Source organism: Staurois parvus, unplaced genomic scaffold, assembly GCF_062004578.1.
Source record: "Staurois parvus isolate SC_StPar_1 unplaced genomic scaffold, SC_StPar_1.0 ptg001418l, whole genome shotgun sequence".
NCBI classification, from domain to species: Eukaryota; Metazoa; Chordata; class Amphibia; order Anura; family Ranidae; genus Staurois; species Staurois parvus.
Genome location: NW_028319214.1, coordinates 374,560 through 440,561, shown reverse-complemented (window position 1 = coordinate 440,561; position 66,002 = coordinate 374,560). Strand labels below are relative to the sequence as shown.

General features: G+C 42.0%; 1 protein-coding gene and 1 pseudogene across 1 annotated transcript; both read right to left on the bottom strand.

Annotated features, from left to right (window-relative positions):
• Positions 1-8,900: 8,900 nt before the first annotated feature.
• Positions 8,901-12,830, bottom strand: LOC149436102 (uncharacterized; annotated as a pseudogene).
• Positions 12,831-20,201: 7,371 nt separating this feature from the next.
• DENR (density regulated re-initiation and release factor) lies at positions 20,202-48,292 on the bottom strand. Its single transcript, XM_089661974.1, has 8 exons — positions 48,136-48,292; positions 43,938-44,056; positions 36,894-36,913; positions 30,990-31,074; positions 25,038-25,118; positions 23,162-23,278; positions 22,928-23,067; positions 20,202-20,471 (listed from the first exon to the last, which is right to left on the bottom strand). Exons 2-8 carry the CDS (start codon positions 44,044-44,046, stop codon positions 20,427-20,429), a joined length of 597 nt encoding a protein of 198 aa, XP_089518100.1. The 5' UTR covers positions 44,047-44,056; positions 48,136-48,292; the 3' UTR covers positions 20,202-20,426.
• Between the last annotated feature and the right edge of the window lie 17,710 nt (positions 48,293-66,002).

Below are 66,002 nucleotides of genomic sequence, written 5' to 3'. Positions count from 1 at the left end.
CCTGTAGTCTTCTGGGACCTGTCACGTGTCAAAATGTAAAAAAATAAAAGTCAGCAGCTACAAAATCTGTAGAGAGGAGGGGGGAGAACGGTTACCCGAATTTGACAGGTACCCGCTCCCACTTCCGCTGCGATCAGAAGCAGAAGTCATCCTCCTACCCTCCCCTCCCCGAAGTCTTGTGGGACACGTGACAGGTCCCAGAAGACAACGGGGCCATTCAGGAAGTGCAGCACTACTCACGCATGTGCTGTGTGAAGCCGCAAGCTGTCACAGCGGGGTGCCCACACTGAAAATGCCAACGCATGGAATACAGGAGGCCGGTGAAACGGGCTGCAAAATCTGTAGCTGCTGATTTTTAAAAAACATCCACTTACCTGTCCCTCAGTCCAGCGGTGTCCTCACCAAAGCCAAATTCACTGGCTATCCTTTCTCCCCAGCACCACATCTTAAGTGTGGGCACCTGGCTGTGACAATGTGCATTGTGAATGGTCCCGTAGTCTTCTAGACCTGTCATGTGTCTCAGAAGACTAGAGAAAGGAAGGGGGGGGGGATAACTTCTGCTTCCAATCGCTGAGGTGATCGCAGCGGAAGTGGGAGAGGGTGCCTGTCAAAATCGGACCTCTGCTCCTCAAAGGTGCCAACCCTTAACAAGGAGTGGGGGACCAGGCCTAAGGGCTCTTTCAGATGGACGTTCCGATTGGGTCCACCTGCCCGTTTTTCAGACGGACCCGATCAGAACCTCCATTCTCCGCTATGGAGTGCCAGGTGTAAATGGACATGTGTCCGTTTACACCCACCAACATCCAATCTGACCCGTTAAAAAGGGATGGATGGGGATCCAATTCCCCTTCCGTCAATCGGATTGGGTCAGATGAAAATGGACAGCTGGTCCGTATTCATCCAACCACCCAGTGAGGAGAGCGAGCAGCTCTGTGTCTGCTCTGCAGTAGCAGAGCGGACACAGAGCTGTCACCCGCTTGCTCAATGGGGATCAGCAGAGAAATCCCCGGCTGAGCAAGCGGATCTGCTAAACAGGTCTGCCCTGTGTGAAAGGACCCTTAAAGTGGAACTTCCCCTTTTGGGTGAAGCTCTGCTGTAATACTTGTCCCGCTGCCCAAGTCACTGAATTACACTGCAGATCTAAGCATGATGAAGAATGTGTAGCACTCCTGGAGTGTTGCATGCTGGCGTCCCTTGCTGTGTTCTGTGCTCATACCTCCAAACTGTCCCTCTTTCCTTCTCAGTTGTCCCTCATTTTGGACAGATGATGTAGACCTAGAGAATAAATACAATGCTTAGCTACCAAAAGTGTTACACTTCACTAAACCTTTCACACAAACCTTCTTAGGGTTGGTTCAGATGGGCACCGACATCTGTCTTGGATGCAGGCTGCCTTTGTTATTGCGCCTGCATCCACCCCAGGCTGCCTTTGTTATTGCGCCTGCATCCACCGCAGGCTGCCTTTGTTATTGCGCCTGCATCCACTACAGGCTGCCTTTGTTATTGCGCCTGCATCCACCCCAGGCTGCCTTTGTTATTGCGCCTGCATCCACTACAGGCTGCCTTTGTTATTGCGCCTGCATCCGCCCCAGGCTGCCTTTGTTATTGCACCTGCATCCGCCCCAGGCTGCCTTTGTTATTGCGCCTGCATCCACCTCAGGCTGCCTTTGTTATTGTGCCTGCATCCACCACAGGCTGCCTTTGTTATTGCACCTGCATCCACCTCAGGCTGCCTTTGTTATTGTGCCTGCATCCACCACAGGCTGCCTTTGTTATTGCGCCTGCATCCGCCCCAGGGTGCCTTTGTTATTACGCCTGCATCCACCCCAGGCTGCCTTTGTTATTGCGCCTGCATGCAGGCAGCCTACAGACGTGGATGCAAATGCAAGGGCTGTATGGACAAAATTTGACTTGTGTGCAAGAGTGGGTTTACTTATTTATTTCAGATATTTATTTAACGCAATCTACGCAGTGATGTGTATATATATATTGTAAATTCACATCAGTCCCTACTCTCAAAGAGCTTGCAATCCAAAGGTCCTTAACTCATATTCATACACATACTAGGACCAAGTTAGACAGGAGTCAATTAACCTACCAGCATGTCTTTGGAGTGTGGGAGGAAACCGGAGCACCTGGAGGTAACCCACGCAGGTACAAGGAGAACATGCAGACTCCAGGCAGGTAGTGCCACTGTTAGGATTTGAACCAACTGAATGCAACACACACAGTGTGCATACATCCTGCATGCATGGAAAATTTTAACATGTGGCTGTGTCCCTGCAGCCTTTGCATCTGCATTCACCTCTATAGGCTGACTGCATGCAACTTGAGGCGGATGGAGGCGCAATAACAAAGGTAGCCTGCACATAGGATGGGTGTCAGCAACTATCTTAATGAACTCTTATTATCATGTTAATTGTTTAAAAGGCCAGTAAGTGATGAAAAAGTACTTGTGTGTTTATTCAATCAATATTTTTCTATTAATTATACATGGGCCAACTGGTGGAGTGGCAAGGTGTGTGTCCTTTGCCTACACACATTGTACTATAGCGTGTCCCTAGTTCCCATCTCAAAAAGTTGGGAGGCATGTCTGTGTTTCCTCCGTTGTCCCCCACATTTCTACATGACACATTAGTGACGTAGGGGCCAGCAAAAGGATGCACAGAGTGCAGATAGGCACCAGGCCCCAACACATCTGGAAGTGTGTTCTGTCCCCACATGAAGGCGAATGAAGGTATAACTGACAATAGCTGTGTAACTTCCTACCTTCGTATCCAGGCAGTGGAGCAGACCGGACCGGCAGATGCTCAGGTTAGATGGATCCAAACGTATACATGAGAATGAAATCAGCGTGGGTTTATTTGGTCCAAAATACAGCGACAAACAGTGATACAATACTGTAAGGTAGTAGAGGTATTGATGCTGTCCTGAGGCTAACTGCTGGTCAAAAACTGATGCCTTCACAAGCCCAGGGTATTGAATGTCCTGTCACACAGCTATATAGCAGATAAAATGGCTGCAGGAAGTGACCAGGACCAAGGCTTGCCTAAAACCACGCCCAGCAGAGGAAAAACTTACTAGCTATAACAGAGGCATGCAGCATGCAAATTCTGGCCAGCAGATGGCAGCAACAGATCAAGACATAGAAACAAACATGGTGAAATAAGAATTGGTGATACAATGCACAGTTAAATAACAAATATGAGGGGAACAGCACAAAGTGTGCCAGATGCTATAGATCTTTCAGCAACTGTAAAGTGTTACTAAACCCACAACAGTAAAATCAGTCTGTATATGCAGTAAAGCATGCTTGTTATACTCACTCTGCATTGTGTAAAAAGATAGTTTGATCCTGATTTCTGTGATCCTCCTCTTGTTCAAATGTCCACGTCTTATCTCCTGATAAGACAGATTGAACCGTAGCCATTCTGCACATGCTCAGTTTAGTGTGTATTGCTAGAGAGGTGTTTTTTTTGCATGTGATCAGTACAGGGCCAATTAGCACTGTCCAGACATAGGTCAGCGGTTTTGTATCCTAGAGCAGAAAGAAAACTACTCCTACAAACTTTAACCAGTGCTCTGCTGAATACTGATTGAAGTCACAAGACTGCTCTAACTACTGATGAGAAAAGGAATTTAGCAGTTTATATTTACTAAAATAATTGCACTTCCATGTTGTGTGTACTGTGGGAGACCAGATATAGTGAATGCAGGGTCCTGGGTTTAGTAACACTTTAAGCTGGCCATACACAGAGAAAATTTCTCAGCATCCTCCCCTTCTGACACACTTCAACCAGACAATTGTTGGCCGAACAGTGCCTACATCCAATCAGATGCAGCCACTGTACTATAATAGCTATGGGTGACGGTTTTCAGAACACAGTGTAGGACAGGGAAGATGCACTCATCCATGCCGATTAGCATGGATGGGGCAACCAATAGGACACAGCATACTATACACCCCCTCCCCCGCTGTCCATGTGAATCTGGCCTAAGGGTGTAATCACTGCCTATGAGAATCATACATATCTACTTTTCTAGAAAAGCATCCAGGGGCTGCTCTAGTAGGGGGTCATAGGTATAACAAATGTAATATAGTGCAGCCAAAAAAATCCTATGTGTAGAATTGCCTTTAGGTTAGTAAAGTATTGCACATCGAGTCAAAGTAAACTTATATAGCCTCAATAGGTCTCAGTAACAGCAGGAGAAAAACTACACACATACGAGGAAACTTTTTCCTTGCCCCAAAAAACAGTAGATTTCACCTGTGGTCAGAGAATGCAGTGAGGCAGCATGTAGTGCCAATACTGTGTACATGCTACTAAGCTCCAACTATTTTCTAGTAATGTGAATTTAAGCTGCAATACCAAGGATTGCCAGCAGATGGAGGCTGTTCTTTTCCACTTGCCTTTTCTAGCTGCTGAGTTTTCAGCAGAATGGAACTTAAAAAAACAAAAACTCTGACAGGTAGGATTTTTATTACAGAAGAGACCCTATTGCCATAACTGCTTCTCCCTGCCTATCAGCATTAATGTGCACCTCAATGTATATTTATGGCATGTTTGAGAGTGACGTCATCATGCCTGGCCTGAGCAATCAAGTGGTCGTACAGTCCTTCCCAGAAGGAAGAGCTGTCAGGAGCAATGACAGCGCAGCTGTGGAGGGGATTCTTTGACAGGTATGTTTTACATAATGCGCTAATATGCTGTGCATACTTGTACATTATGGCTAATTGTTTCTCAGAGCCCACAAAAAGAAAAGTTGTGGAGTTTGATTTTTGCATTAAATCTGAATTCTGTGAATATGTAAAAATACCAAAATACCAAAATACCAAATAATGCAGTTTTGTATTCATTACAAATCATTAATTTAATTTTTCCATGCAACGTTAAAGAGTATAGAAACCCAACATTTCATATTCCTGACATGCCTGCTGTACTCTGTGCTTGTATGAAAAAGTATCCAGTTCTCTTTGTATTTGTTTCTGCTGGTCCCGCTACTTTCCTATTTAAAACTGACCACACTAAGCAGGACAACATACTATGGTCAGCTCTCTAGCTGTGCTGAGAATTCACCCCCCCCCCGACCCCCCCAGGCAGCCATTCACTGGGAAGATCAGTGTACTGCTGTTTCTGCTTCCTCCAGCTCTATGAGCTCATTATGCAGCTGAGAACAAAGGGTATGTGATCACTTATAAAAAAAAAGAGGAGAAAAGGTATTCATAATGTTTTTTGTATTTCTATACTCAAATGTTTTTCCTTTCATTTCTATTTTAAAATGAATAGGTTGTTTTACAAGGTTAAGGTTTACAATCACTTGTACCATAATTCGACTTAGTTTTAGCTTTTTGTGCATCCCTGCAAATACAGAGAGAGGAAGTGCTTGGGGCCAATCAGGTGTGCTGTATCCAAATATTAGGACTAGGAAAATTCTGACAAGAGAAGAAAGCAGTTTACCAAGCTGATCAATCTGGCGCTGCTACTTTTATGACCAATTATAGGCAATGGGCAGGGAAGTGACCAGGCTGAATTGCATAACTTCCAGTTCTGCATTTATCATTTTATCTGGCAACATCTAAGGACCCATTCACCCCTTAGTGGTACATTAACACATGCACTAGGAAACGTACCTGTATCATTTCTGGAAATGCACTGCAACACACATTGGTGCACCATTGCCACGCATCCAGAATGAATGGCACCACATTGCTTTAAAACATGTAATGTACATTGCTGTGCTTTATTTGAACACAATAGTGTGAATGGGTCCTAAAAAAGCTTTCGCACGGTCTTTCCAGGTTTCTTGCTCAAACAGGAAGTTCCATAGAATTTTCAGCAAAATTTGTAGGCTGATCTGTAAGTCCACGTCTATTGTGGCTATAATGATGAGATTGTCAAGATAAGTCATCACTGACATGCTTCTGATTTTTAAGACCAGGCTTAAAATCTTTCTGAAGATTCTTGCAGCTGGGGACAGACCAAATGGTATAGCACACAAACTGTAAGCACAGCTCCCCCCTTCAAAAAGTGAAGGAAGCACTAATGGGGGTTCATGTGAAACCTCTAAAGACAGACAAAGGTGTTAAGAGCTACCTTGAAGTCCAGGGGATGGGGCACCATTCTGTTTTGTTTGGGTACTTTAAGGCCTCGTGCACACTGTTGCTCCTAAACATGAGTTTAGGAGCTTTTGGCATTTTTTTTTTGCTAAAGCCCCTGAACACAACTCAATAAAAGCCTATGTATTCATGTACACACTGCCAAAAACCCGACTTAGCTGCAAAAAGACATCGGGATTGAGTTCCCACTCTCCCTGGGGGATTAACTATCGGTTAAGAAAATCTGCTTTCGTGTTGACTGAGCCTTTTATGTGGACCACAGACACCAAAAGGACCCTGCTCTCCGCCCATACTAGAATCTCCTGAGATAGGTCCAGGAGTCTCCGGGATCTGATGCCCACCTGGTGATTCAGGTATGCCACTGTCAACATATTGTTTGACAGAATTTTGACTTCTTTTCCTCCAATCCTGTCTTCGAAGTACTTTTAGGCCTGACCTACTGCCAACAACTCCCTGTAGTTGAAGGAGGTCCCCCATAGGTGTGGCTCTCCAGCCCCACTCACTGGCGTCCATGGTTACCCGCATTGGTTCCCACTGGGCCTACGATCTTCCTCCCCCAGGTTCTGGGGCCTGATTCACTAGTCTTTTACATTCTCTGGGAGGGACACCATCCAGTGACTCTGTTTTCCTGTCCCATGGGAATAGAAGGAAAAACTGAACCTCCCTGGAATGTAGCTGTGCTCACTCGATGGCCAGTATGCAAGCTGTCATGAGTCCTATGACTCTCATGATGTGCCTCCTGGAGCAATTTGGAGCCGTAATCAACTCAGAAACAGCTCGCACTACCTTGTCGTTTTTTTCTTTTAGTAAGAAGAGCCTCTGGACTCTGGAGTCCACTACATACCCCAGGAACACCTTGGTCTGGGAGGGAGTTAATGAGGACTTTTCCGGATTGATGTTCCATCCCAAAAATTCCATAGTGAGGATCACTTTTTCCAGGTCTCCCAGGACTTGTTGCTGTGAGAACCTGTAGATCAACAGGTCGTCTGGGTAGGGGATGAGGGAAATCTCCTGAAGGTGTAAATACGCCACCACCTCGGCCAGGACCTTGGTGAAGATATTCGGACTGGCTGCTAGTCCGAACGGAAGGACTCGAAACTGCCAATGACTGACCTCCTGTTCCATGAATATTACGAACCATAAAAAGGCTTGATGTTCCAGGGCAATGGAAACATGGAGGTAAGTGTCCCTGAGGTCCACTGTGGCCATAAACACTCCTTTGAGCAGAAACTTCCTTACACTGTAAATACTTTCCATACGGAACTTTTTTTACTGCAGGAACCAGTTCAACCTTGTTAGGTTTAAGATCAATCGCAATTTCCCTGAAGGCTTTGGGACCATGAAGAAATGGGAATAAAACCCCCGGAGAAGCTGGCCTGTCAACACAGGGACAATTACCTCCCGATCTGCTAAATCCCTGTTCGCTCCCAAGAGACCATCTGCCTTTATCTTGTATCTGGGGGGATAAGTCAACAAAAAGGCATGGGGGGGGGGGGTTTGAAAAGAATTCCAACTGGTAGCCCTCCTTTATCAACTGTAGGATGTACGGGCCCTCCAAAATTTTCCCCTGTTGCTGGAGGAATCTGGACAGCCTTCCGCCCACCCTGAGATCTGTGTCACTGGAGATCCTTACTGAGAGGTTTGGAGCCGGAAAAAAGGAAACTCCCTTTTTGTCTCCCTTTAATGGCCCATTTCTTGGGAGAGTCCAAGTCTTTGTTGGCTCTGATTAAGGGGGATCATCCTGAGGAAGCTACGTGACTATCGTGGTGTAACGCGTAGAGCGCGGTGACGTACTTCCGGTATAGATCAGAGACGCACTTCCGGTTCCTGTTTCGCGCCATCTTGGTACACCTTATCCCCTAGTACACCCATAGCACATGGGAAACCGCATATGTGTACTGGAAAAGCATGTAAGTGTCCACTCTTGGCGTTTTTAATCATTGAGTAAAGCGTTATTGCACTGTGGAGGTCTTTTTTGTTTATTCTACCACATATGTCCTGCATTCCTTAGTCCAAATTGCATGGAGAGGGTTTTTGAGAGGAATACTAGCCCCAGAGTGGGACCCTTAGTGGAGCCAGAGGAGCCAGTGGAGCCAGGCTGAGATCCCTCCAGGAGTGGGATATCCTATGAGCTGTGGCCCTTAGGGGTCGAGTATAGGAGGTGAGGAGGCACTCTAGCTATTCTAGGGAAGTCACGTCAGGGTGTCACCAAAAGAGAACCTATCCAGCATGGAATGAAGAACTGAAGCACTGTGTGTTGGATTGAGCACCTTTAATATTGCACATATTGCTAATCACTTTATTTTGGACTGCATTTGTTATTCATCCATATTTTTAGTGTTTGAGCACTTGCCACTTTGAATCACACTGAGTGATATCACTCAATATATTTTTTCACCATAGTCTGGGTAGCCACTAGGTGGCAGACCAGACAGTTGTTGTTTTTGCACATATATATATGTTGGATTGTATGAATATTAATGGAGAGGGAAGAGTCACTTTGAATAATATTGCATATTCAATTTATCACGGTGTTATACTAGCTTGTTTTTATTATATATATATATATATATATATATATATATATAGTCTATAGGGAATTGTGTGGGGTCTAGGAATATTGATTTATTTTTTCATTTACATGGTTTATCACTAACCAGTGTATTTATTTATATTTTTTTTTATTTATTTGCATCATTTGAATTTTGAATTTTATAGTTTGCTGATTTTCAAGGGATTATTTTATATATATTTATTGCACTTTTTCATGCTTAGCGCTTCATCATTTTTTTGGCATTTTCTGATTAAGGAGAGCTTGAAAAATCTTCTTCCCCTTGTCCTTGACAGGGAATTTATTCCCCTTTTCAGTGATCCTACATAGCACCTGCTCCAGCCCTGAGCCAAACAGCAAGGAACTCTCAAAGAGCAGACAGCAGAGCCGAGCACTAGACGTCTGATTGCCCTCCCATGCCTTAACCCACACCGATTCCGGGCTTGAGTTGATAAGCGCTGCTATCTTAGCTGATGTCTTGACCATTTCTACTGCAGCGTCTGCACTTCCAGGGATTCCAACACCTCTGCAGTCTGGGCTTCCCCTTTTTTCTTGGAACCCCGAGAGACATGATCAATTACTCTATGCATCCAGGCATCAGTATTCCTTGTGATGCAAGTGGATGCCAAGGCTGGGGCCATAGTAGCTGCACTGGCCTCCAAGACTCTACACAACAGCATCTCAGACCTGCGGTCCATCAGGTTCTTGATGTTACCAGAGTCCTCAAAAAGGACAAGTCAGACTTTTTGGACACTTGAGATAGTGAAGTATCTAATTTGGGGGCCTTGAAGAATTTCTCTTCCTCCTCTTCCCCAAAGCGGTACCGTCTTTTCCAGGTTTTTAATTTTAAGACCCTCTTCTTGGGATCCTTTCATTCACTCAAAATAATATCTTTGAGAGTCTGGTATACAGGTAGTACCCAAATGTGTGGCTTCACCAACCCCATATACATCTTATCTTGAGCTGAGGCCTGCGTTGGTAGTTCTGGGATGTCCTCTGAGGTGTATATAGCACTTAGGAGTCCCTCCATATCTCCCACCACAAAAAGGTGTCTACCTGGTCTAGATTTCTCACTAGCCTGGCTATCACCTTTCAAGCTGCAGAGAGGGTTAATCATGTTAGCACAATACCTCTGTCCTTGGGATGTTGAAGTCCCAACTTACAGAGGCAGTATTGATGGCTGGGAGTCCTAACGGTACAGTCCTGCCCCCGCTGTGTCCCACAGATATAGAAAGGAGTTAAAAGGTGGACTGAACAAGGAGAGGAGCAGAAAAGCTTATTTCCTCCAGCAAAGAACTCTCTGGTGTTGGTTCCACCCACCTCCTGGTAATGCACCCCCTCACCATTCTTCTCTCTGTCTAATGGAGGAGCAAAGGTGCAGGCAAATGGCTGTGGCGAAAGTGTTATTAGCATACAGCATAGGAAGAAAGAGAACATCCCTATCAGGGCCTCTTCTTGTGCACACACACCATTCATTCCTATGAATAGCTTCAAAGGGAACACACCACGCTCATCCTAGGTGGACCTAATGTAAGCGTGGTGGTCCTCTGAGGCTCTTGCATGCCACCCAATGCAACTGTATATAAAAGCCTGCACCATCCTGGAGCTGTACAATCCACTTTATTATAAAACAAGAAAAAACATATGATACAGCAGTGCAAATGTGATTCAACCAAGGAAGGCCTTGGTCATAGCTATGGTTCTTACTTATGTTGGCCTCCAGCCATCCAGTATTGTACAGACCATAGATTATTTTTTTGCAGCTCTTCCTTGAATGAAAGTAGTCCATAGGAAGCTGCCAGCACATGCCAAAAGGTTTATGTGTATCCAAATAACAATTTTGTGAAAATAGAAATTTGAAATGTTTTTTATATTGATGGAGTAAATGTTTATTAACTGCTTCCCAACAGCCTTATAGCAGAAATACTGCTACAGGGTGGCACGGGTGCACAAATCACGTATATACACGTGATTTTGCAGTACCGGGTAGGGGGTGTGCACACCCTACCCACACCACCATTTGCGACCACAGCTGTCAATCCCTGGGTCCCGGCTGGTGATTGCTGAGGATCTCCAATGGGGAGGAGAACTGTTTGTAAACAACACAGTTCCCCTCCTCGTGCACAGCACAGCCAAGCAAAGCAGTGTGATTACAGTGAAGCACATGGATACAGGACATAGTGAAACAGCACGCAGTTAACCCTTTGATAGCCCCAGATGTTAACCTCTTCCTGCCCAGTGCCATTAGTGCAGTGTCAGTGCTTTTTTTTTTTTTTAGCACTGATCACTGTATTGGTGTCACTGGGGATGTCAGTGACACCAAGTCAGTTCCCCCCCAGTGTCAGAATGCCCGCTGCAGTCCCTCAGTCCTGCTATAAGTCGCTGATCGCTGCCATTACTAGTAAAAACATTAAAAAAAAAAACAGTATCTATACTGCCATTTGTAAACGCTATAACTTTCATGTAAACCAATTAATTTACACATAGTGGGATTTTTTTTTTTTAGCAAAGACATGGAGCTAAATACATTTTGGCTTAAATTTATGACGAAGTTTGATTTTTTAAATTTTTTTACTGGACATGTTTAATAGCAAAAAGTCCAAAATATTTTTTTTCTCAAAATTGTTGGTCTTTTTTTTTTTTTTTATAGCGCAAAAAATAAAAAACATACAGGCGATCAAATACCACTGAAAGAAAACTCAATTAGTGGGAAAAAAGGCCGAACATTTAATTTGGGTCCAGCGTTGCATGACCGCACAATTGTTAAAGTAACGCAGCAACACAAAAAATGGCCTGGTCAGGGAGGGGGGTAAATCCTCAGGAGGGCAAGTGGTTAAATAGCTGCTGAACCTGCCCCCAATCCTACAGGATGGTTGTCACCCTTGTGTCTAAAATTCAGACAGCTGTGCTTTTACCTAATGAAGGAAAAAGGGGGGGGAAAAAGTTTCTAGGCCCCCCTTTCCTCATGGGACTGCAGCAGCACAGTTTCAAGTCTCCCTAGCTGTGTGAGGTGAGTTGGAAACCTGCTGATAGGTCACCTGACCTTAGAAGAAGGTGAGCTTTTGACCTAAGAAGCTTCTAGAAGTTGGAAATAGGGCTCTAGAAGGGGCATCCATTGCCCCTCAGAAGGCATACTCTGTGGTGCTCAGGGAGTTATCTCCACAGAGCAAACAGCGCCTTCTGAGGCTGAAGATGTCACTCTTGAGGCAGCTGATTGAAAGAGCCGGCCAGGAAGGAGACGCTTGAATCCGAAGATGTCTGGACCTACCTCGGTCTGCAGGTCAAGAGCCGGCAAAAAGAGTTAAAAAAAAAAAACACAATGTGCCACACTTCACTTCAAAAAAGTACTCAATCACTAATATTTCTGATACATATCCAAATATATAAATGAATAAAAAAAATTATAAATATATACAATTGTGCATCCAGTTATATATCAAAATAAATGAAAAAAATGAATAAACCAATGAGGATTTGCAAGAACAGGGTCCATATGATTGTTATAAGCAGTCAAAAGAAAAAATCCATATATGAGTTTCTTCAAACGTGCAAACTTTGCTTTATCGTATAATATCCTGTGCTTCTTAAAAAATATTAAGTGCGGAAAACTTGCATAAACGTGCACTGACTGTGCTCTCACCTCAAATATATGACCAAACCGTTAAGTAAGGTCATATAACACCTGTGCCTTTAAATGGGCCACTGTATGGATGGGATGGTATCCTGCTGTTTGGGGTTCTTCTCCACTCAAACGATCAACTTCCCTTCCAGGGTGGATATTATACAGGAATAAGTCAAATCATAGTGTATTACCCTTTAAAAATAATTTTTTATTAACAAAAGTAATGCACTCACATTTACTCTATGTTAAAACAGCTTTGTACACAAAATGTGTCCTAAAGAACTTTTTCCCAGGTGAAAATCCTAAAATTGCCAGCTGGTGTCAGTATGGTACCATACAAGCGTCATGACGTCAAAACCCCTCCCCTACGCGTTACGCCACCGGTCACGTGGCTTCATTAGGGGGAATCATTCACAATTAGCACTTGTTAAGATTTATTATTCACATAGCAGCTTACAAGCTTACACGTGTTTTGGCAAGAAGAGTTACCGCTTCAGCCTCCGCAACTGCTGAGCAAGAAGCCACCACAAGGGAATCATCGCTGAAGGAGGAAGCTGGGAACCGGAGCCATGGGTCGTGCTAGAGGAAATGCAGCAGGCGCTTGGGGATCCAGGTCAGCAGGGGAGGCACCGTGTCACTTCACTTCCAGCCCGGTGTTACTGAGGGCGCTGGGAGTTCTTCCCGGCGCATGCGCAGTATGGCTGGAAAAGTCGCAGTAAGAAGAGGAATCCCGGCCATGGAGGCGTCGTTGAGAGGTCATCAGCGGAGAGCGGCTGTCCTGTCAAGCAAGAAGCTCATCGCAGAGAAAATCTGAACAGCCAGAACTGGGTCAGCTGGACGCCAGCAGAGCTATCCCGCTCATCTGCCCTTCAACGGATCAGCACGCAGGACCGCCTTCTTCATTACCTGGTGCTGGTGAGTTTCCTGCGCAACGTCTATCTTTATTTTCTGAAGTTTTAGTTAGGACAGTTAGGGAACTGAATGCAGTTAGTAATGTTAGTAGTTCTTGTTCAACTTTGAGCCCAGGTTCACACCGATGCGGCACATGACATGTGATTCGCACAAGAACAGCACCACATTCCTATGCAAATCACATGCGATTTGTGTGTGATGCAATTTGAATTATATATTTTGTATGGCTGAGATCGCACCGCATCCACACCAAAATAGTGCAGGACCCTTTTATTTTGTCCACACCAGAATCGGATCGCATGGGTATTCAAACCCATGCGATACGATTCTGCACATCGCACCGTGTGTTGTGAACCGATTTCAGGGTGTTGTTATCATAACATACACCGCATTCCAAATTATTATGCAAATTCTATTTAAGTGTCACAAAGATTAAATATTTTGTTTTTCATTGTAACTCATGGATGGCATTGTGTGTCAGGGCTCTTTTGATCACTGAAAACAATCTCGGACACCTGTGATAATTAGATTGGCAGGTGAGCCCAATTTAAGGAAAAACTACTAAAGGAGGGTGTTCCACATTATTAAGCAGAGCACCATTTTCAAGCAATATGGGGAAGAAAAAGGATCTCTCTGCTGCCGAAGAGTGAAATAGTTCAATGCCTTGGACGAGGTATGAAAACATTAGATATTTCACGAAAACGTAAGCGCGATCATCGCACTATTAAGAGATTTGTGGCTGATTCAGAGCACAGACAGGTTGGTGCAGATAAAGGCACATTGAGGAAGATTTCTGCCAGATCCATGCTTCGGATCAAGAGAGCAGCTGCTAAAATACCATTACATAGCAGCAAACAGATATTTGAAGCTGCTGGTGCCTCTGGAGTCCCACAGACATCAAGGTGTAGACTCCTCCAGAGTCTTGCAGCTGTGCATAAACCTTCTATTCGGCCACCAATTACCAATGATCACAAGCAGAAACGGCTGCATTGGGCAGAAAAATACATGAAGACTAATTTTCAAACAGTCCTGTTCACTGATGAGTGCCGTGCAACCCTGGATGGTCCAGATGGATGGAGTAGTGGATGGTTGGTGGACGGTCACCCTGTTCCAACAAGGCTGCAACATCAGCAAGGCTGTGGTGGAGTCATGTTTTGGGCCGGAATCATGGGAACAGAGCTGGTCGGCTCTTTTAGGGTCCCCGAAGGTGTAAAGATGACCTCTGCAAAGTATGTGGAGTTTACTGACCAACCACTTTCTTCCCTGGTACAGAAGGAAGAACTATGCTTTCCGTAATAAAATCATCTTCATGCATGACAATGCACCATCTCATGCTGCAAAGAATACCTCTGCATCAATGGCTGCTATGGGGATAAAAGGAGAGAGAGTCATGGTGTGGCCTCCATCGTCCCCTGACCTCAATCCTATTGAGAACCTTTGGAGCATCCTCAAGCAAAAGATCTATGAGGGTGGGAGGCAGTTTACATCCAAACAGCAGCTCTGGGAGGCTATTCTGACATCTTGCAAACAAATTCAAGCAGAAACTGTCCAAAAACTTACAAGTTCAATGGATGCAAGACTTGTGAAGCTGCTATCAAATAAGGGGTCCTATGTTACAATGTAACGTGACCTGTTAAAATGTTGTTAAAAGTTTGATTGAAATAGCTTTTGATTTCAGTAAATATGCTGCAAACACAACAAATGACAATTTTCAGTTCTTTACAACCTATAAATTGTTTTGAAACTTACTGTGCGTAATAATTTGGAATAGTGCATTGTAAGTTTTTTATGTTTAAAAAAAATACTGTTATCATGAGGAGGTTTGTTCAATAAAATTTGAATTGTACTCTTAATAGTTGATAACATGAGAATTATGCTGACTGTTATTTACAATTATTTAGGTAAATGAGAAAAAAATCATTCGCATAATAATTTGGAACACGGTGTACACACCTGCAATGGTTCTCATGAATGGGGTGCGATTGTGATGCGGTGCTGAAATTGCACAGAAACCGCTGCAAATTTCGCACCGCATCAGTGTGAACCCAGGCTCAATGTTCCTGCATTTGTTCAGGATGGGAACTGTCAATCATTCTGCTGCAATGATGTGGGTGCCATCTTGTGGCATTTCCACTAACTGCCAGGATAATGTTCCTATTACGCAGACATCCTCAAATGCAGAATCCAGTAAGGTCAGAGGACAGAATGTTCGAGACGTGTCAAAGCGGAGTTCCACTCTCACTGTAAAAAAAAAAAAAAAAAAAGTCAGCAGCTACAAAAACTGTACCTGCTGACTTTTAAAATACAGCCACTTACCTTTCCCACAATCCCGTGCTGTCCTCCCCACAGCCCATTTCACCGGCTGTACTGTGTTCCAGGCGCTGGCATCTTAAGTGTGGACACCTGGCTGTGACAGCTTGCGGCTTCACAGCTGGGTACCCACTGCGCATGCGCAAGTAGCACTTCATGAATGGTCTTGTAGTCTTCTGGGACCTGTCACATGTCCCAAAAGACTACAGGGAGGGATGGAGGACACCTTCCACTTCCGAACACCTAGGCGAACGGACCGAAAGTGGGAGTGGGTACCTGTCAAATTTGGGTACCCGCTCCCCCCCCCCCCCCCCGCTGCGCTTCATGAATGGCCCCGTAGTCTTCTGGGACCTTTCATGTGTCCCAGAAGACTACGGGGAGGAAGGGTAGGAGGAAAACTCGCCTAAAGTGATCGCAACAGAAGTGGGAGTGGGTACCTGTCAATTTCCCGCTCCCCAAAAGGTGCCAATCCTTAATGGAGAGTGGGGGACAAAGACTTAAAGAACTTTCCCTTTTAGGTGGAGCTCCGCTTTAAGGAAGCATTAGTTTGTCTCCACTTGGCTTTCATCTTTCGGTCAACCTGAAGGAGAAAATTTGGAGAGAGGAATTTGTTGATGTATTATCGCTGTTACCTTCTGCTAAAGAGTTTGTTCACAGGGCTGACAGAAAAGATGAAAAAACGGAGGATAGGATAAGGCCTGTGACCAAATCATTTAACAATTGGTTGCAGGCCATAGACATATGACATATTGACACAGCAGATGCATTATCTCAAATCGTTACTTCAGTTTGCTACCAGACGCGAATCCAATCGGGTTGGATTGTCCAGCTCACTTATGGAAGCTCATTTAAATCCAGTTATTAGTAATATTAAGAACTCAATTGCTCCCACCACTATGGCAGGATATCAATCAGCCTGGTGGTTGTGGATTTCTTTCCTAAATTCTTTGGGTTTAGCTCAGGACATATTTTCAAAGGTTTGATCCTGTTGTTTTTAAACTCACTGTTTGAAAAGAATTACTCATGGGCTCATGTCAATACAATTATTTCAGGAGTATCATTTTTCTTAAAATTAAATAGCTTACCCTCTGCTTTTAATTTCTTCTCTGTAAAGCAAGCATTAAAGGGTTACAGGAAGGTTAGGTTTGTTAACCACTTCCTGTCCGGACACTTTTACCCCCTTCCTGTCCAGGGCAATTTTCAGCTTTTAGCATCATAACATTTTGAATGACAATTGCGCGGTCATGCAACACTGTATCCATATGAATTTTTTACCATTTTTTTGAGAAAGATAAAGCTTTATTTTGGTGGTATTTATTCACCGCTGGGATTTTTATTCTTTTTGCTATGTAAATGAAAATGTCCAAAAATTTTGAAAAAAAGAGTGTTTTTCTTATAAAATTTTGCAAATAAATAATCTTTCATCATAAATCTTGGCCGAAATGTATTCCGTTATCTTAATAAAAAAAAATAAGCCAAATTAGTTTATAACCAAAATTTATAATTTTTTTTTTTCATTTCTATTTTATTTATTTTTTACATACGGTCACCCTAGCAGTACAGTGTCACCATGGTGACACTACTACTTGTGGGGGGTGATGAAGATTTTTTTTTTTTTTTTTACAGTGATTGCTTTTACATCCTATATGGGTGTAAAAGCAATCATTTCTCTTTCTCTCTGTCTGCATTCTTGCAGCCATTGAGAAATACTGAGTGAGCTGTGATTGGTCACAGCTTGTGACATGGTACAAGTCTGTTGTGAATAGCATTGTACCATGTGACCTCTGTGATCATTCACAGATTTCACACGTAGTAAGCAATGATGTCACAAGTGACATCTTGCTTACTACTTTGCATGTGATCACTGATTGGCCTATCAGTGATCATATGATCGGGACCTCGTACAGAGGTCCCATTCGACGATCGGTGTTTCACTGTGTTCGGAGGACACAGTGGGCACAGCATAGTGGTGCTGCGCGCTCCCAGGGAGCGCGCGCAGCTGGAAATAGTGGGTACCGTTTATGAACGCCAACCCGCCCCTGGAGTGCCACTGTCCTGCCGTTTATAAACAGCAGGCGGACGGCAAGTGGTTAAGGTCAGCTGTAGGTCAGTTACCACCGGGATCCTGTGGGGCCTTTGTAAAGCCACAGAATCTATTTGCTGGTCAGCATTTGAAGCTACTTTATTAAAAGCAGTTTTTTCAGTGGCCTTCTTTGCTGCCCTCAGGATTTCTGAATTGATTCCAAATAATCGATACAAAATATCAGGCCTCCAGTTTGGTAACATCATTGTTGGCAATGGTACAATTAGGATTTGTATTCAGCGCTCTAAGATTCATCAGTTAAGTATAGGCTCATGGATCAGTCTAAGTTTGTGCAAAAATGCTGTTATATGCCCATTTAATTTGCTGAAGTCATGCCTCACATTAAGGCCTAATTTTAATAAACTATTTTTTTATTCATGAAGATGGTGTCCCTATGCTGTTACACAGTTAATATTTATGTTAATTTTAAATGAGAATTCATATAGTTAATTCTTTGTACCATTTCCTATGGATATTTCTATAGTTAGTTATATGCTGCCATCCAGTGGCCTTATTTGTTTTTCATATTACCTCCCTGAGATCTATGACACAATTCCTGTGCATATGAAGCTCCTCCCTTCTTGAGTACATCACTTCCTGTGTCATGGATGCAGCTAACAGACCACATGTAACAGGGACACATGTATTCTGCATAGTACGCTACAGAAATTATCATCTTTTGACCGCATAATACTGGAAACCATTCATTCTGCTGTATCCTGTTGTCACATGTACAGAATAAAGCAACTTCTGGATGAACACAGTATTGGTGAGTTCAAGCTATCTGATAAGGATTGTCCACAGTGATTATATCTGCTTATACAGGCTAGGCAGAGAGGTCTCACAAGGGATAAATTGCTATCACAACAATCTGAGTCAGAATAGTCCCTCTTGCTAAATATCAATTCACAAGTGTTTTAAAAAATGTCAGCAGAAGGTGCAATATATTTGCCTAACATCACACTCATTTAGAATTGGGGTTAGCCACTGAGGCTTCTAGATTAGGTCTTGATGTTAGCATGGTTAATAAAAGAATTGGTAGGTGGAAGTCAGATGCTTTCTAGCTTTATGTGCGTCCTAACCCATCTATTTAAAATGTTTTAGATCATTTGAAAGTCGTTGGTCACTCTTTCGTTTATTAGGCAAATCAGAGAGCAGCGAAACGAGTTTATACTGAGGACTTGGGTTTCAACCAAAAGAAGTTTAAGGTATTTCGGAGTGGCAGGTGTGGCATGGTATGGTCTGGTGTGACTTGATCCTGGAGCTGGGCAGATTATACCAACGCTGGCCTGCCCCTAACATCTTGATTATTCATTTAGGAGGCAACGACATTGATCAGATGAAAATGCTGAATTTAATTTTTAGAATTAGGGATTGTTATATTCCATCTTTCTTCTCCAAAAATGGTGGTGTTTTCAGAAGAGATCCCATGTTTAACATGGATGGAATCTAATTCGTTATGCTCCCTAGAGAAGTTTAGGAAGAGACTAAACAGGGCTATTGAAAAATGTTTGGCTTCCTTTGGGAGTTTTTCCTTTAAGCACACAGAGTTAGAGGGTGGACTCCACGGTCTCTATAGGAATGATGGAGTCCAACTTTATGACGTTGGGCTGGATATATTCAATGCAGGTCTGTATTGAAATGGCTGCGGTGCAGGGGTCTTTGTGACAGGTGGTTACACCACCTGTTTTTTTGATATTTGAAGTTATTAAATTATTCTGGCTTGAGCCGTATGGCTGAGCCGTTTGAGTCTTTGGATATTTAAATAAAAGTTTTGAAGAGTATAGTTGTTATATTTAATTGAAACCAATAAAACGGCGGCAGCCTATTTTATCCAGCCTGGTTTTGGTGTGTCATTATTTATCCAGTTTAAAAAGTATAACCGCTGCCTGCTGTCCCATGCCCCTGCTGGTTGATTGACAGTCAGTCTGACTATTTACCAACTGAGACTGGTACCTCCTGTGGCTGTGACTTTTAGTGGGCAGTTTGACCTGTTACAGGTGCAATAAAGAAGATACTGGCAGGATACACAGGTATTAAAACTATGTTACGGGGGTACTCAAAACAAAAACTGCTGTGTAAATTCTATTGAGAGATTGCAACATATATGTAACTAATAAAAAAAAAAATTCAATAGTTCCGCTTTACTTACCTGAATCCACCATTACATCACTCTCCACTGCACTACTTATGGAATTGAAAACCATTGATCCACAGCTGCAGTTCAGGCATACCACCAAGCAGTTTGTCACAGTTCCTTGTTGTCACATCACCATATCACTACTTCAGTCTTCAGGGCCCTGTAAGGATATCAACTGATGGACCCAATGTGGGTACCTGAAGAAGGGCCGCCATGGGATTATGCATTGAGGTATTTTGAACACAGCTTATTTTTTTAATTACTTGGATGATTAGCTAGAGAGGGGTGGGAGGTATTGTTTATGGGGGGACTCTTTACTGGCTAGATTTGAGCTTTAAAAGGAGCAGGCTCCAAGAGATGCCATATTCATTCTAGTCATTATGTCAGGTATTTAAAAGTGATGTTCCACCTTCTCTAAGATCGGAAAACGCTGTACCAACAAATGATGCAGGCTTTACACAGTAATGACCAAAACCATTTTTATTAATCTAAACACATATCATGCATTTGCATGAAGGAACTTGGTTACCGTAACTTCAGCATTTAAAAATAAAAACCAAAGAGTAGCTTTCTACAGTGGGGCATATGCCATGAACAGGGTAGTAAAGTTTGACTGAGGACACATGAAGCTCTTTGAATCCTCGCTCACTTTGGCTATATTGTCTAGAATTAAACAGGCACGATGTTAGATCACTTCTTTACTTCTCCAAGGTCATCAATGCTGTCATCATCCACCTGTCAAGAGAAAGGGGGTTTAAGTCACCTTACCAAATAGATGTTGTATCTTAAACAAAACAAAAGAGCTTTCTAACATTTACAGATGAAATTGAAAACCTGTCCAAATGCCAGCTAGGCTGTGCCAAACAACCTTATCAGTGGGAGGGGATGTCTGAAATAGGGTGAAACACAATCCAAATATTCAACAGCAAGATTCATGGACAGGGTTACCAACAATTCACTGGCAGGTGATAACCTCAAAAAGGATAATTTCATGACCTCAAAATGTGTCATTTCAAGTATAAAAGCTGCAGTAAATACCACATGCTGTCTTTGTGGCTGTTTAGTAAATAGGACCTGGACTATGCCATCTTGGTAGAGGCAGGGCTTTATTTTCTTAAGTCAGAGCTGCCCCCACCCCAATGACTGGTTATCTGGTGACTGATGGAGGAATAGTCAAAGAGCAACAGGAAAGGTTTAGGAATCACGAATACACAAAATACAGTGCCCTGCAAAAGTATTCATACCCCTTGAAATTTTCCACATTTTGTCATGTTACAACCAAAAATTTTAATGTATTTTATTGGGATTTTATGTGATAGACCAACACAAAGTGGCACAAAATTGTGAAGCGGAAGGAAAACTGATAAATGGTTTTCAAAATTAAAAAAAAAAAAAAAAATATCTGAAAAGTGTGGCATGTATTTGTATTCAGCCCCCTTTACACGGATATCCCTAACTAAAATCTAGTGGAACCAAGTGCCTTCAGAAGTCACTTAATTAGTAAATAGAGTCCACCTGTGTGTAATTTAATCTCAGTATAAATACAGCTGTTCTGTGAAGTCCTCAGAGGCTTGTTAGAGAACACTAGTGAACAAACAGCATCATAAAGGCCAAGGAACATAACAGACAGGTCAGGATAAAGTTGTGGAGAAGTTTAAAGCAGGGTTAGGTTATAAAAAATATCCCAAGTTTTGAACATCTGACGGAGCACTGTTCAATACGTCATCCGAAAATGGAAAGAGTATGGCACAACTGCAAATCTACCAAGACATGGCCGTCAATCTAAACTGACAGGCCGGGCAAGGAGAGCATTAATCAGAGAAGAAGCCAAGAGGCCCATGGTAACTCTGAAGGAGCTGCAGAGATCCACAGCTCGGGTGGGAGAATCTTTCCATAAGACAACAATTAGTCGTGCACTCCACAAATCTGGCCTTTATGAAAGAGTGGAAAGAAAAAAAAACGTTGTTGAAAAAACCATAAGAAGTCCCATTTGCAGTTTGTGCCTAAAAGCAAAACACGTGATGGAAAACTAACACTGCACATCACCCTGAACACACCACACCCACCGTGATACATGGTGGTGGCAGCATCATGTTGTGGGGATGCTTTTCTTCAGCAGGGACAGGGAAGCTGGTCAGAGTTGATGGGAAGATGGATGAAGCCAAATACATGACAATCTTAGAAGAAAACCTGTTAAGAGTCTGCAAAAGACTTGAGACTGGGGTGGGGGTTCACCTTCCAGCAGGACAATGACCCAAAACATCCAGCCAGAGCTACAAAGAAATGGTTTAGATCAAAGCATATTCATGTGTTAACATGGACCAGTCAAAGTCCAGATTTGCTGTTCACAAAACTGCTGTTCACAGACACTCTCCATCCAATCTGACAGAGCTTGAGCTATTTTGCAAAACAAAATGGGAAAAATGTCCCTCTCTAGATGTGCAAAGCTGGTAGAGACAGCCCCAAAAAGACTTGCAGCTGTAAGTAATGACTCAGGAGGGCTGAAAACAAATGTACGTCACACTTTTTAGATATTTAGTTGTAAAAAAATTTGAAAACCATTTATCATTTGCCTTCCACTTCACAATTATTTGCCACTTTGTGTTGGTCTATCACATAAAATTCATTTACATTTTTGATTGTAACATGACAAAATGTGGAAAATTTCAAAGGAGAATTAATAACTTTGCAAGGCACTGTAGATGACGCAGGGGTTTTGAAATCCTTGCACCTCGGCTTTCTCTCCAGCAAGGAAAAAAAAAAGGATCAATATAATACAGCAGCGCCTTACATATTCTCACACTGCAGATATACACCTATGAAGGTAAAGTAACCAGCGTGCCAAGGCACAAAGTGCCCTGCTATTTTTCAGGAGCAGGTCAAGACAAAATGTCAGACAACATTTTTCTGTTCCTTATAAGATAACTATTTTTATTTTTTTTATCATGAACAGAAAACTTTATGCTGCCTTATTAATGCCTCATGTACATAGGCTTTATTTGTATGTGGGCTACCTTTCTTCCCCATAAAAGCCATTGTGAATGCAAAAGCAACACACAAATATTGATGCAACTAACAGAAAATTTAAAGCAACTAATGCAAGCCAAAACACTTGATTCTAAGTCTGATGCTTGAGTACATGAGCCCCAGAAGCAGACATTTGTTCTCTCAGAACAATCAGTATGAATTACCTCTGGCCACTTTTCTTGTATTACATCAATAATATCATCTGTGAAGTCTCCCTGAATGATGATTTCGTCCTCCCCAGTTACCGAGGCACCACAAGAGAATCTTTGAGCAAAGAATCTTTGTGCTTCCTTGAGATCAATTTCTGTTAAAAAAAAAAAAAAAAAGTCAGCAACTCTGTAGCACAGTCAGCAATAGTATGTTAGCAAAACATTGACTCTGGAGAAATTTATACTCACCAAACGTTGCCAGACCGCATACCCTTGTCACATATTTCTTCTTCGCTCTAGGTATTTTGGCTATCGTAACCTTTTGTGGTACAGTTTTCTTCTTCTGTTTAATTTGTCCTCTACCACCTGCACAGTTGTGAAACAGTTGGTTAGTTGAGACACCTCTTTTTTTTTTGTTAGGGTGATCAGATCATCCCTTTAATGATGGGTCAATATGATGTACAGGTTACACAAGTCTGGGGGTGTGATGATGTCTGAACCTACAAACCTCACCAGAATAAGCCAGCCCCAGAATATCATATCAATCATAAAGGTTCCTGACTATAGGGATCACATGGTCACCAAATGTAAACATCAAGTTCTATATAGTCTTTCCTAACGAAACCTATACTAAGGGGCTCATTTATGCCAGCGTGGATATAGCTATCTGCACTGTTACACTCTGCAAGGTTACATCATACCCTGGCATACATTTTGGGACCGGTTTAGAAGATGCAGGTTGTATTAGTCTGCAGTATTCTATAGAGTTTTTTTCTGCTTAAAGTGGTAGTAAAGTCTTGGTATTTAAAGTATAAGTTCACTTAGCCTATATAGCATAGGAACTACGATCAGCAGATCGTGAGTGTAATGCCACGGTCTTCCAGACTGTCCGTGTAGCTGTCTGACCGTACCTCGGATACGGGCAGGCAATTACACAATGACAGAAAGCTCAGTGAACTACCTAGAGAGCTGAACAGTGCTCTGGTAGTTCATTGAGAATTGCAAGCTGACAACTGCAAAGACTGTTGATAATTGTAGTTTTCGCATTCATTGAACACCATGAATGAATGGCGCAGCCAAAGATGAAAGCGCCGGTAGGGGGGGGGGGGTTGTGACAGCACTGTGCTGGAGGGCTTTGTTTGCAGGTAAGTCGATCATAATGTGCTAGTATGTATGTGGTGCATACTAGTACATTATGATTTGAACATGCAGCAGAACCAGCTTTTTTTATTGTTAGGACACAATTTTACTACCGCAATAAGATAGCCTGCCTGACCCCTCCACCTAGCTTTTATCCCCCATGCACACTCCATTCATTTTAAGTGCTCCAGTGATTTTGGAATGCTGAAGCCAGCAGAGCAACAAGCACAGTTATGAAGCGCCCTCACTTACTATGCAACATGTCAGAGTGCTTGTGACTGATGGAGCGGCAAAGTGAAGCAGCTTTGGGGGACTGCTTGTGCAGCTGGGAGGAAATCTGTGGGAGCGAGGAATAAATGCAAGTGCTGTATAGTTGCATTTCATGTTCACCCTAGACAAAATTACCCTTGCAAGTGAGTCTGCAAGACGTATATTCTCATTTTATCTAGTGTCCAAAACGAGCACATGTTAAAGCTTGGAGGAGTTCTCTTTCTGTTCTAGGAGGATGCAAAACCCCTGACCTCTGTCTGGACAGTGCTGAATGGTCCTGTGCTAATCACATGCACTCTCCCAAACAAAAAATAAAATCTCTCTCGCAACACTAAACTGAGCATGTGCAGTGTCTTTACATGATGTCTTATCAGGAGATAAGAGGGGTACACTGGAAGAAGGGGAGGATCAGAGAGGTCAGGATCAAACAGCATTTTTAAACAATGCAGAGGATTAACACCTTAGGTTCCACAGTGAGTATAACAAGCATGCTTTACTGCATATACAGACTGATTTTACTGTTGTGCGTTTAGTAACACTTTAAGGGTCCCTTTACACTTATTTATTACATTTCAGCTGTATAAATCACTAAACATGCCTCTAGAAATACAAAGACTTAAAACAGAAAAACAAATAGATTTTTAAAATAAAAAGTTCTCACTGAATGATGTGTAATGGCAAATATGCAACCAATGAAAAATTCAGGACATTTTACCTCTTTTTTGTTTTTTCTTCTCCTCCTCCTCACCAACTGGCCCTTGGCCCTCACCAACAGATTCCTGTTTAGGAGAATTCCCTTTAATCAATCAAAAACAAACACAGATAATTAGGGAGCAAAGCAAAATCAGTCATGCAGTCAAGTCATTTTTAGCTTTTTATTTCTATTGTGTCAGTCTTCACAATTAAAAACTAAACCAATATGTGTTATTTCACATAAATGAACAACATTCAACCTGGAAAGAACATTTGGACTTCAAGCTCACAAAAGGATAACATTTCAGTGTATTATAAACTGACAAAGTTTCTAAACCCAAGTTTCAAAAGCCATGCCGTTAAAGCCAGCAAATGAGAAGCAGGGGGGGCCTAGGGCATGTTTGAAAGAGGCCAGCGCTTGTCTGCCAGAAATCCAAGTATGTCTGTGTAGCACGTTCTTCTGGGTCTATCTGGTACAATGGGAATCGGGACTGCACAGCAATCTAGAAAAGGATATTTAGAGGGAAGGCATAAACCAACTTCAAGGGAGTCCAAGGAATAATCAGAGAATCTATTGCAAAGGCTAGAGGATCTCTAGTTATGGCTACAAATTTCTTCAGCTTGCTGTTGAATCTGGACACCAAGATATCCACATATATGGTTTTACCCACCTTTGACAGAGAATTTTAAAGATCTCTGGGTGCAGGCACCATCCACACCCCCAGGTCTAAATATTGAAAGCTTAGGAAGTTCACCTGCTAACTGTCCACTTAAAGGATTTGGATGGTAAAGAAAGTTGGAATGCGATTTTCAGCCCAGGAGAGTATCAGACTTTTTTCTCTTAGGGCGGCTTGACTCTTGGTGCCTCTGATGTTTATGTAGGCCATTGATTTGGCACGGTTTATAATTTAATGGCTCTCAGTTACAGAATGTTTATGGGAAGGTTCGACTCCTGTGGGGACCAGGTACCCTGGACAGTCAGGGAAATGCAACATCTGCCTGGCATCCATTGTTACCACCATCCAGGGCATGTGAGTTAAAGACTTTCCCAACTCCAGGGCAGGATTGGAGATCTACCATGTAGGAAGAGCTTTGTCTGGCTGGACAGAAACACAGGGTAATCCAAAGTATAGATTTGTTTGTTCCCCATCGTTAGAATGTTGGGGTCTTGAGTGAAGTTGGGCAAAAGGAACTGGCTCAAATGAGGCTACCATCAAGCCAAGAACTACCATACAGAAGAGAACACAGGGCTGCCCTTTTGTCCAGAGGGCTCTTGTGTAAGACACTGGGGAAGCAACGTTCTCCTGAGAAAAAAAAAAAAAATACTGGTCTGGGCTGTATCCATGATTAGTTCCATTTACTCAAGACGGTAAGGACTGCAGAGCAGACTTGGGAAAGTTGATTGTACAGCCAAAGGTTTGAAGGAACTGATTCGACCTTTGGACAGTGGCAGCTATAGTAAGCTTGTAGCTGAGGAATCCTTCAGCAAGAGATCGTCCAGGTAACCCTGACTGCTCTGGGTTTGCAAGGGTCGGAAAGTGAGCAAGCACTTTTGTGAATACTTGGGGTCCAAAGGAGAGCCCAAATAGCAATGTTACAGATGAAGGCGTTGGTCCCCCTCAACAAAACACAAAAAGTGTTGATGCGGGGGAAACATGGGAATGTTTAGACATCTTGTATGTCTAAATGATGTAAAAAATTCCCCTTGTCTGAGAAAAGCAATGACAGACTTCATTGATTCCATCTGTAATTCTGGCACACAAAGAAATTGGTTTTAGAAATGTTAAGTCTAGTATTGTAGGGATGCTATATAACTCCAATATGTTAAATAAATACCGTATTTTCCGGCGTATAAGACGACATTTTAACCCCTGGAAATCGTCTACAAAGTCGGGGGTCGTCTTATACGCCGGGTGCTGTGCTGAAACCTTACCGTACTTCCGGGTTGACGCTACTGCGCATGTCTTCGGCAGCAGTAGACGATCGCGGATCACCGTAGCTCGCAGAACTGCATGAGACGTCGGATGCAGCAGTGCTCGATTGAGCTTGACTGAAACTGTGATATGCAGAGAAGGGATACACAGCGATTCTGCGCATGTCACAGTTTCAGTCACGATCAATCAAGCACTGAACGGCTGCATCCGACGTCTCATGCAGTTCTGCGAGGAATGGTGATCAGTGATCGTCTACTGCTGCCCTAGACATGTGCAGAAGTGTCAGCTCGGAAGTACCGGTATGGTACTGCTGCATCCGACCTTGTCCCCTTAACTGCTATGAGATACGGTAATTATTAATATTATAATGTCTGTGGCAGTTCTGTGCAATTTATGGTATCTTGGAGACAGGCAGGGCTGGGCAGGCAGGGAGAGCTGACCCACCCAATCCAAGCAGGCTTTGTATGCAGTGTGCACAGTGTGTACAGAAAATACTGGTACATTGCTTGCCGTGATTGGTTGGAAGAGGGGGGTAGTCTTATACGGCGAGTATAGCCCAAACCCTATATTTTAACAGGAAAAGTAGGGGGGTTGTCTTATACGCCCAGTCGTCTTATACACCGGAAAATACGGTATATCCCTAAAATTGTGACAGATTTTCATATAATGAAAACCAAAAATGTAAATACATATATTAAATGAAACCCCCCCCCCCAAAAAAAAAAAAAAAAAAAAAAAAAGAAATTTTCCAAAAATTAAAACAAAAATAAAATAAAAATATTACGATAAAATTATAAGTCACCCGTGTCCAAAATAAATTCACTCCAATCTTTGTTTCCAATAATGCAAATTTTCAGATCCTTTGATATCGAGCCCTCCTATTGGCTCCCAAAGGAAAATATGTACCCCAAAAAAGAAACTCATATAGTGCATTAACTTTATAAAAAAGATTAATATCATACCCATATACCATATGCACTGTGCAACGTCAAAAAAAACTTGATATTTAAAGTGACACCCCTTATGACAAAGTCCCGAATGTGACGAAACGCGTCAAGGGAAGCGACGGATGCACAGGAGAGGAACCGGAAGTGGCGTATTGGCCATTTTGGATATTGGAATTCACATGTCAAGCAATTTTGGAGGCTGCTCGGCGACCCTAGAGGTTTGAGGGCATGGGAATAAGCGTTTAATGTTTTAACCTTATGTAAGCAGTGAATAAAGTATATGTTTATTAATCCCATAACGGAATTACACTATATCCTGTTTATATATCACTCGCATGGAGCCTGGGTACTAGAAGTACTTCCTTAAAAGCCATGATGACATCGAGGAGAAGGTGGTTGATGACATCATAAGGCGTATTATTCAGGCTTGGAAGAAAATCATGGGAGCGTGATATTTTTTTCCGCAGTATTGATAAGGTGTTTTTTGGGTAAGGGTATTTATGCCTTACACTATAGACGTGTACACTGAATGGTCACTTTTATTATTTTACTCACAGAGTGACGCACAATCACGGTTATTACAATGTGTTCACCTTCTCACTTTAAATATCACTTTTTTTGAAGTTGCACAGTGCATATGGGTATATGGGTATGATACTGATTTTTTATAAAGTTAATGCACTATATCAGTTTTTTTTTTTGAGGTACATATTTTCCTTTGGGAGCCAATTGGAGGGCTCGATATCAAAGGATCTGAAAAATTTATTGGAAACAAAGATTGGAGTGACTTTATTTCGGACACGAGTGACTTATAATTTTATTATCGTAATATATTTTTTTGTTTTTTTAATTTTTGGGGGAAAAAAATTTTTGGGGTTCATTTAATATATGTATTTAAATTTTTGGTTTTCATTATATGAAAATTTGTCTCACAATTTTAGGGATATATTTAACATATTGGAGTTATATTGTGTTTTGCACTTTCAAGGGTGAAAGTTAGATCTTATATGTTAGATACCGTAGTTATAGTTATTGTAGTGATGCTGCCATTTGGTTCTTAGTGTGACTAGGTTTGAAAAGAAACCTTGAAATAATATTTCTTCTGAAGGCATCCATAGAAGTCCTCTTTTTACAAGTAGTAAAAACAAAACCTGCAGATATGCACAGAGGTAAGGGGTATTCTAGAAACTTCATAAATTACATCCTCTAGAATGTTAACAGAAAAACAATAATGCTGAGGGCATCATCTATAATGGTTCTAAGAAGGCAGGGTCCTCAAAGACAGGTTCCTGTTCTCAATTCATGCATCTTGTCCAGAAAGAAATAGTCTGGCAAATAGACATGGCAGCAAAAACTAGCTGCAGGGCAGGACCTACAAGGGCAAAGAGGGCGTTCAGATGACAACCAACAGCATCTTTAAAAGAGGGAAAATCTCTATTTCTCTATAAGAATGGCAAGGTGTTTACTGAGAACTGAAACAGCATAATACATTACCAGAACAGCAAAAACCTTAGGAGGAATGAAAATCCTTCCAGGGTCAGGCCAGTCCTCAAAGTGCACAAACAATTTGTGCCTGTATTGAAAAAGTCTATCTTGACTTTAACCAGTTTTTTAGTACCCATAAGGGCTTGGGAGGCTCCATTTCTGAACCCTGAACAAAATAAGGTTTACCAAAAGAAAGTGGATAACTCCGAAATCCTCTGCTTTTAAAACCTACACATATTGCCCTCCGTGCTATGTTGAGCATCTAACACAGAATTCAGTGCCCAAAGCTAACATTGCAAGCTGGCCCTACACAGTAGTCTGGGTACGTTCCCCAGAATACACACGGTTGTTAACCAATCAGAAAACTGCTAGACAGCCCAGAGTAACAAGCAGTCAAATCTTGAAAGAAGCTTCAAAAAACAAAACCAAACAAAAAACCTGAAAAATACTGCTCCAGAGAACAGGTCCATCTTCTAAGAACACTAGCAAAAAAATAGAGCCTCACGGCATGGCAAGGCCATATGGATGAGCTCTAGGGGCAGCCCTAGCAAACGTTTTGATACTGTCCATTCACTTTATTAGGTACACTAGTTCAATTGCTTGGTAACACAAATTGATAATCAGCCAATCACATGGCAGCAAATCAATGCATATAGGCCTCTAGACGTGGTGAAGATGACTTGCTGAAATTCAATCTGAGCATCAGAATGGGGAAGAAAGGGGATTTAAGGGACTTTGAACGTGGTGGCATGGTTATTGGTGCCAGATTGGCTGGTCTGAATATTTCAAAAACTGCTGATCCACTGGGATTTTCACGCACAACCATCTGTAGGGTTTACAAAAAATGGACTGAAAAAGAAAATATCCAGTGAGCAGCAGCTGTGTGGACGAAAATTCCCTGTTGATGTCAAAGGTCAGAGGAGAATGGGCAGACTGGTTCGAGATGATACAAAGGCATGCTATCATGTTAATATGAACCAAAAACTCTAAAGAAAGGTTTCCAAAACCTTGTTGAATCTCAGCCGTGAAGAATTGAAGCAGTTCTGAAGGCAAAAGGGTGTCCAACCCGGTACTAGCAAGATGTACCTAAAAGTGGCCAGTGAGTGTAGAAAACAGTTTTCTATGAGGCCGTTTCACAGTTTGATGTGCAGAGAACTGCTGACATGTTGCATTTTTCCATAACACATTGGATAGCACTACAGGTCACAGTGCTGAAGTGTGAAGACTTGAATGGATGAATACATTGAATACATTGCATGAGCCAGGGACAAAGACACCAGCTTACATGCTAAAAAGGAGCATTATACCATGCAGCTAGTGTGAATGGCCCCACTAGCAAGAACCTGGGATTCTGATAAGTCCATGCAAGTCAGACATGTCAAAGGGAATGAGCAAGATGAAGCAGAAGTACACGAAAGGGCAAGGACATGTTTTAGATATGGAGAAATTAATAGGGACAGAAATCTTCCGTTTTCCCAAGGCTGACATCCATCCCACTACTGAAAAACAGTGTTAAGAAATCTAGCAGAAACTTGACTAACAGATTTATGCTGCTGCTGCTGTACCAACTAGCAGAGTTAGAATAAAGCATATACTTGGTATGCTCACCTAATGTAAGTTTTGCAAACTCGTTTGGGAAATTCTTCTCAAGCCACTGTCTACACTTTGCTACATCTGGCATGTATTCACAGTACTACAAAACAAGAGAGACAAATCAGTGTATCAGACATTAAAGCACACAACTTAACACAGTGAACAAACTCACTTTTTTCTCAAACTCTGTGTGAAGAAGAATGTGTTTAGTAAAAGAAAAGCAGATTTCCATGGCAGGTCATAGAGTACACTAACTTTTCAACATTTGACATTGCAAAGGGGTCAATTCACTAAAGGTTACTGTATGCGATATGGAGGTGACGTGACTCATTTTTCCGAAATATCGCATTAGATAATATAAGAGTCAATTCATCAAACTAAAATATCGAATGTGAGGTAAATACCGCACATTCGTTAAAATAGTGAGCAGGGGCGGACTGACAACTCATGGGGCCCCTGGGCAATAGGGAATCATGGGGCCCCTGTGTCTTTGCCCAAACTCAAAAAAGCCTATGAAAAAGGTACCGGGGCCACCTACTGACCCCGGGCCCCAGTTTCCAAATGGTCAGTCCGCCACTGATAGTGAGATAAATACCACAAACAAACATGAGAAAAATCATTAAAGTCAATTCATTAACTGCTTCCTGACCACCTTATAGCAGATATACTGCTACAGGGTGGCATGGGTGCACAACATCATGTATATATACGCAGTGGTGTATTTAGGATCTGTGCTGCACTAGGCAACACGAAAATGCCACAGCAAGACAGAAAAAGACTCACCTTCACAGCTCCGCACATCCCCAGGAACAAGAGTTGGACTGTGCATATACCGTCATGAAACCCGCAGCCTTTCTCGGAACCCACCAGGTCCCCATGCCGTGTGTGTCCCTTATTCCATCCCTTCTTCTGAGGGGCAGTGCTGCCCCCCCCCTGAAAAATGCCACCCTAGGCAAATGCCTTGTGGTAAATACACCCCTGTATATACGTTATTTTGCATTTCCGGGTGGGGGGTGCAGAAATATTGTTTTTTTTCTCAAAATTGTCAGTCTTTTTTTTTTATAGCACAAACTAAAAAATGCACAGACGATTGAAATACCACCGAAAAAAAAGCTCAATTTCATTTGGGTACAGCATTGCATGACCGCTCAATTGTCAGTAATGCAGCGCCGTAGCGCAAAAAATGACCTGGTCAGGAAGGGGGGTAAATCCTCTGGAGAGCAAGTGGTTAAAAAAAAAAACACATTTGCTATTTATCGCCTGATGTTTGCTGGCGGTATTTTAGAAATGTACAAAATAACAATTAAAAAGGAACTCTGCACTGGCCAGAAAGTGAAAAGTATAAAATGTATCAGTGTAAAAATGTTCTCCTCTGAGCTCAGGTATGAAAATAAATTGTAACATTTCACCAGAGGAAGATCATTTTGTAAATGAAAGCACACTACGTTTTCAGTTTCACAAAATTGCTGTGTGCATTCTGGTGCAGTGTTAAGCTGGCCATACACGTATAGATTTCTGTTTGAGAATTTTAGTTTCAAAAATTTTTATTTGATTTTCTAATCGTTAGTGGGATCAAATCGATGTTTGTTTTCGACTGCAGTAACGGGAACATTTGAAGGGGCAGGAAGGAAAACTTTTCTCGATCAAACAAATTTTCGGCCAGTAAATGTGGTTATCGTTCAGAAATTACATTCCTTTTAAACTCGAATGTTAAAAGCAAAAGACAATTTTCAAACGACATTCGTTCATTCACTGAATGTTCAAAGAATTTTCGTATGACTTTTCGTATGAATATTCTCGTCTGAAAATCTACATGTGTATGGCCAGCTTTAGCCTGCAAAAAAAAAAAAAAAAAATAGTGAAAAATACCAAAAATAAAAAACCGCAAAGTGCTAAATATTGCAAAACATAAATATTTAACATATTCGATAAATAACGCATGTTTATTAGTAAACTGACTGCTTTTGAAACAAATACCGCATGAGTTATTTTAACTCAAAAATTTATGCAGTATTCATCACTTAGTAAATTGACCCCAAAGTATTAGATGAACATTTTCACAAAGGAATACATTAACAGAACGTCTTCATTTCAAAATTCAAGAGATAAAAGACAAATCCCCAGCAATAATAAAATGGAAGAGAAATGTTATAGTATTAAAGAGGTTCTGGAAAAAGATCATTAACATCTGATGGAGGAAGGAGTTGTTCATGGATTTACACCTCTTAAGCACCCCTAAATCCATCAATGAAGCCCAACAAAGGTAAACTACAGGATAACGTTTATAGTCCAAAGCAGGGCTGGTTTCTGAGGAAAAAATTGCTAGCAGCCAGGCTTTTACTGCAGGAGACTACTGTACGTATATCTCCTTTGCAAAAAAAATTCTGAACCTATTGCTTTAATGACCTACATGGTCATTAAATAAAGTAAAATTTAGCCCTAAAAAAAAAAAAAAATTCTTCTACTGGATACCAAACCTTGAGGCAAATGCCTAACCTGTAGAAACTCTCATACTGCATATTAACAGGCAGTACACCTTTTCCCCCAAAAAGGAGTATAAATTGTACTTGCAGTTACATGAATTTGGGACATGCTCAAAATGTGGAGGTTTACTGTGGCCAAAGTGTCCTATGCACCTGCGCTTCCTGGAGGTGGAGTTTTATATCTGGGGTGGTACAGCCTGATGACGTTTCACAGCCACCAGTTCCCCATGTGATTGACAGCTGGCAGTGGATAGAGCAGGGGTGGGTAAACTTTTTGACTTGACAGCCGCAATGGGTTCATATATTGGACCCGGGGGCCGGACCAAGAGTAGATGAATGATGTGTATGTGTCATCCATAGTAAGTATAGTAATATTCCCCCATAGTAATTCATCCCCCATATAGTAATTCATCCCCCACATAGTAAACCATCCCCCCACATAGTAATCCATCCCCCCACATAGTAATCCATCCCCCCACATAGTAATCCATCCCCCCACATAGTAATCCATCCCCCCACATAGTAATCCATCCCCCCACATAGTAATTCATCCCCCACATAGTAATTCATCCCCCACATAGTAATTCATCCCCCACATAGTAATTCATCCCCCACATAGTAATTCATCCCCCACATAGTAATTCATCCCCCATATAGTAATTCATCCCCCATATTAAGTCCCCAAGTCCCCCCTGTGTCAATTCACTTACCTTTACTCCGCGCGTTCCTCTCGCCGTATTCCCGCGCCGTTCCGGTGTAGCATGAAAATCTGTCTCCTATGAGGATCTGTCCCCCTCGACGTATCTGCGGATGTGCCAGTTTCAGGCATTCGCAGCCGATCGGCGATCTCCGGCACATGCGCAGATACGTCGAGGGGGACAGATCCTCATTGGAGACAGATTTTCATGCTACAGCGGTCTTCAGGGCGGACTGTGAGAGGAGCCTAGCTCCGCGGGCCGGATTAAAAGGTCCGCCGGGCTGTATACGGCCCGCGGGCCGTAGTTTGCCCATTGCTGGGATAGAGCGTTCTAGGGTATACCTAATATATGCAGAGTAATAGAGAATAATATATGTGATTGATTTTATTATAATTTTTTTCACATTTCAATTTATTTTACACTTAACTTTATTATTGATACAAGAGGGTTGATCTGCCCTATGTGAAATATATAGAAATAATAACTAATTCTCATTACAAAGACACAAGTCCAGCAGTACCCTTTTACTTAAAGGGTAACGGCACTTTTGTGGAAAAAAAAAAAAGAAAAAAAAAAAAAAAATTAGCAAATAAATTTATATAGAACAATTGCTACAAAATCCATGTTGTTATTTAATTTTAAAACGTACCTTTCCTTTTCAATCTGCAGCCGCTGTAATTTTCTATAAAATTTACTACAATATGGCAAATTGGAGATTTTTTGTACACTGTTGGTATACAGAATAACCCCCAGAAACGTCATTTCCTGCTTGTGCGATTGGCTCACTAATTTTCCCAGAAGTCTGCAATAAAATTTTAGGCACCTCCTACAACTGGAATTTTAGTTTTGGCGAGATTCTCCCCAATGGCTAAACACTTCTAAGGCTGACCATACATTATATAAATTTCCCTTTAGATTTACCAAAACCATATAATATGAGGTCAAACCAAAACACTTTCAATGTGTATGCAATCAGGCAAACCCTTGCACTACATAGTTGAAGGTAAATCTTAAGGAAATTGAATAGGAAAATTGTATAAGTGTACGACTAAAGGAATGCATGCCCTGCAGCTTTTCCATTAGAACGCAAATTGAACCAGGTGATTATAAATGAACCAGTCTCTCCCATTCAAAATCAGCCTGCATAGGACATGATGCACCAACCACCATCTCCTTAAACAAAAGCTAGAAATCTGATACACAGTTTAAAATCCCCGCAATATAGAAGGATTACCCAGATGGGATTATTTTTCTCTTAACAAAACTAATTGCTCCTTAACCACCTCCCGTCCGGCCGTTGTATATAAACGGCCGGACGGTGGCAGTGCAGGGTCGGGTGGCCGTTTATAAACGGCCTCCCCGCACCCTGCTTGTGCGCGCAGCACCGCGATCCGGTGCCCGCTGTGTCCTCCGGACACAGTGAAACACCGATCGTCGGACGGGACCTCTGTACGAGGTCCCGATCATGTGATCACTGATTGGCCAATCAGTGATCACATGCAAAGTAGTAAGCAAGATGTCACTTGTGACATCATTGCTTACTACGTGTGAAATCTGTGAATGATCACAGAGGTCACATGGTACAAGCCTATTCACAACAGGCTTTTACCATGTGACAAGCTGTGACCAATCACAGCTCAGTCAGTACTTCTCAATGAGTGCATGAATGCACACAGAGAGAAAGAGAAATGATTGCTTTTACATCCTATATGGGTGTAAAAGCAATCAGTGTAAAAAAAAAAAAAATCATCACCCCCCACAAGTAGTACAGTGTCACCATGGTGACACTGTACTGCTAGGGTGACAGTATGTAAAAAAAAAAAAAAAATATAAAAAAATAAAATAAAAATGTAAAAAAAAATGTTTAAAAATTATAATTTGTCATAAACTAATTTGGATTTTTTTTTTTACTAAAAAGATAACGGAATAAATTTTGGCAAAGATTTATGATGAAATATTATTTACTTGCAAAATTTTATTAAAAAAAACACTTTTTTTCAAAATTTTTGGACTTTTTCATTTACAGAGCAAAAAAAAATAAAAATCCCAGTGGTGAATAAATACCACCAAAATAAAGCCTTATCTGTTTAAAAAAAATTAATTTGGGTACAGCGTTGCATGACCGCGTAATTGTCATTCAAAGCGTGATAGCGCTGAAAGCTGAAAATTGCCCTGGTCAGGAAGGGGGTAAAAGTGTCCGGTCTGGAAGTGGTTAAAAAGAGAAACGCTCCTACATATTTAGTCATAGCACAACAGAGTTGGCTGTTACTTGATAGACAAAGCTCCTATCTTGCACTGGAGGCTGCCACTGCCTGACTACAGCATGTTGCATAAGTTCCAGGCCTGATTTCTTTATGATACTTTACATGTGGACTCTTTTCTGGAAACAGCACCCTGACATGAAACCTTACCAGCTATTCCCTACTGCTCCTTCCTCTTCTTCAGCCATCCACAACAACTGCCATTTCTGGGTATACAGCAGCATGTGACATCATCTCCTGCAATTGTATTCAGGTCTAGCAGCCAGTCACTAGACTCAACACTGGCACATAATGTCACCACTTCCCTGGGTCGCAGACACCAGTCATTTAAGTGCATGCTGTAACAGAGGGATTACTGCTAATCTTAGTATGGGGGGGGGGGGGGGGGGAAGGTGATTGTGTCTCTTTAAATCCTGCCACACATTCTGTACTGTTATCACTTTACTATGAACCCCACTAAGGTATCATTTTGCTTACCTCTGTTGGCAATGAACACACTGTAAAGGAAAAAAAAAATAATGTAAGTAAAACAGTTCTTTTAGAAGACCAAAGAAAATGAATGAAATATAGAGGTCTGAAAATAAAAGGTGAACAACAAGAGGTTATGAGTAGGTTAAACGCTAGTCCTAAGCACAAAACGCGTTACCTTTTCTCTGTTCCCGACACTGTGATGATATTTTATGTAAGCATTAAATAAAGTGGAAGAAGTGCAGCAGATTCCGGATCATCTTCTTTCCTGTGCTACTACAGACAAGCTGTGTGTGCGCACCTTCACCTATCGTGGTCAGTGGGAGATTGATACACATCACCTGGAGCAGCTTTGGTTGATGTGAACTACAACGAACATCTTTTTTTCTTTTCTGTAGTGAAATTATCACTTTTAATAGTGATCACTGCTTATCTTCCAATATCTCTCTCTAAAAGCTGAGAAATTAACAGCAAACAGAGCCATGTTAAGAATTAATAGTGGCTATTTCAAAAGGGGCTGGCTGCTACTTCTTGGTTCAGGCAGTCAGCTCCTGATGATGCACACCAGATCCACCCTCTGACCACTTTGTGTTCCTGGTCCTGACTAGGTGAGAATATCCGTAGGTCCAGACAAAAAAAAAAAAAAAAAAAAAAAAAAAAAAAAAAAAAAAAAAAAAAAAAAAAGGGATCACAGATTTAAACAACAACAAAAAAACAAACAACACCTCTATTTCCGCATGTGGAGGGTTGGAAGCAAACAAACTCTTTTTTGGGAGTGAAGGTCCACATTGGGCTGTATAAAATTTTTAAAATGCTGTAATTTGGATACATTTCACATAATGTTGCTTTGGGCAAAAGCTATATGGGTGACTGTAGGAACCACTCACTAATGGACTGTAATAACCTGCATATCCACCCTTGCATTGCTATACTAGTACAACATACATAAACATATTACACACATACATACACACACACACACACACATATACATATATATTTTTTATTGTCTAAAGCAGAGAATCAGACTGTAAAACCATGCCATCTCCCGTCAAAGCTCATTGCTGGAGAGGCCCACTTACAATTCTACAGTGCAGTAACATGTTATGCTGCACATTAACCTGTGTTGTGTTAAGGCAGCCCTTTGAAAAAACAGGGCTGCAAATCCACCATGATGGATGTGACCCTTTTCTTGTAATACAATGAAATGCATATAGGTGCATTAAAATAGTGGGGTTGATATACTAAAACTGGGAGTGTGCAAAATCTGGTGCAGCTGTACATGGTAGCTAATCAGGTTCGACAAAGAAACTTGAAAGCTGGTTGGTTTCTATGCAGAGCTACACCATATTTTGCACTCCCCAGTTTCAAGGTGCTATTCAAAATGAATGACACCCCAGTGCATGCAATGTGTGTTGCAACAACGTGTTAGCGTAACTAAGCACTTAAAGAAAAAAACATCATGCAACCAAGATACTATCAGAATTACAAAAAAAGTAATCTAAAAAAAGGACCCAGTCACTGATTTAAAAGTTCAAATAAAGATGGTCATACATGGCTCAGTTTTTCTCTCTCAGCCAATCAAGAAGAATCCTCCATACGATGTCATTTTATTTTGATAGCGGAGTCAGCTGGACTCCTTCACTGTCAGAATACACTGCTCAGTCTATAGGCTAGAGCGCTGACTGAACTAAAATTTTCCCGCAAGCCCATTCCTGGGCAGCAGATCAACTGCTCTCGAACAAGACCAGCCATAGATGGATTGAAATTTGGTTGGTCCCTGCTGAACCAGATGAATTTTGATCTATGGGCAGCTTAAAGCTGCACCCAGGAGGACAGCTGCAAGAAACAAAAAAAAGCAACACTCCCGAAGTGTCAGTTTCCTGGTAGGCTTCAATAGAAGATTCCCATCAATGGAGCAGTGTTCAGTGTAGCATGCATCAGGAGAGAAGTATTTACATTCTTTTTCATATGAATCAGCCTTATGGCAACTGGGTTGCTTAAATAGGAACACTAATCTTTTAATGTCTATCCTCTGACCCAGCATTGATACCTGGTTCACAAACTACACTAAAACTGTACGCTTTCAACTTGTACTGCTCTACTGGCCAAATGTTGTGGTTATGCATAGGAGAAAAAAAAAGAAAAAAAAGTCACTAATCAATATCGTTATTCTCCAAAAATAATACACACCCACTACTTAATAATAAAAACATAAAAAGTGCAGCGCTAATGTATCATCAATTGAATGAAATAATAATAATGATACTGTGAATAATGAGTAAAAATCAATAGTTCATCCAAATAGCATACGATAGTAAAGTTCAAATTAATGAATATAAATAATAGCAGCACAAATGGATAATCTTCACAGCAGCAGATTGTAGAAAACCAAGGCTTGTGACAGGATCAAATGGTAAAAATGCGCACTCACCACAAGCACATTGGAAATTCGCATATAAATATATAACCACCAAAGGTCTCAGGGATGGGCGGATGGTGAGCTCCTTCTATTATGGTCATCAAGCATAGGGTAGTAGGATAATCTGCTGGGTCCAGAGGTCCCCTTAAAAATGGACAGGTGCTCAGCCTGGGTACAGGGCTTCCTCCTTTGGATACTGGATGTAGTGAGGGTGATCTGCAAGCTTAATAGTTCCAAATAGGAGCCAGAAAACACATGCCCATAGTGTAGTATGTCCACTTAAAACATGTTTATTGCATAAAAGTAAAATGTGCAAAAATCAGGATAGTGTGGAAAAATCTAAAGAAATTGCAGAGCATGCAGCACTAACCCCTTTAAAAGATGGCCGCCGAGCCTCCTCGTGGCTCTGGCGGCAATGACGTCACACTCTATTAGCTCTGCCTTAGGCCTTTCATGCTGAGCACATCATCAGAGTTTAGCCTCCCCTCTGATGTGCTCTGCACGAAAGGCCTAAGGAGGAGCTAAGAGAGCATGACGTCATCGCCGCCAGAGCGATGATCTGCAAACTATTAAGCTTGCAGATCACCCTCACTACATCCAGTATCCAAAGGAGGGAGCCCTGTACCCAGGCTGAGCACCTGTCCATCCTTAAGGGGACCTCCTGGACCCAGCAGATTATCCTACTACCCTATGCTTGATGACCCTAATAGAAGGAAGCTCACCATCCGCCCATATATTTATATGGGCATTTCCAATGTGCTTGCAGTGAGCGCGCATTTTTACCATTTGATTCTGTCACAAGCCTTGGTTTTCTACAATCTGCTGCTGTGAAGATTATCCATTTGTGCTGCTATTATTTATATTCATTCATTTGAACTTTTCTATCTTATGATATTTGGATGAACTATTGATTTTTACTCATTATTTATGCACAGTATCATTATTTCATTCAATTGATGATACATTAGCGCTGCACTTTTTATGTTTTTATTATTTTTTGGAGGTTTACTTTGGTTGCCTTGAGTGTTTTAGCTGCTGTTTACATTTTAAGAGCACTCACTTCAGTACTTTTACCCACTACTTAATGGCCTTGTAATCTATCATGATGTAGTTTTCACTGCGTTTTTCTGCCTCTTAACATCCCCCATGATCTACCGAACACCACATCACATTATCTATAGTCTATTTTGTCAGTGAGCAGGAGAGCAACATTGGTACATACAGTGGGATCATGGAGAACAAATTTTTTTTTTTTTAAACCAAAATTTAGCGTCACCTTAATGATTTTCTCTTTCCCAGCAGGCTGGGCAGAATGTCTGTTTTTAGCCATGACCTCAGGCAGAAGTTGCATCTGCCACCTTATAAACCTGACAATGGGCTACAATTTTGATAAAATACTAAAAATACGCCTAAATAACAGAACACACACTTTTTCCTTGTAAGGCTGTAAAATAACTCAGCAGTTCAGATTCCTAAAAAAGCCAATTCCTTACTGGCCTTGTTAAGGGCAGCCAGAACAGGTTTCCCTGCCTGATACTGTGGATTGTATATCTTTCTCCACTATGATGAACAAAGATAACCTTATTATTTATTTCAGGTACTTTTATATAGTACCGTCAATTTACGCAGCACTTTACATATATATTGTACAGTCACATCGGTCCCTAACCCTCACAGGGTGTACAATCTAAGGTTGAGATCCCAATTACAGATATAAACCAACAATAAACATTTAGCACATATGCACTATGGTAAAACAAGACATGTTAACAAAAGGTAGATGTGCTTTGTCCTGTGGTGCTATTCAGAATCAATGGCACCCCAACACATACACAAAAAAAATGCAACACAATGCGCAGATGTGACCTATGTTGTTGGTGCGCTGAGGAGTACTGCCAGCCTATTTTAAATGAATGGGAAGCCTGTGCCCAGGCTATGGACATTAAAAAGGAACCCTGTCACCAGACCTGTACTTTCAACACAATCTTCCTGTTAGATTATACAGTGTATGCCTTTAAAGCAAAACTGAAGGGAAAACAGGAAAAATGCTAGCAGGCTATTTAGATATTGCATGTCTCTTGTGCAGTAAAATACAGTTAGCTGCCTGCTCACAGTCTTGCGCAGCTCAGTTTACGTCGCTGGCATGATCTCCGAGTGGTTGACTGACTAGTGCACATGTACAAGAGTTACTTCATCCCGTGCCAGGCAATGAAAATGGCCAAAGAGAGTTGGAGAGGAGGTAAGAATAGTGACTTTAGTTAAGCTATAACTACTATACAAGCGCAATAGTATCAATATTTAAATGTAGACAAGCACCATCCGGGCGACCCCCATGGGTGGGTGGGGGGAGAGGGATCTCTCCTCCGGGCGACCCCCATTGGTGTGTGGGGGAGGGATCTCTTTTCCGGGCGACCCCCATTGGTGTGTGGGGGAGGGATCTGTCCTGTGGGTGACCCCTATTGGTGTGTGGGGTAGGGATCACTCCAAAGACATGCTGGTAGGTTAATTGGATCCTGTCTAAATTGGCCCTAGTATGTGTATGTATGAAATAAAGTTAGGGAACTTAGATTGTACACCCCTTGAGGGTTAGGGACTGATGTAAACGTACAATATATATGTGAAGCGATGCGTACATTGACGGCGCTATATAAGTACCTGAAATAAATAATTTGCTAAATTTTATAACAGAAAATAAGAACATGGTTTTTTTTTCAAAATATACAGTATTTTTTCATTTATATAGCAAAAAATATATGACCCAGTAGTGATTAAATACCCCCAAAAGAAAAAGAGTATAAAATAAATAATTTTTTTTTTTGGGTAGTGTTGCACGACCTAACAATTGTCAAAGTATGACAGTGCTGAAAACTGAAAATTGCCTGGGTAGGAAAGGGGTGAAAGTGTCCAGTATTGAAGCGGCTAAAGATCAAAACAAAGATTCTAAGCTTAGACACAGCAGCGGAAGCCAGTCACAGCCGGTAAAGAGGGGGCAGGTTTGAGCTCCGCTTAATGGACACACAGAGCCGAACTTGGGAGCAAGCACACACAAGTGCCCCCATAGCAAGCAGTCTGCTATGAGGGCACTCAAGGAGCAGGAGCGCCGGTTTGGGACCCGAGAAGAAGAGGATCAGGGCTGTTCCATGCAAAACCACTGCACAGAGCAGGTAAGTATGACAATTGTTTAAAAAAATTATTATATACACACACACACACATTATATATATATATATATATATATATATATATATATATATATATATATATATACATACACACATACATACATATACATACATATACACACACACACACAGATACATACATACACATATACGCACATACATACACACACCTTTAACCACTTGTCCTTCAAGGCATTTACCCCCCTTCCTGATCAGACCTTTTTTGTGTTGCTGCGCTGCGTTATTTTAACTGACAATTGCGCAGTCATGCAACGCTGCACCCAAATGAAATTTACATCTTTTTTTTCTCACAAATAGAGCTTTCTTTCAATGGTATTTGATTGCCTGTGCGGTTTTTATTTTTTGCGCTACAAACAAAAAAAGACTGATAATTGACCGATGAGGAGAAAACATAATGTCCAGTTAAAAAAAAAAAAAAAAAAATCAAAATTTCCTCATAAATTTAGGGAAAAATGTATTCTGCTACATGTCTTTGCTAAAAAAAAAAATCCCAATACATGTAAATTAATTGGTTTACGTGAAAGTTATAGCGTTTACAAATGGTGGTATATATGCTGGAATTTTTTTTTTTTTTACTATTAATGGCGGCGATCAGTGATTTATAGCAGGACTGTGGCAGACATTCTGACATCCCCAGGGACACCAATACAGTGATTAGTGCTAATAAAAAGCACTGTACTAATGGCACTGGGCAGGAAGGGGTTAACATCTGGGGTAATCAAAGGGCTGTGTGTGTTTTACTATGGGGCTGTGTGTGTTTTACTATGGCTCTGCTATGCAGAGCCATACAAAGCGGTGTGCTGGAGATAACTGTATTGTTTACATACAGTTCTCTCCCCCTATCTATATTACTTGGCAATCACCAGGTACTGGTGAGTAATCACCAGCCAGGACCCGGTGATTGACAGCCAAGACCACGAACGGTGTGGGTAGGAAGTGCACGCCCACTACCCAGAAATGAAAAACCATGTATATATACCCTGTAGCAGTATTTCTGCTATAGGGTGGCGGTAAAGCGGTTATTACTTAAAAAAAAAAAAAAGAAACGGGGAACAATGCACCTCAAGGCTGTTCCAAACAGCTTAGAAACACCTGATATTTGTTTACATTAGAGGGCTGGCAGTCTGCTTCAGTGCCTCACTTGTGAATTTAGAAGATGAATCTCTCCACAATGCCCAAGGATACAGAGGCAAATAAGTGCAAACTGAACTGTTTGTTCAGAATATGTAAATACTTTAATTGTGCATATTCTGGGCACAGGTTCATGTTAATGTTGCACTCCTCAACACACAAAAACATATGTCAACACAACAATTAATTTAAATGGGTCCTCAAGGACCTATTTGCTGGACTCCATATCATAACTAGCTTTGGGCACACAAGAACCCATTCCAAGAGAAAAGATAGCGCAGTCAGCCAAGTTCATACCTCCACAATAAAGAACTTTTAGTGGATAGTCACCATCCACCTTGGGAATTCTAGAGTCTCCCTTGAAATCCGATTGTGGCTCTGGATTCTCAGCTGCTGTATTAGCCATCTCAGAGATCCTGAAAAACAAGTCATTGAATTTCACTTTTTGTATAAGTACATTATATGTCTGTTACTAAAACCATGCATTTTTATTAGGCTGGGTGTACAAATGAGATTTTTTGTGAGATCATGCTACTAAAACTGCAGACAACACATATAATTGCATGTAGTAGTAACTGATCCCACCCTATTGTGCAATAATTAGGATTTATCCCTTCTACATACTACCCTCCATTGTTACCTACAAGTAGCAATTAATCACTAATCCCTACTGGTCTTAGTAGCCCAACTGCCTTAACAAAAATCAGTCATGTATGCCCCCCAAAAAATTAATTAAATAAAAAGGGCCAAGGAATGCTTGGTGAAACGTACTTTTACAAATACAAAAACAAGCTCTCTCTATCCCTGTCCATCAGAATCAGTTTGAAACTATTTCCAACACTGTTAAATCCTCAGTATGCTTACAAATCAGAGCACTTATAGAGGAACTTCAGCGCCCTTAATGCTGGCTCTGCCCCCTCACTGGCAAAAACAGAGGAGTTTTTAAAGTGGGTCAAGGTTTTTTTTTAAACCTATGTGCAGCCACTCTCCACCCCATCCAGCAATGATCTCCACAGCCTCTGCTGTCTGGGGACTCTTCCAACTCATTGGCTCCCCCTTGCAATCAATCACAGCCTGTGGGCCACTGGGGCATGCCAGGGCTCGGGGATGAGCATGTAGCAGTGCCCCCGGGGCTAGCAGCTTATCCTGGGGGCACAGCTTGAGGGAGAGGAGCCAGGAGTGCTGGTGGTGACCCGAAGAGAATCGGGGCTACTCTGTTCAAAATTACTGCAAAGAACTGGTAAGTATAGACATATTTGTTATATTAAAAAACAAAGCTTTACTGTCACTTTAGGTTTTGAATAGAATGTTGAGGGCCTAGAACCCCTGCCACACTTTTCCTGTGGTGTTCCCTGCTCAGGAGATTCATCTTCTCAATGTGAGCATTGCCCCCAGCATAGAAAATGATAGAAGTCCTGAGGCCCCTTGACCATAATTTATTGGTGTTTACTCAGGAACTTGTGATGCCCGTGTGCAAGGAGCCAAAAACTGTGTGTAAAAACCTGAGTAATGTTGAGTATAGGCAAGTATAGACAAGTAAAATTCCTCTTCATTGCCAGTATTGTGGCTCCTTGCACATGGGTGTCACAAGTTCCTGAGAAATCATCAGTAAATTTTGACGCTTGTGTGCAAGGGGCCTAAACGAGTAAATTACTGCACTCCAATGAAAACATTTCTATTTTTGTTTTACTGCTCTGTACTCAGCACTGTATTACTGATCTTTACTCAGCACTGTATTACTGATCTTTACTCAGCTGTGTGCAATGTCCCATAGACAACAATGCATCTCATTTCAGATCAGTAAAAAACTCCCAAATACAACAGGCCTACATATCTGACTGGTCACAGGAACAAGATGTAAAAGGAAATCTTCCAACAGTTCAGGTTGGCTGTGTCTCTAGAACAGGAAGTAATGAGAAATCTCCATATAGGTAAAAATACAAAAAAAAAATGCAAAATCCTAACCACTCTCTATTGATAAAAACAAAGTTTCGCCTTTACATACATTTTAATCACATGATTTCAGTCCAAATGTTACTGTCATTTTCAGAATGCAATCTACATATCTCTTAGATTGTAAGCTCCCAGGATCGGGCCCTCCTATCCCTCTTGTATTGAACTGTATTGTTGCTGTATTGTCTCCCGTTATATTGTAAAGCGCTGAGCAAACTGTTGGCGCTATATAAATCCTGTATAATGATAATATTGTTACAAGTATCAGATTAGAAACAGCCCTGCTTTTATTTAGGGCCCAGTCACACCGCTGTGGTGCAGTGCCATGCAGTCCCATTCATTCTGAATTCACATTGATGTTTGCAGGTGTAAAAGTCCTCTAGCTTAAGATTCCCAGAGTTTTTCAATGGCGGGGAGCCACAAGTAGCGTTTACAGCCAGCCGTAGAAGTGAATGCTTGTTCATTCCAGTACTTGCTATTTTTCATCAGTGCACATGAGCAAATGACATACTCCCCGAATGGGAAACAGCATTGCCATTCACTTCTATGGCTGGCTGTACATGTCACCTGCAGTTCCCTGGGCATGAGAAATCGCCAGCAATTTTACACGAGCCCTAGAAGTAGAAGTCCATTTTTTCCTGTTCTAAATCTTAGATCCACCCTGTGTACAAAAAGAAAAAGGAATTATAGATAACCAGTCTGTAGTTACCCACTCCAGGCCCCAGCGTTGTCCCTGTCTTCCTCCTTGGTCCAACGCCAGCTGTCCTCTCTGGGCAGTACAACACTTGCGCCATTCTGCCAATTTCCTCTGAGCCCAGCCTGTCTTTTACACTCCCCCTAGGGGGGGCACATCATAATGCAGGCTGGGCTCACAGTGCTCCAGGACTGAGCATGGAAGATGACATTACTTTAAGAGCCCATTCACACTTGTGCGACCTTGAGATCCAAAGTCACATGACAAGTCGCACCCCATGTTTTCCAATGAGTACCATTCATACCTGTGCAACTTCCAAGCTGCAGCGACTTGAAAGTAGTTCCTGCACTAAAGTCGCACCCCACATTTCCCAATGAGTACCATTCATTCCTGTGCAACTTCCAAGTCGCAGCATCTCGAAAGTAGTTCCTGCACTAAAGTCACATGACAAGCCGCACCCCACGGTTTCCCATGAGTACCATTCATATTTGTGCAACTTCCAAGTCGCAGCGACTTGAAAGTAGTTCCTGCACTAAAGTCACATGACAAGTCGCACCCCATGTTTCCCAATGAGTACCATTCATACCTGTGCAACTTCAAAGTCGCAGCGACTCGAAAGTAGTTCCTGCACTAAAGTCACATGACAAGTCGCACCCCACGTTTTCCAATGAGGACCATTCATTCATTCCTGTGCAACATTCAAGTCACAGCAACTTGAAAGTAGTTCCTGCACTAAAGTCGCACCCCACATTTCCCAATGAGTACCATTCATAGCTGTGCAACTTCCAAGTCGCAGCGACTTGAAAGTAGTTCCTGCACTAAAGTCACATGACAAGTCGCACCCCACGTTTTCCAATGAGGACCATTCATTCCTGTGCAACTTTAAAGTCGCAGCGACTTGAAAGTAGTTCCTGCACTAAAGTCACATGACAAGTCGCACCCCACGTTTTCCCATGAGTACCATTCATTCCTGTGCAACTTCCAAGTCACAGTGACTTGAAAATAGTTCCTGCAGTACTTTGGTGCGACTTTAGGGCCACAGACTTTAATGTAAACCCTCCAAAGTCGCACCTGAATGATATACATGCGTCTTGTGTGCGACCTTGTACAGCACAACCATCCTCGGTCAAATCCAAAGTCGCATCAAGTCTCAAAATGAAAACTGTAGGATTTGGAAGTCGCACATGCATGAATGGAGCCTAACGCAGCTCAGTCCTGAAAGCTCGCTGGAGAAAGTTGCTGTGATCTCACCGATCCAGGTGGACGACTGCAAGAAAATTGTACCTATAATTATGAAACACCTGGGAGGGCTTTGTTGGGTGGCTGAAATGCCCAGAGCTCCTTTGTAATGGCCCCCCAAACACGACCATGTGCTGCGCTGTGCGTATTGGGGCAAACGCTACGCCTGTGTGTTTCGGTGTGCTGGCGGCCCATTCATTGACTGCGCCACGCTCCCGAGCAGTACAGTGTGAATGGGTCCTCCAGGTGTAGAATCATGGGTATGACTATTTTACACAGGCATGCTGGGACTTCTAGTCCTACCACATCTGGGTGGCTACCGGTAACCTGCTGTGCTGCAGATGTCCAGCCTGTAGTCACTATGGGCAAGGTGCCAGCACTGGGTCCTCCAGGCCTTCCACATGATGTCTGTAGAGGGGATGGCAGAACTGGCAGCCCTTGGAGCACAACTCCTGCCAGGCCTCATCTCATGCCGGGCCTGATGATGCTGTGTGGGCTCCCTAGGTGGACTCCTCTCCCAGTGGCAGCACCCACTGCCCGCTCCCCTCCTTTATGACTGGCATCTACATGAAGCGCCTGCTGTCACAGACAGTCCTTGTTATCCATTACCCAAGAAGCCCGGCGCCACCGTCCTCTCAGCCCCAAGATCCAGTTCACATGCAGATCACCGCCCCGTCCCCACGCCGGGGAAGCCGTCAAATGCTGCCTCTCCAGCGTTCTCGCCACTTCCGTCGCCGTAACCCCTGCCTGTTCCAGTGTCGGCTCACTTCCGGCCGCCATCTTTGTACACCCAGCGAGTCAGCGATAGCCAGGAACTGTCACTGCTTCAGGTGTAGAGGTTGAGTAATAGAGTACAATGGGAAAACTACAATATGTAGCACACTGCACATTATTTGTAATCAGAAGATCATATTGTGTGTGCTAGCTTTCTGACAGGAATGCTGCTTAGTACCGAATATACAGGCAGAGGACACATCCTGGCCATACATTATACAATTTTCTTGAGATTTGTGCTTTAGATTTACCAAAAACCATATAATATGAGGTCAAACCCAAACAACACTCTCAGTTGCATCAAATTAGGCAGGCCCTTGCACTACATAGTTGAAGGTAAATCTTAAGGAAATTGAGCAGAAGTTGGACAAAAAATTGTATAGTGTATGGCCAGCCTAATGCAGGCCATAGATGGATCGAAAACCGTCCATTTTGTTTTGAAAAATCGGTTGTTCAATAGGCTGACGTTACCAGCAATGGAAAAAAAAATCGGCCTATATTTGTCCCGTCTACGGCCGGCATTTAATTACTTCTGTCCCTGCAGAGAGCTCCGCTATTATATTTAACAATAAAAAGTATTGCGGTTGCAGCATTGTATCTATTTGTATCCATTTTGGATACGGATGATTTTATTCGGATACAAATAGATACATTGTTGCAACCGCTATACTTTTTCATGTCAACTATAATAGCGACTGGAATTCTTCTTTTTCTTCTTCCTCTTCTTCTTCTCTTATGTGCAGATTTTTTTATCGGAAAAAAGAACGGCTGATTTGCCCATCATTGCCGCAAAAATATTTTTCCACCTTTACCAATTAAAAAAATGTGCCAAAATCCAGAAAAATGGCCAGCCGACCAATTAACCCATTAACGGTGTGAAAAACGGCCAATTTTTTTTTGGCCGACACATTGACCAAAAAAATTGATTTTCGACCATAAAATCGGCCGGTTTTTGATCCATCTATGGCCTGTATAACGTCCTTTTCACATTTGTTTTGTTTTGTTTGTTTACAGATGAAAAACAGACACCTGTGTATTTCTATGGACTAATGGATGTAAACGGATGATCATTTGTTTATATCAGTTAACCACTTTGCCCTCCTGAGGATTTACCCCGCTTCCTGACCAATTTTTTGCGTTACAGTGCTGCGTTACTTTGACAATTACGCAGTCATGCAATGCTGCACCCAAATTAAATTTACATCCTTTTTTCCCCATGAATACAGCTTTCTTTCAGTGGTATTTGATCGCCTGGATCGGCTGAGTGACATCATCCAACAGAAGACTTTAGTCCGCTGTTGGCTCAATATAGGTCACAGGAGTGCAGAACTAAAAGTATTTCTGTGACCCACAGGAGAAGTAGGGCAAAAAGAACTATGACATGTGATTGTCAGCTGGAACTACTAGCCAAAATGCTGTATATTCTGAAATACCTCAATCATAGGAAGTCATGGTATTTGAGAAAATATGGGGTTTAATTTGTGCAACCTGGACAAATACTTGTGACATTCATACAATTAACCACTTGCCCTCCTGAGGATTTACCCCCCTTCCTGACCAGGCCATTTTTTTGCGATATGGCTCTGCGTTACTTTGACAATTGCGCAGTCATGCAATGCTGCACCCAAATGAAATTTGCGTCCTTTTTTCCCACAAATTGAGCTTTCTTTTGGTGGTATTTGCCTGTGCATTTTTTATTTTTTGGCGCTATAAAAGACAGACAATTTTGAGAAATAAACAATATTTAACTTTTTGCTATTAAACATGCCCAGTAAAAAATTTTTTAAATCAAATTTCGTCATAAATTTAGGTCAAAATGTATTCTCTGCAACATGTCTTTGCTAAAAAAAAATCCCAATAAGTGTAAATTAATTGATTTATGTGAAAGTTATAGCGTTTACAAATGGCGGTATATATACTGGAAATGTTTTTTTTTTTTACTAGTAATGGCGGTAATCAGTGACATATAGTGGGACTGCAGCAGGCATTCTGACACTGGGGGGAACTGACTTGGTGTCACTGATATCCCCAGTGACACCAATACAGTGATCAGTGCTAAAAAAAAAAGCACGGACACTGTACTAATTGCACTGGGCAAGAAGGGGTTAACATTTGGGATGATCAAAAGGTTATCTGTGTGCTGTGTGTGTTTTACTATGTGCTGTGTTTGTGCTTCACAGCCATGCAAAGCAGTGTGCAGGAGCTGACAGGGGAGAGATCTGTATTGTTTGCAAACAGTACTCCCTCCTGTCGGAGATGCTCGGCAATCACCGGGATCAGGTGATGGACAGCCATGGCCGTGAATGGCAGTGCGGGCAGGGTATGTGCGCCCCCTACCTGGAAATGCAAAGTCAGGTATATATACATGATTTTGTACACCCGTGCCACCCTGTAGCAGTACTTCTGCTGTAGGGCGGACGGGAACCATGTAATGTCCATATCTGTAATTATCTGTTTTTTTTTAACAAAAGAAAACCGTATTTTCCTTCTGTAAAAAAATAAAACGGAACAGACGAAAAACAGATGGAAACGGATGGAAAACTGATGTGAACTGATGAAAAACGGATGTGAACTGGTCTGTTTTTTCTTGGAAAAAAGGTAACTGAACTGATGAAAAAAATGAAACACCCGTGTGAAAGGATCCTAAAGCTGGGCTCGCACCTGTAGAATTTCATTATAAAATTGTCAGAACACCCGTTCAATTTATATATATACAACCTTTTTGTAAATTATAAAATTAATAAAATAAAATAAAAATCCATTTTCAAATTACAAACATATAATGTGCAACAAAATCCCACAGATCCAAAATATGTCCAAAAAGAAGTCCAAATAGTGTCCACAAATATCCCAAATGTATTCACTGTTTTCCTCCACTGAAAGGATTAGCTGCTATTCCATCCAAAATGTACCTCGAAATAAGATATAAAAATATCTAGTGCATTACCTCAATAACAACAAAAATACCAATAATCACCCCGTGCAACCAAAATACACTTCAAAAACTTATCGTGAGAGAAGAAAAAAAAAATATATATATTAAATTAATTCTTTATAGTGCATATAATCACACACATCAAACCGTGAACACTCTGTGATCACTGCAAATCAGTGTCTACCATCAACCGGCACACAGTAGTACTAGGTACTATTACCCTCTTATGAGTATTAAATGCTCAGACACTATTATGGAGTAATGTTCTTCCACCTCGTCTTCCAAGTTAATTATTTTCTTTCCAAGGTCCTCAGAGAGATAGACAGGGTCTCAGGGCTATTGTTTCAAGTATATAAATCACTTTTTATTCAACACTTACATGTAAAATTAGAAATATTAGCTCCAGACATGGTTAGAAACTTCTCCAACCAAACATCATGTGTTTCAAACCAACAAAATGGCCGTGGCGACACTTCCGGTCTCTCTGCCTTGTCACCCGTTCTGGAGCCCACAGACGGCTTCCAACCGGCTCGGTCCACAACTGTCTACTCCTCGATTCAACTACCAATTACCTAAGGCTGCGCCACTGCATTGACATCTGGCGTTTTGAGATCTCGGGCAGAATTGCTGCAACTTTGCCTGAGATCCCAAATCACACTGCAAAAATGACAAAACACACCATGCTTGTTTGGTTGCCATTCATTATCGATGGCATCAAACTGGAATGCACAAAGCTTGGTGCCTAAAAGAAGCTCCTGCTCCTTTCTGGGCAACAGGCTTCACACATTGCAGATTGAAGTGCGGCATAACTGCACCGCTTTTAGGCGCCAGTGGAAGTGAAGTGTATTTTGTCATTTTTTCAGCACAATTTGGGAATGCAGGCAGAATCACAGCGATTCTGCTCATGATCCCTAACCGCCAGATGTGAATGCAGCCTTAGGGCCAGTTCACACTACATGCGTTTCAGTTACTTTTTTTCTGCATCCAAAATGCACAGAAAGTAGGTTATATGGTTGTCAATGTCATAGTTCACATCAGTGCTTGCAGTTCCAGTGTGTTCAGGATGCAGAAAGAAAAGTAGAACAGGCTGCATTTTTTCTGCACAGAACTGTACTGGAACGCGGTAAAATGCAGCAAAAAAAGTACCAAAACGCACTGGAATGCACATGTTCCTATTTAACCCCTTGACGCCGACATAACACAAATATGTGGCCTCACAGAACTGGGCTTTTTTCCGTGGGGCTGCATATTTGCACACCTGTCTTTGTGCTGGGAGCACGCCGGACGGCGTGCTCCCATCTAAAGACCGCGATGTCACTGAGAGCCCCGGGGCCCGTTCTAACGATCGGAACCTGGGACTCCTGATTCCAGGTCACATGATCGCTGTGATAGCCTCTGATTGGCTATCACAGTGATCAGTCAGTGTACAGCCCAGCCCCCTTGTTTTTTTCTCTCTCTATGAATGGAGGAGAGAGATACATTGTATCTCTCTAACTCCTGGCATAGAGGGAAAAAAAATGTTTGTAAAGAAAAAAAAAAAGAAATAAATATAAAAAATAAAACAAAAATTAAAGAAAAAAATACCTAGATCAAGGTTTGATCTAGTTCAGTGCCAGGGTTAGTGTTTGGGTCAATGTCAGGGTCAAAGGTCAGGATTTGAAGAAAAAAATTGGTGTCAGTGTCAGCATCAGTGTGTTTTAGGTAAAAAAAAAAAGACAAAAACAAAATGCGCACTATTTTTTCTGGGCTGTACTATGGGTACAAACAACAAATAACATACACATATATGGTATCGCTGTTATCGTCAAGAGCTGGAGAATTTATTTTGGGTTGTTCTTTGGTGGTAGGTTATGGTAGTAACAAGGAACACACAGCTAAATTTAAAAAAATAATTTTTTTTTACTATTTTGGGCCAGGTTTCCTTTGTTAATGGTTTCATCTTCTCTCCCTGGCACCGGAATCCTTAGTGTGGACACCCGGCTGTGACAGCTTGTGGCTTCACAGCCAGGTGTCCACTGCGCATGCGCGAGTAGCGCTGCGCTTTGTGAATGGTCCTGTAGTCTTCTGCACCTGTCACATGTCCCAGAAGACTACCGGGAGGGGGGGGGGGGGAGTGGGTACAAGTCAAATTCGGGTTCAGTCATTTTTTAAGATGAATTCCAGGCATTATATATTTTTATAGTTACTGTGGTCCAGCTTGGATGTAACTATATATACAGTATATTACATACCTGGCAAATGTTGCTGTAAGCTGGAAATACCTGAAGTAGACACCGCTATTCTAGTTATCTCCACTTGCTTCCGGGTCCCATGCTGAGGGGCCAGCCTGACACATTCTAAACGCAGAAAGTCAACTGCTTCTGAATACATGCAAAGAATTCTCTCATTGAACAAAGTGGAGAGTGTGACATCATCACCCCATAAGTCATAAGGTGTCTGTGCTTTTTACCAGAAACATAATTTTATGGGCAACTTTTTTTTACATCATATTTGTCTATATATATTCAGGGCTGCTGTTAGAAACCATGGGGCCCCATACAGTCAACCTGACAGGGCCCCACCAAAATAAAACACAGGTTACTGTGTTTCAGCTATGAATGAACAAAGTCTGTGATCAGTGCCACCACCTATTGTGTTCATTCAGGAAAGAAAGGGGCTGGTAAAGTACATGTTGATCCTACCCTTCCCCCACTCTAAATCACAAAGGACCCTATTTTGTGCTTGCAGCTGCCAGTGGGAAGGAGAAAAGGAAGCCGGCATCACTGCAGGGGTGGGGGTACACAGGGGATCCTGGGCAGCAGAGGGAAACATATGCTGCACAGGGAGGGTGATGAGTGCAATGGAGGACAATTATTAAAACTGATCCCCTTTATAGATCTCTCTGCAGCAGCTGAAAACCAGCATGAGGGAGAGGAGAAGAAGCCCCCCCCCCCACCATGCCAATCACCCTCCCTACTCACATCCGATTCACTCAGCTCCCTGGGCCCCCTTCTGGTCTGGGTCCCGTACAGGAGGACTGGTGGTACCCCCTTATCCATAGCCCTGTATATATTGCACAGAAAATAAAATTATTTTTGGAAGACATTATTAACAAAAGAAAACTTTTTTGTTCTGAAAAATTTTATATAGACAGAGACCTTATAACGTCTAATTCTGCTAGGTCCTCATTCCTGTGAGATTCAAGTTTCAGCCCATTCATTTGAATGGGCTAAAATTGCACTAGCTCACACCAAAGGTGGTGCATGCACTACTTTAAAAAAGCGCTGTAACTGGATTGAATGATACTGTGGTACCATATGATCCGGTGCAGGCAAATGGACTGTATTTGGGGTGCTGTTACGATTACATTGACACCCGCAGCAGATTGCACACCAAGTGTGTTTTTAACACAGTGCAGGAAAAGCATATGGAATGCAGGGTTCAACCCACCGCCTTCTGGTGTGAACAGGTCCTTACATAAGGTCATTAATAATTGGGTAACTATTTAACAACCAGCTAAATAGTTGAGAAATAAACATTTTTGGTCAGGACAGTGTAATGTACAATAGAATGTATTAAGTGTATGAGTAGGACTATGTAATGTACTACCAGTAGGAGGAAGAAAATGCCTTGAATTTGGGCAGAAAATTATTCTGGCATCAGACAGAGAAAAATGCTCTAGTTTTGGTGGCCTGGTGAAATAAAAAGACCCTGTGTCAGGGGTCAGAAAATGTTTTATCATCAGTGTCTGCGGAAGGAAAAAAAGAAACCATTGTTAGTATTAGAAGGATAAAGAATTCCACACTTCAACATTGGTATAACATGGGGGATACATTGGTGTTCAGTGGTGGCTAGAAATTTCCCTAGCACTCAACTCTCCCATCAGAAGCATTAGTCCCCTAAAACAGCATTTCACCCACCAGCATTCAATCCTTTCCACAGCATTGAACCCCATGAGCATTTGTCCTCTTCATTGGTTCCTCTACCATTAGACAACTTTCCCAGCAATGAACTACTCCACCCCCCTGTTAATAGACCACCCCCTTTAGTCTTCATGCACACTGAACGTTTTGATGACGCTGGTAATGTTAGCTGTGTAAAGTCATGTTAAAAATGTGAGTGTTTCTTACCATCTTTGAATTAGCGTTTAGCGGCGTTTTCCCGTGTTTTTCCGCGTTTGCATTTTTAGCATTTTTTTGGTCAAAAAAGTCCCAAAACACCGGTTTGCAGTGTTTTACTGCGTTTTGCCGTGCTTTTCAACATTAGAGTGTTTTTACATTTAAAAAACTCCTCTAGAAACCCACTAGTCCTGGGTTTTTTTTCCAGCCAAAAAACGATGCTTACAGTCTATGTGTGCATGGACACATAGGATAACATGCTGGGGGGGTTCCTAGCTGTAGAAAGGTCAAAAGCCAAAAACAGCTGCTGTAAAAACAAGTGTGCATGAGGACTTTGGATCATTCATTTCTGTTCACCACAGCTCAGCTGCAGTGCATAGAAATAGGGACTTCAGCACAGTTCTGATTAATTGAGGAAAAATGTATAGATTGTGCATTTTTCTATACTACACTCCATCCAGGGGCTCAATTCTATTGTAAACAGGGTACATATTTTCTGTGTGCCTTTACCGAAACCTGTGTCTTACCAGTGCAGAACACTGCAGGTCTCTGCACATAATGTGAACAAGCCCCTACCTGTGTCCTCCTCTGTCTCCCACGCTACCGCCTTTCTGGAAAAAGGTTACTGCCAAAACTATGAAGGTCCTGTTAGGCAGGAGATCAAGCCATAGAAATACAGAAAGGGTAAATAAGTCATATAACAAAGCCAAGGTGATTCAAGAACATACATATGACATAAAAACAGTAGAATTGTCATAAGTAGGATAAAAATGATATATGACATTATACCAGGGGCGGACTGACCATTCGGGCTCTCCGGCACTGCCCAAGGGTACGGGGTCAGTAGGGAGCCCCATTAGATGCCCCTGGTACCTTTCATAGGCTTTTTTGGGTATGGTTTGAGTGTGGGCAAGGACACAGGGGCCCCATGATCCTCTATTGCCCGGGGGCCCCATGAGTTGTCAGTCCGCTCCTGATTATACCTCAAATAAAGGAAGTAGATATATAAAAAGTAAAAATATATTAATTGCATCATAAAAATGTGCAACAAATACTGAAAAATCAAGTTGTTACAATAGGACTAATTAGCTACCAGAAAAAGTTCTTAAAACTCTCGAAAGGGTCTATTTAAAAGAGAAGTGTGGGATTAAAAAAAAAAATCATACTTGCCCAGATGGATTCAGCATCGGTCTGATGCTGCATCCTTTCCCTGCTGCCTCTAGGACCGAGAACTTAGCGATCAAAGGCCGCTGATTGCTCGTTTCTCAGTCTTCTCTGAGCAGACAGCTGTCATTTTCCTGCTCTCTGCTCTGCTCTTCCAGTGTTCCCTAAAATGCTGGGCTGTGTAGCGGGCTGGAGGCTCTCAGCAACATGCTGAGAGGCTGTGTCAGCTTCCGGTCAGGTATCTGGGTGGATCCCCACATTTAGGCTCCATTCACAATTATGCGACTTGTCATGCCACTTTGGGGTCCAAAGTCGCATGGCAAGTTCCCCCCCATGTTTCTCAATGGGCACCATTCATATCTGTGCGACTTCAAGTTGCGGAGACTTAAAAGTAGTTCCTGCACTACTTTGGTCCGACTTTCATGTGACTTGAGGGCCATAGACTTCATGTAAACGTCGCATGAAAGTTGCACCTGGATGTTGTACATGCAACTTTCTACAACAGAAACAGTTATCCTTGGTCAAAGCCAAAGTCGCACCAAAGTTGCACTCATCCAAAGTCGTATCAAAGTAGCATAAATGTCAGATTAAAGACGCATCAAGTCGCACTCCAAAGTCACAATGAAAATCGCACGATTTTGAAGTCGCACAAGTGTGAATGGAGCCTAAAGTCAGGATCTCTCCAGAGTCTGCATCAGCTGAGTGACATCATCCAACAGAAGACTTTAGTCCTCTGTTGGCTGAATATAGGTCACAGGAATGCAGAACTAAAAGCACTTCTGTGACCCACAGGAGGAGTAGGGCCTAAAGAACTATGACATGTGATTGTCAGCTCAAACTACTAGCCAAAATGCTGTATATTCTGTAATACCTCAATCATAGGAAGTCATAGTATATGAGAAAATTTGGGGTTTAATTTGTGCAACCTGGACAAATACTTGTGACATTCATACAATTAACCACTTGCCCTCCTAACCCCTTCCTGACCAGGCCATTTTTTGTGATACGGCTCTGCGTTACATTAGCTGACAATTGCACGGTCATGCAACGCTGCACCCAAACGATATTTACGTCCTTTTTTCCCCACAAATTGAGCTTTCTTTTGGTGGTATTTGATTAACCACTTACGTTTTTTATTTTTTGCACTGTAAAAAAAAAAGACTGACAATTATGAGAGAAAAAACAATATTTTGGACTTTTTGCTATTAAACGTGCAGTAAAAAAATTTAAAAAATAAAATTTTGTCATAAATTAAGGACAAAATGTATTCCGCTACATGTCTTTGCTTAAAAAATCCCAATATGTGTAAATTAATTGGTTTATGTGAAAGTGTTTACAAATGGCGGTATAGATACCGGATTTTTAATTTTTTTATTTTTACTAGTAGTGATCTGCAACTTATAGCGGGACTGCGGCGGGCATTCTGACACTGGGGGAAACTGATTTGGTGTCACGGACATCCTCGGTGACACCAATACAGTGTAAAAAAAAAGCACTGACACTGTACTAATAGCACTGGGCAGGAAGGGGTTAACATCAACAAAATATTCACTTTCAAAATATTGTGCAGCTCTATTCACAAACAATGGGACAGATTTGCTAAAACTGGTGCATTCTTAACCGCTTGCCGCCCGCCCACAATGGCAGCTACAGGCAAAGTGACGTATGGGTACGTTGCTCTGGCTGTACTAACACGGGGGGGCCCATCCGCAACCGCTGTGTCCACCGGACACAGCAGAATTAAGATCCCAGTGAATGAGATCCGGTGATCATGTGATCGCTTTGTGATCACATGGTCACAATGTTAGCAAAGCTGTTGTGAATCAATCTGATTCATAACAGCTCTGCTTCTCTGCCCGGTGAGCTGTGTTTGGCCCACAGCTCTCATATGGTACATTATTATTATTATACAGTATTTATAAAGCGCCAATAGTTCGCTCAGCGCTGTACATTACAAAGAGGGGCAGAACATGTGACAGAACAATAACAATACAATGCAAAACATGAGGGGATTGAGGATCCTGCTCTTTCGAGCTTACAATCTAGGAGGGAGGAGATGGTGGTACAGGAGGAGAAAGCTGTGGGGGACGGAGTGGTAGGAAGAGTGGAGGAGGTCAGCAAGTTAGCAGGGGGTGGGGTAGGCTTCCCTGAAGAGGTGGGTTTTCAGGGTGCACCTAAAGGAGAGGAGAGTAGAGGAGAGTAGGTGATAATCTGATGGGTTGGGGCAGGGAGTTCCAGAGGATGGGTGACACCCTGGAGAAGTCCTGGAGGCGGGCATGGGAGGAGGGAACTAGAGAGAAGGAGACCAGGGAACTGTGAGGAGCGGAGTGTGCGTGCTGGGTGGTACTTGGATATTCAGTCGGTGATGTAGTTCGGGGCAGTATGGTGGACGGCTTTGTACGTCAATGTTAGGATTTTGAATTTGATCCATTGTGCAATCGTAAGCCAGTGGAGGGATTGGCAGAAGGGGGTGGCAGAAACAGAGCGGTTGGAAAGGTGAATGAGTCTGGCAGCCGTATTCAGGATGGACTGAAGCGGGGATAGCCAGCGGCGAGGCAGGCCAGTAAGGAGGGAGTTGCAGTAGTCGAGTCGTGATATGATGAGGGAGTGGATGAGCTGTTTAGTGGTTTCTGGGGTTAGGAACGTGCGGATTTTGGTGATGTTGCGGAAGTGGAGTCTGCATGAGTTTGTTAAAGATGGGACTTGGGGCTGGAAGGATAGGTTGGAGTCCAGAATGACACCAAGTACTCTAGCCTGCGGGGCGGGTTTGATGGTGGTGTTGTTGGACATGATGGAGAAGTCAGCGGGGGGTGGTGTCCAGGCTGGGGGGAAGACAAAAAACTCGGTTTTGGAGAGGTTCAGTTTAAGGAAGTGGAGCGACATCCAGTCTGATATGTCGCTCAGTAGGTGTGTGATTCGGGCGGAGACTGAGGGGGTGAGGTGGGGGGTTGAGAGATAGATTTGTGTGTCGTCGGCATATAGGTAGTAGTTGAAGCTGTGAGAGTGTATGAGTTGGCCAAGGGAGGAGGTGTAGATGGAGAACAGAAGGGGCCCGAGGACGGAGCCTTGAGGGACCCCAACAGAGAGGGGGACTGAGGGGGAGGTGGTAGCATTATAGGTAACGCTGAAAGAGCGTTGTGACAGGTAGGATGAGAGCCAGGAGAGAGCAGAATCTCTGAGGCCGAGGGAGTGTAGTTTTTTGAGGAGGAGGGGGTGGTCGACTGTGTCGAAGGCCGCAGAGAGGTCAAGGAGTAGGAGCACTGAATAGTGGCCGTTAGCTTTTGGCGGTTATCAGGTCGTTGGAGAGTTTGAGTAAGGCAGTTTCGGTGGAGTGTAGAGGACGGAAGCCGGACTGTAGGGGATCGAGGAGGTTGTTGTCGTTGAGGTTAGAGCTTAGGCGGGTGTAGACTAGGCGCTCGAGGAGTTTGGATGTGAATGGGAGCAGGGAGATGGGTCTGAGGTTGTTCGGGTCATTGGGGTCCAGGGAGGGCCAATCACATCACCATGTACCATGTGATCAGCTCTAGCCAATCACAGATTACTAATATTTTGAACTGTCATGAACTTAACTCATTCATGAAAGTTCAAAGAAAGCTTTGCATTGTAGGAGCAATAATCTTTATTCCCATAGACACATTCCTAAACCTTGTGGACAGCTTTCTCAAAAGAGTTGATGCTGTTATAACTGCAAAGGGTGGGCCAACTCAATATTGAACCCTACGGACTAAGACTGGGATGTCATTAAAGTTCACGAGTGTAAAGGCAGGCCGACCAATACTTTTGGTAATATAGTGTATATGCCCAACAAGGACCATAAACATACTGGTACATCACTGGATTTTGAGTGGTTATACCGGGATGATGCCTGTAGCTGCAGGCATTATCCTGGTATCGTTTTTTTTCAGCTGGCTGTTGGCTTTCATGTAAAAGCTATCCTAGTGGCTAATTAGCCGCTGGATCATTTCTACAAGCAGCGGGAAGGGATGCCCCCCCCCCCCCACTGCCTTCCATGGTTTTCTTGGGTTCTCCTGTCCCACAGGGAATCCGAGAATGCAGCTGGCAGTTCCCGCTGGCTGACCATAGAGCTGATCGGAGACCAGAATGGCTCCAATCATCTCTATGGTCTAAAAAACTGAAAGCTACATGCATGTCATAATTTCTGTTTCGCTGGATATTAACAGCACCATTTTTAAATTGGGAAAGATGCTTTAAGGGCAGAGGAGAGATCTAGAGTCTAACAGACCCCAGATTTGTCAGAAAAGAAAACCTGTCATTGCCTATTGCTATCACAGGGGATATTTACATTCACTGTGATAACAATAAAAGTGATAAAAAAAAAGAAAGGGACAGTGTAAAGAGAAAACAAACAAAATTGAAAATCAAAATACAAAAAAAAAATCACCCTTGCCCCCCTCTTCCCGTGCTTGTGCACAAAAGTGTCAGTCCCGTGTCGATATGTAATTGAACCATGCATGTGAGGTATCGCCGCGAACATCTGATCAAGGGCAGTTATTCTAGCTCTAGACCTCCTGTGTGGTGACCTGTAAAGGCTTTTAAAGCATCACCTATCGATATTAAAAATGTATGTAGTTTGTCGTTGTTGCATGGGCATGCACAATTTTAAAGCATGTCATGTTTGGTATCTATTTACTCGGTGTAACATCATTCTTTATATTTTATCAAACAATTGCCTAATATATTGTGTTCTTGTGCATGGTGAGTATTTTGCAGATCTCATTTGTTGCCATAAGTTCTTGGAAAATTAAGAAAGGAAACAAAAATATATATTTTCGTTTCTTTTTTTCTTTTTCAAAACCTTGTGACAAAAATTATATCTGAAAAATACCCACCATGCCTCTTATCCAATTCCTTGGGTTGTCTACTTTCCAAAAAGGGGTCATTGGGAGGAGGGGGGGGGGGTTGTACTATCCTGGCATTTTAGGGCCTTTGAAACTGTAATAGGTATTGAGGAAGTGATATGAGGAAATACTGTATGCCCTTTGAAAGCCTGAAAGTAGTCATTGGATTTTGAGGGTCTGTATGTGGCTAGGCTGCCACATGTGTCTCTCACATGTGGTATGCCCATACTTGGGAGAGTAACAGAATGTGTTTTGGAGTGTTATTCCATACATAGCCATGGCATACGTGAGCAAAATATAATTTAAGTGACAAATCATTGTCATTTTCCAAAAATTTATGGCAAAAAAATTATGGACTCAACATGCCTCTCAGCAAATTCCTTGGGTATCTACTTTCCAAAAAGGAGCCATTTGGGGGGGGGGGGGGGGTTTGTACTGCCCTGGAATTTTAGCACCTCAAGAACTGTGATAGGCAGTCAGAAAGTGAAAGCTGCGTAAATTCCAGTATATGTACCATAGTTTGTAGACGCCATAACTTTCACACAAACCAAATATACACATACTGGGATTTTTTTTACCAAAAACATGTAGCCTAAATTTATGACTAACTTTATTGGATTCAAGTTTATTGGATATTTTTTATAACCGAAAGTAGAAAATGTGTTTTGTTTTTTTTTTATTTTCCAAAATTTATTTATTTTTTTTAATTTATATCACAAAAAATTAAAAACCCAGTGGTGATCAAAAGAGAGCTCTATTTGTGTGAAAAAAAGGACATAAATTTTGTTTGGGTACAGCATTGAATGACGGCGCAGTTACCAGTTGAAATAGCACAGTGCTAAATAGGAAAAAATGGCCTGGTCAGGAAGGGGGGGGAGGGTAAATCTTTCGGAGGACAAGTACATAATCTGGTGCAGCTGTGCATGGTAGCCAGTTGGCTTCTAACTTAATCCCTGCATGCCTAAGGGTAAGACAAATCTTAATGCCTAAGTAAAATTTTGCAACTTTGACATGTGCTAGCAAAACCGTTCATATCATCACAACTACCTTGTGTATCCAGATGCATTATACCTTGTTTTTTTTTCAGGACAAATTAAACTTTAATTTGGTGGTAAATGGTAATGGATATCTCCTTATTTTTTTTTATTATCAAAGGAAAAATTTAGCAGTGTGTTTCTTGTTACTACCATAACCTACCACCAAAGAAAAACCAAAAATAAATTCTACAGCTCCTGATCGCAGTGATGCCATATATGTGTATGTTATTTATTGTTTGTACCCGTAGTAGAGCCCAGAAACAATAGTGCGCATTTTGCTTTTTTTTTCCTGCCTAAAACACTGACACTAATGCAGGCCATAGATGAGTCGAAAATCGGCCGATTTTTCGGCCGAAAATAAAATCGGCCGATTTTCGGATCGTTAGTGGGCGATTTGGTCGGCCGATTTTCGGTATTTTGGCCGTTTTTTTTTTTCGGTAATGTTGGAAAAAAAATCGGCCGATTTTGCCGATCGGCCGATTTTCGCGGAAATTAGTGGGCGAATCGGCCGATTTTTTACCGATAAAAAAACTGCGCATGAGCAGTGACCTGCAAGAGGAAGACAAAAAGAAGAAAAAGAGGAAGAGGATGAAGAAGAGGATGAAGAAGAGGAAGAAGAAGAGGATGAAGAAGAAGAGGATGAGGATGAAGAAGAAGAGGATGAGGATGAAGAAGAAGAAGAAAAGGATGAGGATGAAGAAGAAGAAGAGGATGAAGAAGAAGAAGAGGATGAGGATGATGATGATGAAGAAGAGGATGAGGATGAAGAAGAGGATGAGGATGATGAAGAAGAAGAAGAAGAGGAGGAGGAGGAGGAGGATGATGAAGAAGAAGAAGAGGATGAGGATGATGAAGAAGAAGAAGAAGAAGAGGATGAGGATGAGGAAGAAGAAGATGAGGATGAGGATGAAGAAGAAGAAGAAGAAGAAGAAGAAGAGGATGAGGATGATGATGAAGAAGAAGAAGAGGATGAGGATGAGGAAGAAGAAGATGAGGATGAAGAAGAAGAAGAAGAAGAAGAAGAAGAGGATGAGGATGAAGAAGAAGAAGAGGAAGAAGAAGAGGATGAAGAAGAAGAGGATGAGGATGAAGAAGAAGAAGAAGAGGATGAGGATGATGAAGAAGAAGAGGATGATGAAGAGGATGAGGATGATGATGATGAAGAAGAAGAGGATGAGGATGAAGAAGAGGATGAGGATGAAAAAGAAGAAGAAGAAGAGGATGAGGATGAAGAAGAAGAGGATGAGGATGAGGAAGAAGAAGATGAGGATGAAGAAGAAGAGGATGAGGATGAAGAAGAAGAAGAAGAAGAAGAAGAAGTAGGATGAAAATAAGAATAATTCCAGTCCAGCAAAAAGTGTCTCTGCAGAGAGCTCCGCTATTTCTGACAGTTCTCTGACAGTTCCTTGACATTTGTATCTATTTGTTTCCGAATAAAAACATCTGTATCCTAAATGGAAATAAATAGATACAATGTTTCAACCGCTGTAAATGTCAAGGAACTGTCAGAAATAGCAGAGTTCTCTTCAGGGACACTTTTTGCTGGCTGTAGAAGGGATGAAAATCGGCCGATTTTTTTTACCATTGATGGCAACGTCGGCCGCTTGAACGACCGAATTTTCGTTTTTTAAAAGAAAAATCTGCCGTTTTTCTCCCCATCTATGGCCTGCATAACTTACACTGATACTAATTTATAAAGGAAAAAAAAAACGACATTTGACCCTGACCCTGATCATTGACCCTGACCTTGACCAAAGTACTATCCCTGGCACTGACCTAGATGAAACCTTGATCTAGGTACTTTTTCTTTCTTTCTTTTATTGTATTTTTTAATAACTGTTTTTTTTTCTTTCTGCAACAAGAAAGAGAGATACAATGTATCTCTCTCCTCTATTCAGACAGAACAAAAACACGGGGGCGGGCTTCACAGTGACTGATCAATCAGAGGCTATCACAGCAATCAGGTGACCTAGAATCAGGAGTTCCGGGTTCCGACCATTAATACAGGACACGGAAGCTGGAAGCTGATTGGTTTCTATGCAGAGTTGCACCAGATTTTGCACTTTCCAGTTTTAGTAAATAAATACCAATGTCTCCATAATAATTATTCTTAAATCCAAATAAACAAAAACAAAGTCCTTAATGTCCACCATCAAGTGCAATATATGCAAAAAAAAATAAAATAAATTCATACAAAAATTCTCTTTACTCAAAGTGTAGTGTCAAATCACCCAGTGTCCTTCACCTTTTCAGGTAATTGGCTCACCTCTTTCGCACAACCTAAAATATAAAGTAAAAAGTCGATCTTTTTTTGGACTGTGGGTGAAGGACGAGGACATTAGATTCTATAATTTCATGGCAGGAGGTACCCTGACCTCACTAGTCTCTCCTTGGAAACATTTTGGTGGCTTCCCTTTGGATTTCTGGAAACACCACCAGATCCACCATTTTTTTTCCACACAGACCCACCTAACTCAGATTAGACCCACCCTTACAAGCATTGAGCACCTGTGGACTGCCAGGGACCCCGTCCCACATATGATCTCAGTCCTCTATAAACTGCTTGCCTCGGCTACCTCCGACTCTATGCCGATATACATCAGGGAATGGGAACGTGACCTCCAGTGTGGTGTTTGCTCAGCTACACCCGACACCATCGATCAGATTTGGAGTACTGGTTGCAAGAGCCTGCAGCTATTATTGGGTCTGAGTCAAGCTTGCATTACCTGTCTTCTGGTAAGGTATATCGATTGACAGGTGCCTTAATATTTAGACCACGGAGGATATTGACCACTTTGGAAGTTTGGCATGGCACAAGTTCACATTACAGGAATAATAGCTGACCTTGTAGTGGCAGCAGAATCCTGGGGGATTTTATTTGATTTATTTAGCCTACACCACCTGTTGATTCGGTAAGGTACATGGGTTGACAGGAGGCACACCTGATTGATTGCACTGTATGGTCACTATTTATAGTGTGGCGTGGCACATACTCACTGTGTATGAGGAGTGTGGAGCATTAAGCTATTGTTCACTAATTTTGGTTAGGGGAGTTGTATAAGTGATCATGGCGATATGGATTGTGATTCACACGCACTTATTATACTTGCATTTAAGGATAATGCACTATGTTGAGTTTATTTGTTTTGAGGTACTGTGAATAGAAGAGGATGAATTGGTTTGCTGTACACAAAGAATTGAAGCAATACCAAGTACTGGGGGACTATATGAAGATTTAATAAGGTGTATGGACTTATATTGATAAAAAACATATATTGAACATTTGGTTTATACTCACGAGGATTGACACTGTTATATGTAGGGTGACCAGATGCTGTGAATATTTATTGCTGACTTCCAGGGTGGAAGGATATATTATACAGTCAGATGGACTCATTGTGTAGGTGAGTGTGGTTGATTATATTTTGGGGGTACAGTGTTGGCCAGCACTTCAGTGGAAAAGGACTTGGGGGTACTTATTTCAGATGATTGCAAAATGAGCAAACAGTGTGGCCAGGCAGTGGGGAAAGCGAATAGAATTCTAGGATGCATCACTAGAGGGGTCACCAGCAGGAGGAAGGAAGTCCTGATTCCACTATATAAATCTTTA

What these genes read in the sequence shown, in the direction of transcription:
- DENR (XM_089661974.1), bottom strand. Translation starts at nt 44,046, where the DNA reads ATGGCTAATACAGCAGCTGAGAATCCAGAGCCACAATCGGATTTCAAG. An exon ending in AAAAGTTCTTTATTGTGGAG is followed by an intron (nt 36,914 to 43,937) that starts GTATGAACTTGG and finishes TTTCCTTTACAG; the next exon opens with TGTGTTCATTGCCAACAGAG. An exon ending in TGTGTTCATTGCCAACAGAG is followed by an intron (nt 31,075 to 36,893) that starts GTAAGCAAAATG and finishes CTTGTTTTGTAG; the next exon opens with TACTGTGAATACATGCCAGA.